At 35.8% G+C, this 63,308-nt stretch overlaps 7 protein-coding genes across 8 annotated transcripts; 2 read left to right on the top strand and 5 right to left on the bottom strand.

The window, feature by feature from the left end:
• Positions 1 to 4,679: 4,679 nt before the first annotated feature.
• LOC120636842 lies at positions 4,680 to 5,162 on the bottom strand. Its single transcript, XM_039908405.1, has one exon. It carries the CDS (start codon positions 5,160 to 5,162, stop codon positions 4,680 to 4,682), a length of 483 nt encoding a protein of 160 aa, XP_039764339.1.
• A 16,035-nt stretch (positions 5,163 to 21,197) lies between these two features.
• On the top strand, positions 21,198 to 25,680 carry LOC120636847. 2 transcript variants are annotated; one of them, XM_039908410.1, is made up of 3 exons: positions 21,198 to 21,352; positions 21,758 to 22,787; positions 24,599 to 25,680. In XM_039908410.1, exons 1-2 carry the CDS (start codon positions 21,214 to 21,216, stop codon positions 22,771 to 22,773), a joined length of 1,155 nt encoding a protein of 384 aa, XP_039764344.1. In that variant the 5' UTR covers positions 21,198 to 21,213; the 3' UTR covers positions 22,774 to 22,787; positions 24,599 to 25,680. The 2 variants fall into 2 exon arrangements, with proteins under 2 accessions (XP_039764344.1, XP_039764343.1); XM_039908409.1 differs by having other exon boundaries at positions 21,758 to 25,680.
• A 2,295-nt stretch (positions 25,681 to 27,975) lies between these two features.
• On the top strand, positions 27,976 to 29,620 carry LOC120636846. Its single transcript, XM_039908408.1, has 2 exons — positions 27,976 to 28,497; positions 28,622 to 29,620. Exons 1-2 carry the CDS (start codon positions 28,492 to 28,494, stop codon positions 29,078 to 29,080), a joined length of 465 nt encoding a protein of 154 aa, XP_039764342.1. The 5' UTR covers positions 27,976 to 28,491; the 3' UTR covers positions 29,081 to 29,620.
• An 8,568-nt stretch (positions 29,621 to 38,188) lies between these two features.
• LOC120636841 lies at positions 38,189 to 40,323 on the bottom strand. The gene is made up of 3 exons (XM_039908403.1): positions 40,109 to 40,323; positions 39,237 to 39,633; positions 38,189 to 38,245 (listed from the first exon to the last, which is right to left on the bottom strand). Exons 1-3 carry the CDS (start codon positions 40,228 to 40,230, stop codon positions 38,189 to 38,191), a joined length of 576 nt encoding a protein of 191 aa, XP_039764337.1. The 5' UTR covers positions 40,231 to 40,323.
• A 491-nt stretch (positions 40,324 to 40,814) lies between these two features.
• LOC120636840 (nascent polypeptide-associated complex subunit alpha, muscle-specific form-like) lies at positions 40,815 to 42,559 on the bottom strand. The gene is made up of 2 exons (XM_039908402.1): positions 41,116 to 42,559; positions 40,815 to 41,050 (listed from the first exon to the last, which is right to left on the bottom strand). The coding sequence occupies exons 1-2, from the start codon at positions 42,557 to 42,559 to the stop codon at positions 40,815 to 40,817; spliced, it is 1,680 nt and encodes a 559-aa protein (XP_039764336.1).
• A 427-nt stretch (positions 42,560 to 42,986) lies between these two features.
• LOC120636850 lies at positions 42,987 to 43,809 on the bottom strand. Its single transcript, XM_039908412.1, has 2 exons — positions 43,739 to 43,809; positions 42,987 to 43,614 (listed from the first exon to the last, which is right to left on the bottom strand). The coding sequence occupies exons 1-2, from the start codon at positions 43,742 to 43,744 to the stop codon at positions 43,156 to 43,158; spliced, it is 465 nt and encodes a 154-aa protein (XP_039764346.1). The 5' UTR covers positions 43,745 to 43,809; the 3' UTR covers positions 42,987 to 43,155.
• A 7,094-nt stretch (positions 43,810 to 50,903) lies between these two features.
• Positions 50,904 to 53,227, bottom strand: LOC120636839. The gene is made up of 2 exons (XM_039908401.1): positions 53,095 to 53,227; positions 50,904 to 51,868 (listed from the first exon to the last, which is right to left on the bottom strand). The coding sequence occupies exons 1-2, from the start codon at positions 53,225 to 53,227 to the stop codon at positions 50,904 to 50,906; spliced, it is 1,098 nt and encodes a 365-aa protein (XP_039764335.1).
• Positions 53,228 to 63,308: the final 10,081 nt, after the last annotated feature.

The following is a 63,308-nucleotide window of genomic DNA, read 5'->3' as shown; positions in this document are numbered from 1 at the left end:
GATAAAGAAAATAAAAGCAATACTCCCCAGTAAAATCCTTTGAACGTAAATCATACGTCGTTACAGACGTTGGATTTTGAATTCTGGCCGAACGAACCTCCTGTCACATGGATAGTTCGCTTTTTGTGCTCGCTGAGTTGATTACACTTTTTATGACTATTTATCTAATGAACAAACACTTATTTACAAATAATTTACACAGTTTTACGAATATTAAGACTAAAATTAAAACTTAAATTATAAATAAAATACGAGCAGCTGATTATACGACATGTCAGCTTGACAGCGACCACAATGCTATATGTAGTGATGGGTGATACGAGTCTTCAGGTATCAAAGGATCTAGACAGCCAGAGACAAATATATTGCTGTCGTTAGACAGCACTAGATCAAATATGCGACCATAGCGATTTTTTATTAAATTAAACTGACGTAAGTTACAAACACTGAGCATGTCAACAAAATTAATTAAATAATTGTTCGCCAAATTGTGTGCTCGTAGGTAATAATCCAAACCTAAAACCCATTCGATGGTACTCATATTAAAGACACCTAGCACCAAAAATTTATCGTCTAGGAAATTGGCCATAATCATTTCAAGATTGTCCGAAAAATTAATAATTTGAGAAATAAATGAATTACCTGATGCATCTTCACATAGATATATCGTGCATAGGTGAAGGTTGACGCTCGGTGTTCGTTTCAGACGCACAGTCACCCATACATCCTCAGCAGAAGAGTGTTGGCTGGTCACAGGCTCCGCGAGGAGGTCCCTGTGGGCAGCGACAGCTACGCCTCCGCCACGCGATTGACCCGTTTGAGCATAATTACGATCACGGCGCCAAACGCAGTAACGTTCATCAAACAGCTCATAACTACCGATTTGATCGTTCAACCAAGTTTCGGATAAGCAAATTAAATCATAATTAGACAAGGCCAGGGACTTTTTAAATTCATTGGTTTTAGTACGGAGTCCTTTGACATTTTGGTAGTAGATCAATAACGAAAATAACGAATATAAAGTCACTATTAATATAAAATAATGTCAATATTGTATTTTGGTATAAAAATATAAATGGTTAATTTGAAGTAATACGTTTTGAAGTAATGGTTAAATTGACAGTAATACGTAATACGTGATACCCACAGGTTCGCCACATCAAACTCCGGAGATGGATATACCCGAATGTAAAAGTTATAAGGATCAGACGCGTATATAATACCAATAAACAGATCAGTTATCGTACCAAAGCCATCCCTCTTGCGTTCGAACTTATAGAAAAAAAATCTTGAATCTAAGGATTTACTATGCTTACAAGTCATTCTGATTGAATGCGGATAATAAACTATAACTATAACTAAGGCAATATAAAAGAGACATACAAAGACAGTGTAATCTTAATACACTGCAATAAGAAGTTGTAGTGAAAAAACAGTTTATTGCCTGCCTAAAGTTTGTACAGGTTAAATATTTGAAATAAAGTATAAATGTACATAATATTGAAAATCTAAAGTAATTAAAGTTAACAAGCACCAATAGCCAAAGTATACAATATTTGTAAGGTTGTTTAATGTAAGATCGCTTCACTTTAGTAATATATGGACACATTATTTGCGGGCTTAAAAATAATAGTCAACGAACAGATAACTGCGAGGCAATATAAGTAATACCGCTTGAGGACATGATATAGAAATATGTGCTGTAATGGTTGAGCAGTAAGGTTCATAATACTACGAAGTTTTAACATACTTACGGTTGAGTTACGCGCACTAATGACTAGTCAATGCAAGCTAATAATTAGACTACAGGGGACATAAACCGATGGCCCGCTATGTTTGAAAATATAATGCAACACCATACAGAGACAGAAGATAATGTAATTTAGGACTAATGTAGCACTAAAGGGAATACACCAACTTAACAGATTTTTGCAGGTCTGAGACCGAGTTTATAGTGAAAACTTTTGATGTCAGTGATTTCCTCGCCCATATTTTGGAGTGCTTTACCCATATGTACTAAAAATTTCCAGCACTCTTCTGCATAGACTTCGCCTTCGTTAACAACTGATTATATACGGCGTTAGGTGGTCGTTGACATATATATTTCCCGCACCAGTCAAACCCAATGTGCTAGGTGTGAGCTGTTTACGTTTTCTCATAGCAGCTACGAAGTCCCTATTTTGCGTAGCGGTTGATGAATGACATAATTGGGAGCGTCTTTTTGGTAAGTAGGTACACTTGTTATCATGTTGATGTCTTCTTTTCGGAGAGGACAATGTAAGACACTCCCAATCCGGATAGCAATGTCAAAAAGGTTTTCATCCTTTTTACTTGGAACACCCTTTATTTCGACATTGTTCATTCTCATCTACTGCTCTCTTTCGTGACTTTCCGAACTCAGCTTCGATAAACTGGCTTCTAACCTTGGCACATCATCCGCCAGCTTCTGAAGCCGAGTAACGCTGGACTCCAGGGTATCTATCCGACCTCCCGGAGAATCCCATAATAGTGTCCTGTGCGAATTGAAGTGATTCCTTCATATCCTTTATTTCACTTCTAATTATTCCCAGGTCATCTTTTAGACTCTGAAGAGGTGCCCGTTTGTAAGGTTATGTTATGCAACTGCTCATGAAGTCTGTCCAGTGTTACGGCGGTCGGTGAGATGCTTTCCACTTCCTGACACGTTGAAACGGATATTCCAACTTTGCAACGTAGACACTTCCAAGATGATTTGTTTTTGCCCAGCTTACGATATCCAGCTTTTGTTATACCAGCGCAGACAAAGTCGAAGCGATGTTGGCACACGCTGCACAGCGCGCCACCATTAAATTCAGAATTACAACGCCCACACGAAAACATATATATTTTTTGTGGTTTTGTTTAGAGCCTTAACCCTCTCACTTAAATTGGTGTTATTTTTAGACTCTCCGCCCCAGTCCTTCTTTTTTTTCTGCTCCTCAACCAAAGATGATGGCCCATTTTTCTTATCACTCCAGTGAGAACTCTTGCGCGTACGACTTATTAGCGTAAAGGCCAGTAGGGCTGATAACAATTAGTCTGTAAATCAATACTTTCAATCGCCGGACGGTATACGGACGCGGATAAAAAGGCAAAAACGATGGATTTATACTTGCCGCATGTTTGAAGCACCGTAATTTCCTCAATTAAATACTTCCTTCCTAATCCATGACTGCCTACGATATTGCACATCCGATTACATAGTATTTGCATTGCTTCTAAACTGAAGCTTTCAGTATTTTTTACTATGCGAGGGAACGTGTAGGAGACACGTTCCCTCGCATAGTAAAAAATATAGTTTTGAAAGAAATTAATACCTTGCGTTCAGTTTTGGTAGTAAAATAGCGTTTAGAATATATAGCATAGAATTTTAAATACATCAGAAAAAAAATTGTCATATTAGGTACGACTGACGGGAGAAGGAGAGCGGTTCATGTTGTTCGCAGAAGAGAAAGTACCTACACGCTCAACGTCGATTACTATTATATAGAATAAGAGACTTATATGCGAGTATAACTTTAGAACATTAAGCAAAAATACCTGTTCGCCGTGTTGTATCAGGGGAAACTTGTTCTACAAACTACTCACCACCATTTTAGTATTATAACAAGTAGCCAGCCACAAAATCAATCTTGAAGGACTAATAATTCTGTTTTTCCCTTACCATACGAAGAAACACATTCTTCATAAATAAATATTTCCACGCCACTATATAGAACAGGGATCACCAATTAGTTTCGCTAGGGGTCCGTTTTAAGAAATGAAATGACCATCGCGGTCCGCACAACATTTTATAGAAAAAATAATTATTAAACAAATGTAATTACAGAAATAACAAAGGTAGTTTATTACACATCTATGAGAAAAATGTAGTTTTTTGTTGCGGACTCCTGAAAACTCCTGAAAACAATTGCAGCTTCGTTGCTCGATTCACCATCAGGATGCAGAGAAAAATGCTGCTGAGGATTTCTACAACATTCTCAATTTTCTTAAAATCTGCGAATCTGTTTTTAAATTCCGATTTAAGATCCGTTATGAACGTTTTGTATTGGTCGGCGTCAATCTCGTTGTCACTGCTGATTATTTTATTTAAATTGGGAAAGTGGAAGCATTCATTACCAAGACCAAGATCATTAATAAAGAGATCGAGTTTTCGCGAAAAACTTTTTACTTCTGACATGAGCTCCCATACAAGTTTTCCCTTGCCTTGAAGTTTAAGGTTCAGGTCATTGATATGTTTAAAAATATCCGTCAAGAAAGCAATGGCAGCTACATTTTCTTTTTCGTTTAAGAAACTTAAGTAGGCGTTTGCTGAAATCTAATTCTGATCACTGTTAAAAAGAAATGTCTTCAAGTGTTCTAAAACGCAGCCTTTGCTTAACCATCTTATATTGTTATGCAACAGTAGATCGTCATATTGTGCATCAACTTCTTCAAGAAATGATTTCAATTCACGATGTTTCAGTGATGATTTCGCACGAAGAAAATTTACTATTTTTATCACTTCTTCCATAATACGCTCAAAATGATGATTAAGTTTGCAGCAAAGCACAGTTTGGTGAATAATACAGTGATATGAAATCAGATTTTCATTACATCTGGCATTGCTACTCAACAGCTGAACTAGTCCTTTTTTACTCCCAACCATTGCTGGCGCACCGTCAGTAGTTACCGATAAAAGCTTTTTCAAGTCTTAACTCATCTTTATCAAAATAATCCATCACTGCTTTGATCATGTCTTCTCCTCGGGTTCTTCCTAATAGCGGCAAAAGAGCCAATATCTCCTCAACAAAAGTTTCTCTCGTTTGGTCCAGGTAGCGTACAAAAATATTTAACTGTGCCGTAACAAAGACATCGCATAATTCATCCATAGCCAAGTCGTAATAGTTTGCATTATTTAACTGCTGCTTCACATCACAGTAATTTTCTTCTGCCAAAACGTGTGTATTTCTGGTGCTAGTAGAAGCAGATAACGGAATACGTCGTATCGTCTCAACAACATCCTTTTTGTTCTCAAATAAAGCATTACCCGCTTCGAGAAAGCATTCTTTAACTACTTCAGCATCAGTAAATGGTTTCATATGCTTAGCAAGAGTCCAAGAAATACGTAAAGAAGCCTCACCACATTTTTCCTGCTCAGTCATTGAGCGACTTATGATCTGCGTCGAAGATGAGTAACTTGATAGTAAACTTGCAATTTTAGACTTACGCAGATCACTAGCAAGTGGAAAGTTTTCGGCAAATGATTTGTGTTTGGTATCATAATGTCGTTTTATATTCGAGATTTTTATTAACGCCACTGTTTGGTTACAAATCAAGCACATTGGTACTGCTCCAGCACGATTTGGCAGCGTAAAATAATATAAATCGGTCCATTCTGGCAAAAACTGTATATTTTCATCTTCAACTTTTCTTTTTTTCGGTTCCATAGTAATAAAACTCGCTAATGTAAACAAGTAGGTACTTAAACTCGTAAAGTAAGCAAGCAAACGTAATATTTCAAGCACGTGGGTCGTCGCAGCGTCCGTCGCTCAAACTTAAAACAAAACCCTGACTCCCCGGGGCGCCGGCAGCCAGAGCGATCGCGTGATTACCCCCCGCGTCCTCGCGACGCCCGCTCGCTTCCCCACCGCGACGATCAACGCTTTTGCAATCCGCGAACTCTTTCTCCCTTGCTCGTGACTTCGCCCGGCAGTTTTTGATTTGACGTCAACAAAGATAATGCGGGGGATACATTTTTATAAACTACGTACCTACTCTGTAGTGCAAAAGTTGCAGTGTTCTCGCGGTCCGCACAAAATGGGTCGGCGGTCCGGACGCGGACCGCGGTCCGCCATTTGGCAACCCCTGATATAGAACATTAAAAAGGAGCACGCGGCTCTGAAAACCTTCGGGCCAAACGTAGAGATATGCAATTGTTACTCTCACTGTATGAATAGTTGCGCTCGATGTTAGAGCACGCGGCTTTCAGTGGTGGTGTAGGGTTGTATTCGTCTACGCGTAACCCCGATGCACGGCCGACCGCACAACAGCGCCGCTTGGCAAAGCGCAAGAGTAAGTGCCATGCCACCGACCGTGCGACAGGAGGGCCGAAGCCCATAAGAACCCATCTTCCACGAAAATACACTCATAGCGCCTTTCCGGATAGCACACAACACTGACGCGGGCCCTCAAGCCAATAAATGTGATTATATATCGATAAATATTACGAATATTAAATGGATTATATCTATACGTGCTTTTATCCTTCTCTCATATTCCAATCCCTACACGAATGTCGCAAATAATAGAACATCATTTCCGATATTCTATTATTACTTATTGGAGGAACTAAAGGCAATAAACACAAAATATGTACTTCAAATGAACCTAAATCAACAATATTAAAATTTGATAAAATAACAAGGTTCTTAGTAATAAACACAAAGTTACATAAAGTTAATCAAAATTAAAGGAAATATTAAATGGATGGAACCGCCTACTCAAGAAGTAGGAAAATAGGTTGTTGGATCAGCTTATAAAATGATAATCAAATCGCAATTTTTGTTTATTTCGCTCTAAAATTATTATAATCGATTTTATGATCTCCCAGCTATTTGGTTTATTGTAATTTAATTTTCTTATTCCAGTTTATCATTCACTTCTCAAAAGATGGTGACCATAATTAGTTAGAAAACTTTGTTGATCCACCGATATTTTGTAATTACTCAATCATAATACAGTGCAACCTCGATATAACAAATCTGAGGGGAACAAGAAAATATTCGTAATATCAAGTAATTCGTTGAACTGAGGTTTGTTATGTTGAGGTTAGATTGGTCTAAAATTCGTTATAAAGTGGTAAAAGAATAGTTTTATTCACACATATAAATTTTTTTTCTTACATTAATAATCAAAAACAATTAACAATGTGGTTATATAGTAGCTTAATCTCAATTTTGTTCATTGATTAGAAAAAAAGTCATTGATAGTTGTCTGTTTACCACCGGTATGAGTTATGACATCCAAAGCGCAATCTAATTTCGTGATGGATTTCACTACATCGTCACTCAAACCTCCCTTTTTGAGAAACACAGATTTTATTGTATTCAAAGCATTATAAGCATCTTTTATTGTGAAGTTATGCTCATCAATTTCACCCTCTTCTTCCTCGTCTTCATCCGCTTCTGCATTAGTAACTGGCCACACAGATGTGACGATATCAGCATCAGATAATTCATATTTGCCAGTGCAAAAAAATATATATTCCCTAATTTTGTTCTCACTGCTTAATCGGTAGAAAATATTGGTGGTAAAAATAGCCCCTCTGCCCTATAAAGGGTTAACACAACGCGGTGGCATATTACAGTTTTTCGAAGAATGTCCAAAGCCCTAACAACTTAAGCACTGTCTACCTGAAGAGAGGTTAGGTTTAAATTTTTCAATCGTTATAACACAGTTAAATAAGTATTTTATTTGTCGAAATTTGACAACATCAGAGCCTTCGGCGAGTTGAACTAAATATGGAGGACAAGGTGCCTCATTGTTTAATTTTAATTTAGTCACAGTAGCTCCCACAAAGCCAAGCTTTTTGAGCTCATCAGGAAGATCCTTTTCAGTATAGGCAGGTAGACCTTTGATAACTACCTTGGGTGTTTTTTCATCCTTGCGGGTGTATGTGTAATACACCATCAGCAGATCACCTTTTAACAGCTTGATGAGCTTCAGGTGAATAACAGATGACAGCTACTATATTCCCGTTTCTGTATTGGAGATGAAACTGCTTTTTATATTTACTTACAGTGTCTTTGATGTTTTCATAGGTCATATTTTTGATATACCACGAGTGGTCTCCAGCGATGGCAAAAGGTCGTTTCTTATTGCAAACCCGACACCATGCTCACGTTTGGCAGATTCCTCTTTCCCTCTCCAAAAAAAAGTGTAGTGAGATTCTCTAATGGAGCCTTCGTCGGGAATTCGTGTTTCTTGTAAAGCTGTTACTGCTATGTTGAGCCTCTTTAACTCAAGATCAATTACAGCGGTTTTACGTAGGTCTTGTACGTTACCTAAGCCTCCACAGGTGTTTGGGAGACCTGTCCTCAATGTACGGACGTTCCGCGTCGCAAGACGCATAGATAGTCGGGTAATAGTAGGTTTTATTTTCGTGAATGCAGGTGTAACAGATAACGGCGCTAGTTATCTGGCTATAAGCCAGTGTTCTCCACACCTCAAAAGAACAGACTCGCACCGAGACGGATCAGTACCCAATTGGCCGGGGGCTGCCTAGCTTGAGCTGGTAACTGATCGATGAGTCTACAATGGACTCTCTCACTGTCGAGAATGACCCCTAGCGTCCACACTTACGCCTATTCATGCGGACTTATAACTGGTAACTGCCACTCTCCGTGTTGTTTCCGCGAAAGCTAGCTCTCACGTGTGAAGTGTCCTCTTCACAGACAGTGCATCGCCTGGGACGATATTGAGGAGATGTAGGGTTGCCCAAGACCTACACCACCCTCTCGGCCTAGCTGGTCTGACCCACAGGAACGATAAGTCGATATATGTGGAACCAGGTCGGCTGCAGGTGACTGCCGCTTAGACAGGTTGGACCCATGCGCGCCTAACAGAGTAACTATTCCGGGTTTGATTTTTGAGTTTTCCTTCTCCTAGACGCGTTGCAGACCAATGCTGACGAAGCCCATCCCTCCGAAACTTCTATATATGCAAGTGGAATAAACCCCTTAATTTCTGTTGATGTGTATAAGTAGAACGAAATATCATAACAATTCATATTTTTCTAGCTTTTAAATCAAGATTCTATTTGAATTATGTTTTCCATATACCAACCAATCGGTCTGAAGTAGCCGCAGCTATAAATGCACCACTCTTAGAATAAGTAACAGCATTCTTTGCAGCATTAGATCTAAAGAATATAAAGCTTTTCCCATGGTTAAATCCACGACCTTCAAAGTGCCATCTTTACTTGCAGTCACTAAACATTTATTTTTAGGATGAAAAGCTAATTGTTTTATAAGCTGTATGTAAACTGAAATATTGCGCTGTTTTATGAGTTCTTGTATCAAATAGTTTTAATTTTCCCAATGATGTACCCACACCTAGAAATTTAGTTCCTGGTAACCAAGCTAAATTATTTCCATGACCGCTCAGATACTCGTATCTACGAGGGGGCGTTTTTAAGTTCGCGGCATCGGGGGTAAGACGTGGAAATAAAAATACAAGTTTATTTTTCCTTTTCAATATATTCTCCTGCAACCCTAATACATTTTTCAGATCTTTCAATTAGCTTATGTATACCCTCGAAAAAAAAATGTTTTTTCTTTGTCTGAAAAATAAGCTGAAACTGCTTCCTTCACTTCTTCATCGCTTGAGAACTTCTTCCCCCGAAGTTCTTTTTTCATTTTTGGAAAGAGATAATAATCACTGGGAGCCAGGTCAGGACTGTAGGGTGGATGAACCAAATGAAGATATCTTTTTGTTGATCTGGAACCTCCAAAGCCTCCAATCGTGTCTATAGAGATTATTTGAAAGGGTTTCGTGGCTGGGCCAAGCTGAGACATAAATCCAAATTTATCTTGTCCTCTTGATTTATTTTTAATACAAATTTCACAACTACTACAAACTTTTTTGATGTTCTTCATCAAATTTTTAGCTGCATAGTGTGGACTAATTGTCTTCTGCATTTGTCCAATTCCAATATGGCAAAATTTATCATGCACGTTTTTCAACAATTAGCTAAATTGTTCAGAAAGAATTATTTTTTTTCGTTTTTTACCCATTTTGAAGAAGACGTTGCATCGTTCAATTAATTTGCTTTTTTTGTTTTGTATTTCTTCGTAATTTTTTTGATCTTTTATGATATCTTCAAGTTTAATTAAGTTCACAACTTTTAATTGTTCATCTGTATTTTCATTGGACTCCAATACCGGATTTCTGCTCAGGCAATCCGCTTCCAAATTCTGTTTTCCTGGTGCATATTTTATTTTAAAATCATATTGTGAAAGATAATATGTTAAATCACCAAGCTCTTCATCAGCCCTACATTTCAGATTCATGTTTCCAAGTGGTTTGTGGTCTGAATAAACTGTAAAAGTTTTACCTATCAACCAGTGTTGCCAGTATCTCACCGCTTCCTTGATAGCTAAGCATTCTAAGTATATTGCTTTCTTTTTCTTTTGTGCTTCATTTAATTTTTTTGAAAAATATGCAACCGGATTTTCTTTACCATCCGGTTGTGTTTGTTTTAAAATAGCCCCAATACCTTCTAAAGAAGCATCAGTATAGATGTTTATTGGTAAGTCCTGATCATATATTTCTAGAACTGGTTGTGAGCATAGCAAGTTTTTTATCATTTCAAATGCTGTTTGGCATTTATCTGACCAAACACATTTTTGATTCTTCCTTAGTAAATTATGCAATGGTTCTAGTATTATTGCTCTTTTTTCTATATACTCGTAATTTTTTTGTGTTTTTGGAACTGGGAAATCTTTTATTGAAATCAGGTTATCTTTAAGTGGTTTTACAGAATTATTCTGAATTATGTGACCCAGGTATTTGACAGAGTCTGATGCAAAGGTGCATTTGGTAAAATTTTAGCCTGAAGCCTTCTGTTTTGATTGCATCTAATAACTGTGTTAGATGACCAATGTGTTCATCGAAAGTTTCGGAATAAATGAGTATATCATCAATGAAATTAACTGTGAAATCTATTAGTTTATACTTTCTCAATATATTACTTAATATTCTCTGAAAAATTGCTGGTGAGGTCTTTAACCCAAATGGAAGGCATGTCCATTGAAAATGTCCATCCTGTGTAACGAATCCCGTCTTTTTTCGATCTTCGATTCGTAAAGGGATAGACCAAAATGCTGAATTTATGTCTAATGTTGAAAAAAATTTGCATTCTCGTTTTCATCATTAAATCTTCAATTAAGGGAAATGGTTGAGCTTGAGGCACTACTATTTTATTTAAATCCCTGAAGTCTATGCATAGCCTGGACTTTCTGTTCTCCTCTTTTTAAATGCCAATGTTACAGGCGCAGCAAATGGACTATAGGACTCTTCTATAAGTTTAGTATCCAGTAATTTTGCTATTTGTTTTTCTATTTCTTTTTATCTTCTATAGTGCATCTATAAGGCCTCTTACTACAATATTTATCGACTAATAAGTCTATCCTCGCTTCATATCCATCAACCGAACCAACATCATATTTGTCCTTTGCAAAAACGGATTTATATTTGCTTATTAGTCTATCTATTTTATTTTTTTGATACTGATTTAAGTGCTCTATCATTAATTTGAAATCTTGTTTGTTAACATGCTCATTCAAATTTATTTTGTAATTCGACCAAATGCTATTATTTTTTTGTATTTCTTGTAATACTGTATTTGTTCTAATATTGGTAAAAAAAAATTCAGTTTTTTCATTTTCCGTATTAACACAGTGTTTTTGTGTTATTGATAAGTCTTCATTTTGAATAAGCTTAAAACTTTTAATTATGTCTAATCCAATCAAAAATTCATATTTAAAGTTTTTTTCATCAATTATGTATACATCAACATCTTTTTCCAATTCAAAGATTTTTATTTTTAAAGTTGTCAAACCACTTGTCTTTTTAATACCATTAATTGTTACTAAATTAGCTTCATTTGAACTGTTTCTTTTTCCTTTTAGTTTAAGTAACTTTGAGTTAATCAGAGAAACATTTGAGCCGGAATCATAAATTCCATTTATTTGTACTTTATCATTTAATAATAATTTTACATTAATTAGTGGTGTTGCTATTCGTTTTTTTTGGTCGGTTTCATTTAACTCAGCTTCAATCACCGAATTGTTAACATGTTTGATAGCATTTTTTTCCATTTGTCGTCCTCTTTTGTTCGAAACCAACATGAACTCCCAGAGTGGTACCGATTTCCTTTATTTAATTTTTCACAAATTTTGCAAGGAATTTTATCTTCATTTTTAGTCTGTGCTCTAGGGTTTCCATATTTTCCCTTAGCCACAAAATTTCTCTTATTTACCATGTGTTCAAATTTACTCACTTCATTGAATAAATCCACTGTATCAAGTAATGCTTCTCTATCAATTCTATTAAGAATAAACTCTGGTAAACCAGCTGCGATAAGATCCAACAATGTGCTTATGTCAATTGTTCTTCTCATTTCCAACAAAAGTTTTTCCTTTCTCATGGCATAATCTAACAATGAACCTTCTTTGTATTTAAATAATAGTGCATATGTGACTGGGTTCATCCCTTGTTCGCAAATGATTCACAGAATTTGTTTCTCTACATTGACCATTCAGAGTTGACGGTTAATTTTATGATCATTGAGCTATACCAATCAGCACAACTTTTATCCATAAACAATCTGAGTATTTCAATTTTTTGTTCATCTGTTTTCACATCAAAGCGTATGCATTCTTTTTCAAAAATGTCAATCCACTGGTTTGCATTGGAATTTTTACTTGTAAATTTTTCTATCACAAACTTCTCAGCAACATGTTTCAAGCTCTGAGTTTTACTCACCTGCGTATTTTCTACTAATTTTTCAAATAACTTCTCCAATGTACCAGTGTCTGATGTAAGAGCGGCAACTTTTTCCTGGCAAATTTCTTCTAGAAATTGGTCCCCAAATTGTAAATTACCGTCCTCATCCACATAAACTTTTTCAAGCTCTTTTGTCAAAGTTATCCAGACTCTTCTTACCTGGTGCCTTTTTTTATGCTATTTTTTACTTTCACATACGCAGATGTTTTCAATATTTCTTTATGAAGATTAACTGGTTGTAACTCCCCGGGTATTGTGTACACTTTGTTATCACTTGTGGCTATTGAGGTTATAGCAAAAACGTTCGATTTTCCATCATTCCCAGGCGTCAGTGTAAATTCAAAACGAAGTTTCTCCATTTCCAATTGACGTTAATAAACAAAAATGTCGTTTTATAATAGGTTTTTAGTTTACTTCGTATGATTTCGTCAACTGAAACAACTTAAATGTGTTGCTCTGTAAAAACAAAGATTTATTTCGTTATTTTTATGACATTACGCTACAATTCAATTTTGAGACAAATATGTAAATCACTCCTACCTGTAAAAACAAAGAAACGATATTTAAAGTTTATTTCTTAAGTAAGTTCACAAATGGTTTTTGATTTATTCCGTTATCCGTTATAAGTCACGCACAATGACACATCAAAATTGTCTTTTTCTGACTGCCATATTTGTTACTGTTTTATCATAACTTTTGAACTGCTTTGCCGACGGCTTGGAGCGCGGGAGAATTTAAATTATACAATATTGAAACTCTAAAGAAATATACTTTCTTTACATATATATACTACAGCAATACACACATCTCTTAAATGGAGTATTGTAAGCTATTTTGAGTGCTTTGTTTTGGATAATTTGTAATAATTTATAATTAGTTGAACAAGTATTACTCCAAATGGGGCAAGCATAAGTTATTGTTGGCCTGACAAGTACAATATAAATTTTTAGCTTGGTAGACGCGCTAAGTTTCCTTTTTTCGATTTAAGATTAGGCTGAGGGCACCAAGTGTTTGTGCACCTCTTACTCGTAAATCTGCAATGTGCTTCGACCAATTTAGTTTTACGTCCATGTTTAACCCAAGATAGCGGACGGACCGTCTCCATTTGACGCTATATAACCAGCAAGTTCTAATGTTCTTAAGGGAGGTTCACGATGCCGAGTAAATAGAATGGCTTCAGTCTTGCTTTCGTTAAGCCTAAGCTTCCATTTAGTAAAAAAGGTGTGAAGCCGATCGATGGATAATTGTAAGCGACAAATTATCAATATCATCAGAAGATGTATAAGATGCCGTGTCATCCGCAAAACAGGCTAAATTTGTTCTAGGTTGTCTTGGGATGTCATTTAAATATAACAGAAACAAATATGGACCTAAAATAGATCCCTGAGGGACGCCAGCTGGCATTGTCCGACACAATGATTCGCTCTCACCAATATAAACCCTAAACTTACGATCCCGTAGATAGGACTTGACAAGTTTTATCAATGGTGAGGGTACGAGTATGTTAAGAACCACCAGTTTGTGAAGAAAGCCCTCGTGCCAGACGCTGTCAAAAGCTTTTTCAATGTCAAGTAAGACCATACCAGTAGATTGGTGAAGATTGAGGTTATGAGTTATATGTTCACAAACCCGAGCCAGCTGATGAGCAGTTGAATGCGATTGGCGAAAACCAAATTGCTCATTAATTAGTAAGTGCTCAGAAACTGCGCGTAGGCGATTGTACACAATTTTTTCAAATAATTTGCCTAAAGACGGAAGTAAGCTAATGGGTCTGTAGTTAGTTGGTACTGAGTCATCTTTGCCCGGTTTTTTTTAGTGCGATTATTTTAGCAGTTTTCCAGGCGCTCTGAAAGTAACCTATATACAGGCAACCATTGAAAATTTTTGTAACGAGAACAACATCCTTCTGTGAAAAATTCTTTAAAAGAGTGTTCACGATATCATCGTGCCCAGGTGATTTACGGGTTTTAAGCGTTTTTAAAATAGTACGCACTTCCGCTGGTCGAACAGGATGTGACAGATTAGAAATACTGTAACTTTAAATATAATGAAGGGAATTGCATTGGATGTCAAGGTTCCATCCGGATACTTAAGGGGGGGGTATTGTAATTCGCTTGGGTTTCAGAGATCTAGATACGCGCCACTCCTCGACTCTTGGGTTTTCAATCTTCAATGTTTTATTCCATTTGTTATCAGAAATGTTCTTAGTTACCACTTCATTCAAGCTACAAAAACGATTTATTAGACGGCGAACAAATTTTTTTAGAGCTCCTTTAGTAAGACAATTATCAACGCGACGCGAATTTTTGTAACTTATCAGTTGTCTAACATGTCGGGGCAACTTAGTAACGTTATTGGTCTTATATGTACCCATAGGGACTGTGCAGTCTCTCGCACGAATAATGGTTCTTTGCAAATGGTCTATGGCAAGATCAATTTCATTTACAGAGGAAAAGGTTCTTGAATGACATGTTAGGTATGTAGTTTTAAAAAAAACCTGCACAAAAATAACCTTAATCTATAGTTATATAATTTTAAATAAAATATGACTCATTCAGACCAGTTGAATACTAACATATTTTAAAAATATAACATTTATATAAAATATGAAAATTATCTTTAAAAAAATGACTCTTTCAAACCAGTTGAATACTAGCATATTTTTAAAATATTATAAAATATGAAAATTATCTTAAAATTAAAAGACGTCGAACTAACATCTGGATTACCGAGAATATGTGTATTATTTATTTTGTAACATTTGATCGACGACTGCGACTAGGAGTTCATTTCGTGGTTTTCTCTTTCATCAGTAAGTTGATCCAAATTATGCGATTCATCCGACGCGGCTTGGGGGGATGCATATTCCATATTGGCGTACATCGTATGACGGGTCGTTGAGTATGTCCAGGGTTCGAAATTTCTATGCGTGGCGATATTCCGAAACGGAGGGCAGTCCCTTGCAGCAAGCATTGGCGATTCCGGAGCGGATCGAACATCGCCTCGATCTCTCTGGATCTTCAATTCTTTCACCTCTTTTATTAAGCGTTTCAACTGTATTTTTAGCATTCGATTTTCTCTCAACAACCTTCCTTCACGGCAAATAAATGTAACTGGCTGCAACCGTTCGAATTTGATCCTTTTTCTCGGTCGCATTCTTTCATCATCAATAGAGCCGGATCTTCGCCGTTTGCCGGGCAGCGCGTAGTTTGACATAGCGTGGTTGATGAAAGCCGCGAATAACCACGAGAAACCAAAGAAAGAACGTTTAGAATTATTGAATGAAATTAAAATGTATAGTTCACAGTTAGAAAGTAATAGATTAAGTTATGAATCTGACACACAAATCCTAGAAGCACAAATAGCCAGATTACAGACTTCTTTACGTACACTGGCAGTAAAGTTTGACATGTATCAAAGGCAAATGATATCTGAGTACACACAGACTTCAGATGAATGGCATAAGACAGAACAACCCAGTGGTAAATTAACTTCACTATCTACCCATAGTTTTGATAGTATAGGCAGTCATCCCCAGTTTGTGTCATCAGTGTCATCACCCTCTAATGTGAGAAAGGTGTGTGTCAGGTTAAGTAACTCAAAATCACAAAACATAAATATTAATAATAATTCCTTTATTGAAGCAAATGCTCATAGTAGCGGTTCAATAAAATCAATTATGTACAGCGATGAAATTGGATGTAACATGGGCTTATATCTTAACTCTCAGTTGAATGGACACACAGTTTTGAACTACTGTTTACCCAACTCAAATTTAAAAGCTATTGTAGCTGCAATTTGTAGAAATAGGAATATGTTTGACTGTAAAACTAATTTAATTATCATAATGGGAAATAGAGGGAATGTTAACAAACCTGAGCTGATTAAACTTATTGATTCTTTAAATACATTAAATGTAAATAGTATTGTATTATACACATTTCCTTATTTTCATAACTTGCCACACCAAGAAAATACTATTAGGTATAATTTAAATATGACTTTGTACAATTTATGTACATATAATAAGAAATTTCATGTTATAGACTTTAGCAAATGTGCTAATCCTACTTATAATTTGTACCGAGATAGATATTACCTATCACACTATTTTAAACAACAGATAGCTGTTTCGCTATCATATTTTTTTACCATAACAGCCAAGAACTTGGCTAAACCAGCTGCTTTTATTGAGCAGTGTAATAGTTTTGACATGAAAACCTTGGAAATTATTCCAAGTCATTTTAGTTTAAACTAGTTAAGGAGACAACAGAGGTTTTCTCTTGCTTAGAAAAGCAGACAACTGAGTCTCCCTCAGGCATATATGAAATAAATTATAGTAAGGGGTCGCACAATGTACTATTAAACCAAAAATATAATAAAAAATCTAATTCTAATTATATCAACTTGGTTCACCAAAATATTCAATGTATTAGAGGAAAAGACTTAGAGATTGAATTATTTTTAAATGATTTTAACATTAGCATTTTATGTATAACTGAGCACTGGTTGAAAACCCATGAATATTTGTTTAATTTTGGTAACCACCAGGTTGGTAGTTCGTTCACCAGGGTTACAGCGATTCATGGAGGCTCTTTAATTTTATTAAATAAAAATTTAAAATTTAAAAACAGAAACGATATTGTTAGCCTTTCTGTTGAACGGACAATAGAGCTAGCCTCGGTTGAACTAGAGCAATTTATAATTGTTACTGTTTATAGGCCACCCTTGTCAAACTTTGAACTTTTTGAAAAGGTAATGGATGAAGTGTTATTTAAAATATCAAAGTGTAATAAAAAGTTAATAATATGCGGAGATTTTAATGTAAACATTTTAGAAAAAAACTCTTTAAGTATCAAGTTATTGAATTTATTTAAAACTTACAATCTATCAAATATGTTCATGGAGCCCACAAGAATAACTGCTACTAGCGCCACCTGTTTGGATAACATCTTTACAAATATAATTCCTATAAGCAAAAATATTATTAGTAAATTAGACTCTGATCATTGTGGTCAAATTATTCAATTTGAAAATGTGAAGAAAAATGTTTCTAAACGTAAAATAACATTTGTTCCTGTAACATTCAACCGCATAGAGAAAATGAGAATTAGCCTAGTAAATGCTCCCATTCCTACCCTCAGGGGCGACTCCAAATGCAATGTACAGCTCCTTTTTCAATACCTTTAATAGACTATTTCATTCTATATTTACTAGTAAGTCGGTTGTGATTACTGATACATTAAATTTTAGTGAGTGGGCGACAGTTGAACTTCATAAAAATAGGCAAAAGCTGTACGAATTGTATGCTGAACGTCAATTTAACACTGGTGATAAGTTTGGGGATTATGTTAAATTGTTTTCCAAGAATTTTAAACGCGCTTGCCACTTAGAAAAGACGCGATACATCAAAAATAAAATTAAAAATAGCAGCAATGCAATCAAAACTACTTGGAACATAATTAATGAGGAGACGGGAAGAGTAACACCACGAAATATTAACTTTAAACTTAATGTAGATAATAAAGCCTTAACAACAGATTTCGAGGTGGCTACTGCTTTTGAAACCTTCTTTACCAACATTCCCGTCTCCACAACAGAATCATTAAACTCTTCACCAGATATGGCTCTCTCTCTATTAAAGGAAAATGTGCCTGAGTGTAACCATTCTTTTAAATTCACGCATGTTAGTGGCTCTGACGTTATTAAAGCCTTTAAATTATTAATTAATAAAAAAACAAATGATCTGTGGGGCATTTCCGTAAACGTTGTCAAATCATTAATTGATATTGTTGCACCCGATTTAGCCTTAATATTTAATAATTGTATAGATTGTGGTGTGTTTCCTGACTTAATGAAACTTAGTAAAATAGTTCCATTGTTTAAATCGGGTAGTACTTCTGACCCCACTAACTTTAGACCAGTATCCGTACTACCCACTTTCAGTAAAATCTTTGAAAAACTCATTTTAAATCAATTACTTTACCATTTTCATAAGTATAATTTACTTCATATTAAGCAATTTGGTTTCACAAGGGGTCGCTCAACAATCGACGCAGGTGTTGAGCTAATACAAAACATATTTGAAGCCTGGGAGGAGTCACGTGATGCACTTGGTGTGTTCTGTGACTTATCTAAGGCGTTTGATTGTGTTCAACACGAAACGTTAGTTAGGAAACTACACCACTATGGAATTCAGGGTGTAGCTCTAGACTTAATGAGTAACTATCTACGCGATAGAATTCAGAAAGTCGACGTGAATGGAAAACGGTCTTATGGATCAGTTATGAAAATAGGTGTCCCACAGGGGTCTATATTAGGACCATTTCTGTTCCTTATTTACATTAATGACCTTCCTTACCTTGCCAAGGATAAACACGGGATAGTTCTGTTTGCCGATGATACATCACTGACTTTTAAAATAAATCGACTTGAACTAGCTTTTGACGACGTAAACAACTCTCTCGCTAAAGTGGTACAGTGGTTTGAAGCTAATAATTTGGTTCTTAATGGAAAAAAAACCAAGTGTATAAAATTCACTTTACCTAATGTTAAACACGTGAAAACCACTGTACTACTTAATAATGAGGAACTGAAACTGGAGGATACGACAGTTTTTCTAGGAATAACGTTAGATTCTAAACTTCAATGGGGCCCTCATGTAAATAATTTATCGAACAGGCTTAGTTCTGCTGCCTATGCGGTAAAGAAGATACGACATATGACCGACGTAGAAACTGCGAGACTGGTATATTTTAGTTACTTTCACAGCATTATGTCATATGGAATTTTACTTTGGGGTAATGCTGCTGATATTAGCACTATTTTCGTGCTGCAGAAGAGGGCTGTTCGTTCTATCTACAAAATGGGTCCGAGAGAGTCATTGAGAGATAAATTTAAAGATTTTAAAATAATGACAGTGTATAGTCAGCACATATTTGAAAATTTAATGTACGTTCATAAAAACATTTCTAAATTTAAGAAAAAATGTGACTGCAATAATTTAAACATTAGAAGTAAGAATAAACTTACAGTGCAATATACTAGGTTACATAAAATTCATAATTCGTTTAAAGGAAATTGCATACAATTCTACAATAAACTACCAATTGTCATCTTGGAGATGTCTCTTAAAAAGTTCAAAGTTTGTATTAAACGTAAGCTTATAGAAAAGTCCTATTATAGTATAAAGGACTACGTAAACGATAAAAAAGCTTGGGTGTAAATTATTGCTCTAACCAGGTTGCTCTTCTAATAATTTAAAATGACATTGTGAGATGGTGATAACAAAAAAAAAAAAAAACACCTGGCTAAGTTTGTTGTGGGCTTCTTCTTAGACCAGGACGCGTTTGGAACCCTCGTAGCTTTAGTTTTAAGTTTACGAATGTGGTTATCGCCATCATCTCACTACCGTGTGGTTCTTATGTACGCATCAAAAGTGCCACCTGTGGGCCTACTTGAATAAAGATATTTTTGACTTTGACTTTGACTTTAACTTTGTAAGTTTATGTAGTAAAATACTGAGTTGGGTACGACGTTGTAAAAATCAAAATTCAAAATTAGTGTGTAGAGTGTTGAGTAGCTTTTTCTAATGTATAGAAATATACCAAGCATGCCACAGATAGAGTCGATCGGTTTCGCGGCTTGCTATATGGTTACCCATACCTGTCGCGTGACGCGATTTGTCCCGTAGCCAGCGCGTTAGAAAGAAACAACGAAAAAAATTCGAAACAATTCTTGTAAACACTTCGAAGAAATGAAATGCAACAAATTTATTGCATACCGTTTCTTGATATTATCTTGCATTTTCCTCTTTCATTTACCAATTTCTTTTTGTATTTTATTTGTCAAAAAGCGTCACATTTTCAATTCTCGCTTCTTCTTTCATAAAATACTTAAATTATGTTTCATACATGAAAATTTCTTCTTTGTGAACATTTTTGCCGTTAGCTCATAATAATTTATAAAAAATAAAATATTTCATAGTCACTTTGGCTATTTTATAGCGAATGAGACGGGCTTCATTGTAAATTCTACAAAATTGTATGTAGGTACTTGTATAATAATGTATGTATAAAATTAAACGAAAGAATCTTCCTCGCGCTTGACCGCTTCGCACAAAAGATATTTTATTATCACAGTGCTGTAAATATTTTGCTCAAGACTACAATGGAAAATGTACATTCTAAGCTCACGTAAAGTTATTCTCGAGACAAAATTCCTGTATTATTACGTGACAATGCTGCTCAATAGATCGCGAAAAACAACATTGACAAATTTAATTTTATGCAAATAAATGCCCTCACACCGTGAAAATTTACCTTGAGTTGAGTTTTATATGACACGCGCATAAACAGCTAAAATTTTATAATAAGAGTAATAAAGATTATGCTTCACAAGCTTCATTCTAGCGATTTGGGGTTTTACTTATTGTAGCAACACTCTCTAGCTATCAGCCTTCACGTTATTCATAGTAGGGAAAAAACAATTTTTCGTATGGTATCACTATATTTTTCCCACCCTCACTTAGACATCCCTACCATCAATCATTAACATTTTCGTGCTCAGGGCCTCCGCACGTTTTTTTTTTTTATTTTATTTGTTACATTTTAGTATTAAAATAAAAGTGAAACTATATAATACACGATGGGCAAAAGGAAAACAAAGGCGAGGGAAGCGAAGATTCTTAGAAAGATAAGGAAACTGGAAGAAAAATTGTCGAACACACCGGCGAGGAAACGTATAATGCGTCTACCTTCTAGTAGTTCGAGTGACGAGAATAATAGTAAGTTTATATTTTATATGATGTGAGTCTCCGTTTTTGGGATTCTTCCTTCATATTTACGCTATGAAAGTGAAAATAATCCAAACATATGATGTGAGTCTCCGCTTTTTGGGATTCTTCCTTCATATTTACGCAACCAGAGTACCTATATAAGAACTGTATACATGATGTGAGTCTCCGCTTTTGGGATTCTTCCTTCATAATTATCTTATTGAGGAATATTAGGTAGATGTTATCATGATGTGAGACTCCGCTAATTGGTTTACTCCTTCATAATAATTATGCTATGCTATACTATGCACAGTATGGGTTTTATTTTTTTTTATTTTTTTCCTACCTACCTACTTTTACAGTAGAAGTGATCTTGTAACCTATGTTAAAGTCTAAACGTGGGGACGTTTACAGATGTCAGCCAGACGAAGAATGACATATTATACCAGGCTTTACCAGATTTGTTCGACACTCTTGATGATGTCACCGAGCGACGTCCAGACATCGTGTTATCATTGGAGGACATAACACGGCCTGAGGCGGCTGTTGAGATACCAGCAGTTTCGCAGATCGGCGGTGCCGATTCAGCAGTCTCTGAAATCGAGGGGAATAATGACCTCGAGTTGGATGGGTCAGTACTTTCATTGTTAGGTGATGTTCCCGAACTTGTTACTGAACTCGGACCTCCTATCCATAAGGATATTACCACAAGATGGCAAGACATTTTGAAAAGAGGGCTTAAAAAGGATATCAAAAGAGACTTGGTAAAGTTATATCCTATACCTAATAATTTAGAAACACTGGTACCACCAATTCTCAATCCTGAAGTAAAAGTAGCACTAGCAGAAAGTTTAGTAAAACAAGACTTTTCTATTTTTCATAAACAAAAACAGATCGGGTTTGCATTGTCAGCACTTAGTAAATCTGTCGACTCTATAATAAGTGACCCAGCCAAAAAGTTACATATCGACACAAAATCGATATTATTAAGACATTTAAGTGATGCTTGTCGCATTTTATGTGATGTATACCAGCTCGAAACGAAAAGACGAAGAATGCTTATTTTAAGTTCGATAAACCAGAAGATGAAAGACATCGTTATGGATACATTACCTGAAAAATATCTCTTTGGTGACAACATGTCGGAGAAGTTAAAGACAGCTCAAGGTATTAATTTTAAACAAATTTTAAAAGTCGTACCGAAGACAAGTTTTTTGAGTAAAAATGCTACGTCAACTACATCAGTCCCAAAGTCTTTAAACCAACGGACCCCATATCGGAAAATAGCAGCACGTTCTTATATGGGGAAACAACGACTGCAGGACCGTGCAGCGCCAGCACCAACTCCAGCGCCAGCTCAGGGCCGCCAGCGGCACTACCGCCGCAGCCCTCCACCTCCTCCGCGGCGTCAGAGACAGCAGCGGTTTTGAGCATTGACCACGAGGTACGTTATGCGGGGCGACTGTCATATTTCTTTCAACAATGGGGGAATATAACTAGTGACCCGCTTATATTAGACTGGTTAAAGGGCTATAAGATTCCTTTTGTTTCACAACCCATTCGCAATGATTGGGCTTGTACTATTGTAAGATCTAAAAAGGAATTATTTGCATTTAATAAATGTATACAGAAATTATTAGATATCGACGCCATTTCAGAATCGAATCACGAGGACAAGGAATTTATTTCTACGGTTTTTCTGGTGCCTAAACCAAACGGAGAGAATAGATTTATTTTAAATTTAAAATGTTTAAATAAGTTTATAAAGATTGAACATTTTAAATTAGAGGATTACCGTACTGCCACCAAATTAATGTTTCCCAATTGTTTTATGGCTTCTATGGATCTGAAGGATGCATACTATTTACTACCAATTCATAGATTGCACAGAAAATATTTAAAGTTTAAATTTAATGAGACTCTTTATGCATATAATTGCCTACCGTTTGGCTTAACGACAGCACCGTACGTTTTTACAAAACTATTAAAACCAGTAATGGAGTACTGCAGGTCAAATAATATATTAACAGTTATATATTTAGATGATATAATAATATTTGGCAGTTCATATGTGGAGTGCAATAAAAACATTATATTTATCAAGAACCTTCTCGAAGGTCTGGGATTTCTAATAAATTATGATAAGAGTTGTTTAACACCTTCAAAGGAGTGCAAATATTTAGGTTATATATTTAATTCAGAAGACATGATATTGGAGCTACCCTTTGAAAAGAGAACTAAAATTCAACAATTAATTTTAAAGTTCTTAAATACAAAGACTTGTAGTTTACGGGATTATTCTAGTTTTCTTGGTAATTTAATATCAGCTTGCCCTGCTATAGATTACTCTTGGTTATATACTAAGCGTTTTGAAAGATTTAAATTTTTATGTTTATTATCTAATTCGTCGTACGATCAAATTATACAAATTCCAGCAAGATTGAATGAAGATATACCACCATAACGGTGGTTGAGATATATTAAAGCCGATTATGCTAAGCTACGCAGTCATAATTTTACCTTTGAGATTTTCTCAGACACTTCTCTTACGGGTTGGGGAGCATATTGTAACGGAAACGGATCGCATGGTTTTTGGACCAACGCAGAAAGGACGAAACACATAAATTCATTAGAGCTTAAAGCAGCTTTTTTTGCTTTAAAAGTTTATGCTAAACATATTACTTATACAGAGATTCTTTTGAGAATCGATAACACTACTGCTATAGCATGTATTAATAAAATGGGTAGTATACAATATCCACACCTTGAAGAAATTACACGACAAATTTGGCAATGGTGTGAAAATAGGGAAATTTTTATATTTGCATCTTATATCAGATCCAAGGATAATGTGGAAGCTGATACCATGTCTAGAATTAAATTTCAGGAGACAGAATGGGAACTTGCAGACTATGCCTTTCAAGCAATCATTCTGTTGCTAGGACAACCTACAGTAGACTTGTTCGCATCTAGAAATAATAAGAAATGTTCTACTTATGTATCTTGGAAACAAGATCCTGATGCTTGGACAATTGATGCTTTCACATTATCTTGGACTCATCTTAATTTTTATGCTTTTCCTCCATTTGCATTAATACTAAAGATGATTCGTAAAATTATAGATGATAGGGCGGAGGGCATTGTTGTAATACCAAATTGGCCTACCCAACCGTGGTATCCATTATACCAAAAGATTAAAATTTCTAAGGAGGTATTTTTTCATCCAGATAAACGATTGCTCGTATCTCCTTTCAGACTTCATCACAATCTGCACAGCTCGCTAGAATTGATTGCCGTGCGATTGTCAGGAAAACGCTAATAGAACGACATCTTTCCTCAAGATCTGTGGATATCATCTTATCGTCTTTAGCTGACAGTACCTATAAGCAATATGATGGATGTATTAGGTCTTGGATAACATATTGCGAGAATAAAGAACTAAACTATTGCTCTGCATCGATTCCAGAAATTATACATTATTTAAGTCAGCTTTTTGACCAGGGAGCAAAGTATGGGACTATTAACTCTCATAAATCAGCAATAAGTTTATTAATGGGAAATTCTATTGATGATACCAGAGTTAAGAGATTTATGAAGGGAGTGTATAGGTTACGGCCTCCCGCGCCTAAATATGATATAACTTGGGAACCTAATTTAGTTTTGAATTATTTAAGCAAGTTATGGCCCAACCATACGTTGAGCTTAGAGGACCTTTCAAAGAAAGCTGTTACACTTATTGCCTTGGTGACGGCTCATCGTGTCCAGACGATATCTCTCATAAAGACTAGAAACGTGTTTGTAAATCAGGGTAGTGAAGTGATTATCAAAATACCCGATTATAGAGACTTCTAGGTTAGATGCACATCAACCTTTGTTAAAACTCCCCTTCTTCACTCCCCGGCCTGAAATCTGCCCAGCATTATGCGTCTTAGCTTATTTAAATAGAACTGAGAATTTGCCGGTAAATAATCAAGACAGATTATTTTTAAGTTACAAGAAACCTTATAAAGAGATATCGACGCAGACATTAAGACGCTGGATAAAGACTATTTTGGCTAACAGTGGCTTGGATACTACAATATTTAGTGCCCATAGCACTCGCCATGCATCAACTTCGTCGGCTTATAGGCTGGAAGTCAATCTTGACATTATAAGGAGAACGGCTGGTTGGAGTGAAGCATCTGGAGTTTTTGCTAAATTTTATAATAAGGAAGTTATTGTTAACGATAAAAGCTCATTTGCTCAATCCATTCTCAGCAACCATTGTAACTAAGATAATTAGATTAATAAGAGTTTATTACATTCTATTAAAGAAAATATACTTCTTAAATGTTAAACGAAAGAATTTTAAATTTAATATGATTGTTATTTTTTTTTTTTTTTGTTTTATCTACCTGTGAATTAAAAGTAGGTAACTTAATGTTTTTTGTTAACTTTATTAGAATAAAGAATTCAATTTAAAAAGTTTTTGATGTGTTATTTTAAGAAGAATACCTGTTTTATGTATTATTTTTACAAATACAGCTATAAACATATACAGCTATATACAATAAGTAAAACCCCAAATCGCTAGAATGAAGCTTGTGAAGCATAATTTATGATCAAACGAACTTACCTTTAAGTGAAGTTCGATCCAAATTATGCGAGCAAGCTTCATTCGACGCGATTTGGGGGGACCCACCCTAAGGTAATAACTATTTTTAAGTGTAAAAAAAAACCCTCCCAGTTTTTATCTATCAGATGTATTATTTTTATCACTTTGATAAAAATAATACATCTGATAGATAAAAAAAAAAGTTTAATTTAGAATAGATTGCTTTAAACTAATGATTGATGGTAGGGATGTCTACGTGAGGGTGGGAAAAATATAGTGATACCATACGAAAAATTGTTTTTTCCCTACTATGAATAACGTGAAGGCTGATAGCTAGAGAGTGTTACTACAATAAGTAAAACCCCAAATCGCGTCGAATGAAGCTTGCTCGCATAATTTGGATCGAACTTCACTTACAGGTAAGTTCGTTTGATCATAAATAATATTTTCTAAGTTTTTAAGTTAACAAAGTTTATTATATTACCTATAGTTAATAGCGTTTTCATTTATTTAGAAAACTTTACTGCACATACAAGTCGATTATTTGGACCATGTCCTGAGACATGAGCGATACTAAGTACTCCAGCTCATAATGATGGGCAAAGTAAAGGGTCATCCCTACATCGCTACATCCGTGAATGGACAAATATCGTTAGCATGAACTTATTGTTCAAGAAGCCACGAGAAGTTCGCTGAGCTGACGGCCAACCTCCAGTAGTGAGGTAGAAAAAGAAGAAGTTCGCTCATATATTGAAACAATACAAGAAACACAAGAAAGTATTTATATACAGTTGTATGCAAAGGTGGTCTTATTGCAAAAGCAATCTCTGACAGAAAACCCTTGGTAAAGGTTATCGCTTTAGTAACGTATGACTTGTTAGACGGGGGCTACTGTTTATTAGTTATTACAGTACCTATTCATATTAAAGGCTACTGGGTTCTACGCAAGTAGTATAGAATGCCGTATTTGCCTCACTTCTGAAAATTTTTTGAGGATTCTAATAAGATTCTTATTGGATTTTGATGAAAATCTAACTAATTCCAATTGCGTTATATAGGTCAAAATACTATCTCATAGCACTCATATATGCGCCGACTCTACCTCACTACCTCAGGTTTTTACCTAAGTCTGTGGATTCTAATTCATATTGGAATATAGTTCCTGGATGAGTGTAATGCGTATTGGGATAATAACTTTACTATTCGATATAGGTATATTCGAATTCTAACAAGTTTCTAAAACCAAAGCTATTATTCTAATTATTATTAGATTTTCTCGTACTTTAAATTAGTAATTCAAATTATCGTAATTTCAATTAGTAAATTCATACTTTGATAAGATGAAACCAAAATATATAAACTTAACATATTTCAGCGTTATCAAAATAATTACGTTTTGATTAAGTTTATTAAGGTCTCAATATGTGATATTGATTAAGTATATGCACATAATATTTGGAAAATAAGAATATTTACAACTTATTAAAATAGGTTTATGAAAACATTACGTACGATAGGTTTAACATATTACAGAATTATTAAAATGATTTTGGTTTCATTAAGTTTATTAAGGACTTTATATTACGATAGGTTTAACAACAGCATTATCAAATGGATTTTCGTTTGATTAAGTTTATTAAGAACTCTATATTTGATATTACGATAGGTTTAACATATTACAGAATTATTAAAATGATTTTGGTTTATTAAGGACTTTATATTACGATAGGTTTAACATATTACAGCATTATCAAATGGATTTTCGTTTGATTAAGTTTATTAAGAACTCTATATTTGATATTACGATAGGTTTAACATATTACAGCATTATCAAAATGATTTTGGTTTGATTAAGTGTATTAAAGACTCGATAATTGTTATTGACAAAGGATATGCACATCATGTTTGAAACATTAGAATATTTATAACAAAAAAAGAGAAATTCTTAGTAGAGCATCGTTTAAAATAAGACAATGTATTGTTAATAAATTATTTTCGTCTCGAAAAGATTCCAAAGTTTTTTTAATTCTATTTTATGGAGCACTGAAATAAATAACACGCAAGTAACCTTTCCCAAAGTATTTTTTGTTGCACATTCCTCGTTACAAACAATAAACCTACCTGATTGCAGACAAGAACTTACTTGTTCAACTCAAAAAAAATATATTGTTCGTTGGAACATTATCTAAAGAATTTTTTTTATTTAACTATACGAAACACCGTAATAAATAACCCAACCTTTCCTTTGTCAAAGTATTTTTTATTGTCCATTCCTAGTTACAAGCAATAAACAGCCACGGTAGTTTCAATGATTAATTAAAGACAAGAACAAACTTGTATTATAAAAATGTGCGTATAAAACGTTTCACTCAACCATACAAGCCATAAGTTTATTCAGTGTCCGACTGTTAGTATCTAACCCAGTATTTTAAAAGTCTTTAAGGCATAAGTTTATTCAGTGTCAGACTGTTAGTATCCAAACCAGTGTTTTAAAAGTCTACTTATTAAACACTTACTAAGATCGACCAGTGGTGTGAAACAACATTTATTCATCATGGAGGTAAGAATCACATACGTTTGTCTTTTTTTATCTATTCGTAACTTATAATTGAATCTTTACGATGTGGAACTGTTATGAATCTAATTAATATTTTGTTTTAATCGTGATCTCATATTTATTCTAGAATTCACCGAATGATGAATATACTTTAAAGCACTTATATTATCCACTCAATATATCAGATGATCAAGATATGAGTGACAATAAAAAGACCGCAATGAGAAGGAGCAACAGTATAGATGCTTTTTTTGAAAAGCAAAAGAAAAAGAAGAGACAGTCAAAGTCTTCATGTGTAGCGCAAGCAAGTGACGGGGGCCTATCATATATCTCATCCAACGACGATGACAGTATCAGTGCAACACATCTAATCAAAATAGACATCTATGACATGAAGAGTCTTAAAGATGTTTCGCCTCTTGAATACTGGAAATATGCAGATTTGCGATTAAAGTACTACGTTGAATCTGCTGGTGATAAGCACTATCAAAGCATGCGAGATATTATATACAACATTACAAAGCAAATCGCTGGGAAGCATGACTGTAAAAAATACTTTATTGACAGAGATAACCAGAAACAATAAGTATTCTCTGAACCAGCGGTCGGTAAACATCACAAAGTAAAAAGACCCTCTATATAAACGTAGTTGTATTTTATTTTGTATTTTGCTTTAAAATTTATTTGAAAACAATAATGGGACTATTAAAAAGTACTTTACAAACAGTAAAAAAAATAACAATATGAAATCCCACTCCAACCATTCGGATAGACAAATAATGAGGTGGTTCATTTCGTCAGATCCGTCATTCCATATTCAAACGTTCTACGAAACTACACGATGACAACTGAGTTCAGCAACATTTCTTTCGAGGAAGAAATGGTTACGTTGTGTGAAAAAGTGGAGACGAAAATAAACTCCTTTGTTGAAAAAATAGTTGAAGATATGGATATCGATCAGCAGTTGCACGATTTATGTGAGAACATGGAACGCGAGCATAAGGGGTATTCCAGTCCAATATTACCCTTAAACATAGGACTGATGATGACAGCTCTTCGTGAGGACTATGTTATTTATTATGAAGAAGAAACTGATCAAGATCCGTCTCATTCTTTCTGGTCACAGTGTACACAAAAGTTATAGTTAATACTTTAAGATATATTTTTCATTGTATAATATAATGTTAGATTTGTACCTTGTTAAAATAAAAAACTATAATTTTTCGATTTTTTTTTTATATCATCTCTTTATAAATAAAGTCTTAAACATAGATTGAACAAGTTGATCATTATATAAAGTATTATCAGAAAATAAATTTATAAATTTTGACATTGAGATATTATTAAATTTAAAATAAATATAAACTAAACAATATATTCCGCAAAATGAGCTAAAATAGTTCTGAAGTACTTTATCGTTGTGAATCCACTTTTTACAGTTAGTTTTTAGGAACATTTCATGGTAATCCATTGGTTTGCGACCAAACGAGTCAAAATATTCACCGACACCATTAGTATCAACATATATTGCTACCCAATGAGATCCAGGTTTTGTATCAGGATCTAAATTGGATATTAAATATGCTGGTGATGTTAAATATATCGGTATCTTATTAGCAGCAAAAACATTTAAGTGAATACTTGGATCGATAATTTTTAAATAGTTCTCAATCTCTGTGGTGTCAATTGGAAGTTTATAAAAAAAATTAAAAGCAAATAAAGAATCTTCTCTATATAATGGTTGTTTATGAAATGACTTGAAAATTAAATATTATCTTTATTTATATTATCTTAACTGTTATAGTCTAAACTTACATCTCGATTTTTATTTATTTCAATTACATTATCAAACTCTGCGTAAACTATGCAATTCACAGTTGTCGTTAAAGCTCTTTCAAATCGAACCTCAAATCTTACACTGCCCCGTTTAATGAGGTTCCAGTGAGAGTTTGAATTAGCAGACAAATCGGGGGTTAAATCAAAAGCAAAAAGACAATACCCATTATTATAATCCTCTTTAGAGACATCATTTCCATCATTCAAAAAATGAATTCCTGTTCCAGAGAATAAAGTATGATATGCACTTGTGAACACATTATCATCAAATGATGGTGTTAATGTTTTAGATGGTATGGATTGACCATCAACATATAAACCGAACAAGTTAAGTCCATGATTTCCAAAATTAAAAGGATTAGTATTTAGAGTTCCATTAAAAGCAGAGTTTCCTACGAATCCAATAATACATCTTTTGGGTATTTGTCCTAAAAACACATTATCTAGCATTTTACCCTGGATTCCAGATGGAATGGTTAACACTTTAACTTCAGCACGAGTGACAGGATATTTTGCAGTTGTAGTAGCTAACACTTTTTCATGTGCAATTAATACACTAGGATTGATCCGAACTTTACGCATTATAAGGCTAGCACTAGATAAATGCACTTTGAATTTACTATCTATAGATGAACACATAAGATTAAAACTATCTTTAGAACGTACGAGTTTTAGACGCATTTCAACACCATTGATTAAAAACTTGTCTTGATTAAAAATATCAGCATGTATATGACCAATCATTTCAATAGTTTGACTTTCCTTTGCTAATTCTTCTCTTTTTGCGTATCCCTGGTTTGAAGCATCACATGAATCCATTTTTGAAGCCGTATCTTTATACCAAAGACCACAAGTAAGGTGAGATTTTTTAGCAGCTGTACCATAATTAAGCAAAGTCTCGATGTAAGCTCGATATCTATAAGTGTTGTTTGGAGGTGTTACGAGCTTTTGATTTAAATATATGTCAACCTGACTAAAAAGTGAGTGAAGCCAATTGTTAACAGGAGCAACATTAGAAGCACTTGAAATGTTACTTGAATCGGTATTCTGAACTTTGGCTTTTATGTGCAGTAGGGTATGAGATAAATCAACGTAATCATCACCATTTCCTGGTACTAAAAATTCAATTGGTCCATCATCGGTCAATGATGAAATGGGGTTGTAATGAATCCATTGACCTCCCTCAATACTAGTCTGAGTCGATGGTAGAGCAAATAAATCCAACTCTGATTTTACGCATTCACAAGAATTATGATGTAAAAATGACATTTTTAAATTTTAACTTTTAAAAAAAATATCCTGAATATTACTATGTTTAATTTTCTTAGAACCTTTCTGTTTGAGAGTGTTTTTGGAAGTGACACGTTTTCTTTTTTGCCGTCTAATTTTATATCCTGATCCGTTCATGATGGAATCAATTTTTTTATCAGCTTTTTGTTTTAGATTCGAAGTTGCTGTTTTAAAACGTGATCTGATAGATTCATCTATTGGTTGTACATTCAACATGTCGGATAATAAACCCACACCAGCATTCAGAGCTTCTTTACCGACAACTTTTGCACCATTTTTCAAAAGTGGAAGAACAGATCTAAATAATCCACCCAAAAAACTACCTATACCATGACCTCGCTGATACGGTGCACCCTTGTAAATTGCACCTATACCTGTACCAGCTTGATGAGAATAATAATGTAAGTATGGGCAAGGCATTTTGAATGGAAGTTTTTTCACTTGATTCTCTTAAAATGTACTTTAATACACGTCGTCCCAAACTGGAATGGTACTTTTTGACCTGTACTCGTTCTTATATCTATTTCTATTACATCAAACTCTCTTCGCATGAGAGGTAGGTAATGAGGTGGTGAAAAAATATGCATTTTGTTTGCCCCGTATACATAGACTGCAGGATCAAGTGGAACGATTCTAAGAAGAGGGGCCATGACATCTCCAACAATTTGTGGTTCGATAATATCACAATAAATAAACAATTGAGAGGGTAATCCTAATTTTAAATTATAAGGATATGTTCCCGTTTTATTTTGAATTAGATTTGTATTTGGTTCAAACCCTAGCTGTAAACATAACTTGGTTGACAACTTAAGTACATCAATTGCATTATCCATACATAATACTGATACTTGACTTTTTATTTCATCATAATTAAACATAAGTTGAGTATCAGTATGTTTGTTTAATTCAGCTACAAGATGTTGAATGCTATCATAATTCATAGCAGGAATATGGCTTCTATAGTGTACTAATGAAGTTATATCTTCATCAGGTATCATAATCCATTTTGATGTATAAATAACGTTTTCTGATTCCCGAACTGTATACATAGTACAAGGATATTGAATTTCAACAACTCCAATATACCATTCTCCTTCCAAAATAAGTGATTTTGGTAATTTGGTTGAGAACTTGGTCGTCGTGTTTTCTGGGAAGTACTCCATTGAACTATTACTAAGTAAAGTTAAATAAAAATTTTATTCCATCATAACTTTTTAAGGCTGGATTCTAAAATCCAACTGTTAAACTTATCAGGATAACCTTTCCACTTGACAAGCAATTGTTTTCTGTTACCTGAATAGCGAGAGCATAGTATTTTATCAATATTATATTGAGTGGTGGGGTCATATGTTACTTTTTGCAATTCATCCTCATAGAAAGTACCTACAATAGGCTCATCTTGAAGATCTGTGATGGTATAGACCACCTTACGCATACTATTTTTTATACCCGTTATTATAAATATTTCATCACTCCAAGTAGTTTCATATCCTTTTTGGAAAATGTGTTTATATTTCGTTATCCTCACGTGATCACCGATTGAAAACTTAGTCTGCTTTGTAACACTAACTTTATTGTTGAGGCTTCCATATAAATTGTTCCATACTTTCATGATATTATCTACATTAACTTCAAATGGACACATTTTTATACTGGAATGAAAGCTATGGTTATAAGCATAGAGTAAATCTTGTAAAACATTAATATAAGTATAGGTATTTTTGTGAGTGAAATAACGCCACATTCTGGTTTTTAGTGTCCTTTGAAATCTCTCAACTATACTAGCTTTAATATCTGGGTTATTGGTTGTATAGTAATTAATATTTTTAGTTTTAAAGTATTGTCTAACATCTTTTGACACAAATTCAGTACCTTTATCAGATTGTAAGTGGGTGGGAGTTGCTTTAGCTTCGGTAAATATGCTTTCAAATGCTTGTTTTATATTTTTAGAATTTTTCTTTTTAAGTGCTCTTGCAAAAGCATATTTACTAAAAACATCAATAACACACAGAATATAGTTAAAACCTTCATTATATTGAGAATAAGTACGCATATCGCTTAAATCAGCCTGCCAAAGTTCATTAAAATTAGATAATATGTATTTGTTTCTGGGGAATTTCCGATGCACAGGCTTATGTAACGTATAAGTTTCTTGAGCTTGCAACCACTCTTTTACTTGTTTCCTATTCATTTTACCCTTTAATGCTCTTACCAAGTGATCTATGCTACTGTAACCAGCTGGGTTCGAAATGTCGTAATAGATATCATTTATGTCTAGTATGGATTCCATCTTTCCCAAATGTCGTGTTTTTTTCTTAACGATTTTTGAGTTTCAAGACTCTCACCATCATTTGAGGTACTACGTCTTCTGAATTTTGGTGATTTATTACTAATATTTTCAAAAGCTTGCGGATTACCAATACAAGTCGAAGGAACTTCTATATTTTTTAGAGCAACAATAAATTTTTCCCATCCGATAGGTTTAGGTCGTTTTAATGATCTTAACGTATAATTCACTAGATCAACAATATTACTATCATCTATAACTTCATTATCTAACACTAATACCCCATCATTTTTCCATCTAATTTTGTCTTTATGGTTTAGGAGAGTATTTAACAATATATCACCCTTTTTTTTGTACGTTTTTGGTATAAGTTTGTTTATATAAGTGGTTGTGTAAGAAATATCAATTGAAGAACCACATGCGTGCTTTTCATCTTCAGAGTCCTCACAAACTGCAGAATAATTGTCTTTGCTCTCCTTTTTAAGCAATTCAGTATCGTGCTTTTGCTCATTCTCTATAGTCACGGGTAGTTTTAATGGTCTCCTCTCTTCTCTGGTAAGGTGAAGATATCTTTGTAAAATTTGCATATACAATGACCATTTTTCACGGTCGTCCATTTTACTTTTTAGTATATTTTTCATTTCTTTGTCTAATCTTGATAATGAGTCTTCATGTATCGTATTTTCTGATTTTAAGCGTTCAATTACCTCTGGTTCAATAAGAATCATTTTCTTAGTGTACTCCATTTTTATACTAAATTAAACAATCCATTCAAAACAGCCCCCAATATAATCGGAAGAAATGCTCCTCCTTGCTGAATAATAATACGCTTTCTTACTTTACCTTTTCCTTTTTTAATTAATTTTCTTAGAATTGTTTTGTGTTTTTTCAGTTTACCCTTCTCACTATCCTTCAAAGGTACTTTACCATTCAATATATTAAAAATACATTCACTAATGCAATCAATTTCTTCGTCTTTGCAAACTTTTAATAACGCTGTACGATATTTAGGTTTAAGCGTAAGTAAAGCCCTTAATAAATCTTTATGAGTTTTTACACGTCCAAACATTATTATGTTCGTATTTTAATATTTAAATCACATTTGTAGAAAAAAAGCAATTCAGTTTTACTATGCTTAAGATGGGTTCTCTTGCTTCTTTATATTTCGGGGTATCGTCTTTAAAAATTTCTTTGATATATTCACATACACAATTTATTTCCTCTTTTTTAAGAGAACGAAGTAAAATTTTACGATATTTTGGTTTAAATGTTTGCAATGCAAATCTTAACTTTTTTATGTGTAACGTCGTGTTGCCTTCAACCATTATTTGTTACTGACATTAATCGAGTGCTGCACACCATATTTAAACCCCTTCTTGGGGACATATACTACACAGTCATTAGTAGAGGGGTCAATTTTAGTTTTAAAACGACATGCGTCATTTGTATTTTGTTTCAAATCAACCATTAAGTAACCATGAGGTTCCATAGTTGCATCTTTATAGGCCTCTTCGACAAATTTTGAATTATCTGGAAACACCTGGCGTGCTAAATGACGTATTTGCGTCCGGTCTCTGGGATTTTTGAAGTAAATAATATAGCTTGTATTCAGAGAAATATCTCGTTGTCCTCTACCTTGATGAAATAAATTTTGTGTAATGTAAAACACGCTTAAATTTCTGTGATGACTACCTTTAGTAAAAATATCAACGATGCGGCCATCAGACTCTCGCATGAGATCATCAATTATTACTAAACCCGGTTGCTGACCATCAAACATACTCATTTCAGGAATTCCTTGTACATACGTTACATTTTCTAAATTATAAAGAGGTTGCATTTCATCATAACACCATAAAACTTGAGAAAAATGTGTGCTGCATACATTAGTACAGTTTTTTAAAAAAGTTGTTACAAAGTTTGATTTACCACAACCACTTGGACCTGCTACTATAGCAGTAAATGGATGTAAAAAATGATACATTTGTGAAGTGGTACGTGCTGTCTCGGTTATGGTAGAACAGGGAATGGGTTAAAAAAATAATATAACAGTATTTTAAAGTCACAAATATAATATGCTTAATAAAATGTTAATATTACAATGGAATCGATTTTATACACCTTTAATACATAATACAATTATTTGTAGTCTACATTATTTACAGTTTTAATACATCTTTGTATGTCAGCTAAATTATTCATCAATATTAATGATTTAAAAAAAAAATTATAACAAATAAGTTTATTAAGTATAGAGAAAACTTATTCTACAAACAAATACCATCGATAAAACTCATGATTCAGTATTGAGCAAATTAATTTTGTAGTGACCCCAAGCTAATGTTTCACTAGAGTTATTGATAAAAAATCGTTTTGTATCAGAATGTGAAAGTGATATTTTATTATTTTTTTGGGTAAATATAACATGTTTTATTGATCGAAATCTATACATTTCACATATCTCATTTTTCTTTTTGAATAGAACTGTTTTATAATTTTCCATTTGGAATGTTTTAGTAACTGATTTGTTAACTCCTTTTGCTTTTGCAACGAATTTATCTAATGAATTTATGGCATACATTTTTGATCTTAAACCAACAAATTCTGTGACAATTGTCCCGTTATTTTCATCTTTGAAATAGCCAATTTTTTTTTTATTTAATAAAGGAAAACCATATGTGTTATTAGAACAGTAGTCTGAAGTATCAAAATATTTGTTTAAATCAGGTTTAATATCAGCATAAAAATTGTCAGTAAAAATTTGATATATGAAGCTGTCAGTGTCAGTATACAACATTTTACAATTGGATCCATATTTTTTTTTCATGTAGTTATAGTGGAAATCATACATGAGGGTTTTAGAAATATCTAAAATACAAAGTCCTAAATATATGGGTTTATTGTAAAATAGTTTCGTTTTTTTAAGTTGAATAGCGACAAAATTTTCTGAGAATATTGAAAGGCTATGAAACTCAGGTCTCACAATAAGTTTTTGAGCACCTCTGACTTTACCCCTATCTTCCCAATGCATACATAATTTAACATCCACTCGTTTTTCAATGTTTTCCATAGTTTTCCCAAATATCGAATTATTCATTAGTTTATAAAAGTCTTTTTCAAAATCGGAATGAGCAGATGTACGTAGTTTTGTATTTAAATCAATATATTTTTGTAACCAAGGACTCTGTTGAAATTTTAAAATTCTATGGACTTTTTTTAGTTTTAACCCCATTTCAAGAGATTGTTTAAGGTTTCTGTAATGAATTACATATTTATTTTTATCATATAAATTTGGAACTAATTTTAAATGCTTGCTCCCTCCAGCTAAAATATTCTCTGGGCATAGTGGAAAATCGGAATGCAGATCATGCAAATCTTGTGGATATTCTAAATCGACTTCAAGAATATATCCTACATCAGAATCAATTGGAATATTAAAATCAGTATTACAATCCACCCATTCAAAACCACCCGTAGGAAGATACTGAGACATAGCCCAACCATATAAATTGTTAGCATCTAAGTACGTAATATAAGATGATTGAACTTGCTCATCAAAGTTTGGCATAAATTTATTATTAGCTTGTGCATAACGGTTGCTGCATTGGGAGACACCACCACGTATACCGGATTTTACAAAAGCTATTTTATCAAAATCTGTTAGTAGCTCTAATGTCACTTGTGTATACTTCAACATTGCATCCCAACTAAGTCCCGGTGCTGTATAATATTGAACGGGATCTAAATCATATGTTTTAATACATACGTTTCTAAAATTTTTAAATATATCAGTTAAAAGAAGTACATCTGTTTTTAGGTATAAGTCAGAATAGTCACCCATATCACGACATTTAAAATGAACCCAAACTTCCGTAGCATGTCTATAATCCTCATTTGATACTGCACTGTTAGTTAGTGTATTAAAAAACTGTTCTTGTGTGGGAAGTGACGTTAACTTTAAAGATTCAAATGAAGTCATAAAATCATAGGGATATATACCTTTACGTTTTAAATAACGAAGATCATCAATATTTTGAAAATTCCTACTCAGTTCAGTAAAGTTTTCATCATTTAAATTTTTCGATAACGAATCTATGCTACATGACAAAAATTTCAAAGAATCAATGAACCTTAATTCAATCTTATTAACACCTATTTGTATAATTTTTGAAAAAGAAATATATCGCTCTTTATTTTGGGGTATGACATTTACTTCACCCTCCGAAAAATTTAATGCATGCACAATGAAATGAGCATCATAGTTACTTAGGTTGTGTAAAATTATGGGAATAAATTTGGGGGTTTCAAACTTTTCTGCACAACTTGTATGACAGACACCTACAAAGGTACCAGTATATTTATTAAAATCTATTTTATGTTCCGAATCGAGATCTTTATCACATATATAACATGTAGTAGTGACAGATATTTTATTCTTCATATCCACCGTGAGGGGAATAGGGTTAATCACAGTTAAGTTTTGATTAACAATCCGTTTAACGTCTTCGCTTAACCTCTCCATAAATACTTTGGAACAATTATTACCCGTATATGTTTCATACTTAGACAAACTATCATTAAATGCACATTTTATATAGTACCCAAAACTGTATTCATCGTGTCTCTGAATATTTTCAGTATACGAGGTAGATGGATTATTACCACAGCCTTGTATAGGATTTAAAAATGATTCAAAATCTGCATAAATAACAAAAGGTACTTTTAACTTCCTCTCATATTTATCAAACGTCAATTTAGCTCTCGCAGCGTTCGGTAAATCGGTTCGGATGTGATTACAATCATGTTGTTGATGAATTTTCAATTTAGAATTAGTTTCAAAGTAAAGCAGACAACCATCACAAATATGTGTAGCATGTTCATGTGAATTTATTTGTCGGCTGACTAATCGAGAAAGATTTTTAATATAACAATAATGACCATTGGATCCATTGTTAATGAATAATAAATTAACATGATTTTGTTTACGACATTTTGTGAAATATAGTGGACCAATTATTTTCGTAGATTTATTTGTTATATCACGATCAAGACCAAAAATATTTATACTTATATTATTAAAGCACTCAAATTTATTAATATCTTTTAATTTAACCGGGAATGGGATATTTGTGAAATAGTATAATAAGTGAAAATTGCTACTAGAATAAATAACACTAATGTCATCACCTAAACAAAACATATAATTAAATGTTTGAAAATCAAAAGTATTTTCTATATTTTTTGTTGGTTGTACAAAATCTCCTTGTAAAATAAAATTTACTTTTAATGTAGTATGCTCTTTTAAAGCATTATCAAGCAAATTATATACAGTATTTTTAATTATGTTAAGAAAGTGCTCAGGAGTTTCGAATATAGAATTAGTGTTAGTGGAATTGGGGATTCTGTACGTTACTATCCGCCGTCCGAAAGCAGTTTCTATTAATTGAACATTATTTAAGTTGGGATTTAAACTTAGAACATTTTTGCTATGAGTCTTGCTTTTAAGATGATTGGTATAATATTTTCTGTTAACATATACTTTGCAGTTAAGGCATTCGATAGTATTATTGTTTGTAGAACTTACAGATGTAGTTGTTTCTTCCTGTATTGGGTTCGTTGTTACCACCGCAGCAGATGTTGAAGGCTCTTGAGAAAATGGACGCTTACTCGAAGAATATTTTGTGACAGCAATTTTTCTTTTTACACCTCCTCCACTTTGTCTTGATCTGAAAATAATTAAAATGATAAAATCAAATAACATATCTTAAAACGTAATAGCATTACTAATACACTAGTAATAATTTACCATTTTTTATACACATTACGCAGTACGCCATCATAGGAAACACGCCATCAATTTCATCGCTTGAAATGGAACACGCGGAAGTAAAGTGATCCGTACAAGGGGTATAAAAAGGTTTTATGTCTGGATCTTCTAACAACCAACTCGGAAGTTTATTACTTATGTACCACAATCGTATATACCTATGCATCTTATTAACCACAAATGGTTTAGTGAATACACTAATGTCATCGTTGGTTAAAGATTCCATAGTGATTATTTTGCTTTCACAGTTTACCACTCAATGAGTAAAACTAAGAATCATCCGAACATTTATATATGGCACGCCCCACTCTCAGAACAGACAAGATGCAACAAGTATTCTTATGTAACTTAAACAATAGTGAAAATATACTCACAAAGCAGCTTGATCGGTTTCTACTTGTATACACAGGTTCACTAAGTCAAATTCAACTTCCGCTGCTTGACATAGCTCAACCATTTCTTCTTCGTAAACAAAGTCGTTGAGTTCGACAGTCATTGTGCAGTTTTGTGTGGTAACTTAGAATATGAAGTACATTTCCTAATCTTCTTCCTCGGAGTCCCAAATGGGGCTCGGGGTAACCGCTCAGGGCGATGGCCCTTTTCGGTGGTAGCAACGCCGTCTGCAACTACAGACGGGTCACTTGGTGGGACCGTTGGGTCCGTGGTGTCGAGTCCGGGGAAGAAGTCGCGGCAGCGCGATCAAGCCTGCGTTATGACGCGGCGATCAGCGGTGCTGCGGCGACTTGGTATGTCCTGGATGGGGCTTACGCCCGCCGCTCAGCGAGGTCGAGCTTGCCAATGTGCATTGGCAAGCGCCCGTCAGCCAGCGGCGAGGAAGCGTTTGGAAGTCCGGTGGTTACGTGGTCCTCGTGGGGCGCTCCGTAGACAGCGCGTCTTCATCCGCCACTTGAAGACGCCTGTCTTGCAAAGAGGTGCCCACAGTCTTGACTATTCGACGGGGAATAGCCGACGTGGGCATCTCATGCATGGGGCCGGTATACCAAATGGATAGTAGGTCCTTGTGAGGATGGGGTTTGTTCTTCAAAAGGCCCATCGGCATTCCGGGGGGCAATATGGAGCTCATCCAGTGCAGAGCTCCATTATGCATGCCAGGATGAGCGGGACTGGGTCGCGCTGCTCCTGGATCGCCATCAGGACCTGATTCAGGGCACCGATGACGCGGGTCGTCCTTGTGTCCAATGGGCCGCGGGCCGGCTGAACTGCCGACTGCGGTACTCCCACTCGCTTCGCCTTCGTCCCCCTTTCGGGGGCAGCGACCACGGTGGGCTTGGACGGTCCGGCGGGCTGCGCTAGAGCTGCATCGTGATGAGGGGCGTCGCTGTGGATGGTGCGCTCGGCTTGCGCGCTTTGGCGCGCTTACCGCCACGCTTGCGGCGTCGCTTGCGGCCTTGCTGCTGCCCTGGCTGGTTGGCAGCGGCTGTCAGTGAACCGGGTGCATCTGCTTCTCTTTGCAGAGTAGCAGCAGTTGTGGCGCGCGCAGCTGTGGTAGTGCGCGCAGTGGTACCCGCTCGGCGGTTGCGGGCCTCCTTGCGGAAGACCGCGCAGGCTGCGTTGTTCGCCGTGTGTGCCTCCCCACAGTTGGCGCACGTCGGCGGCTCCTCCCGGGGACGAGGGCAGTCCCGGGCTGGGTGACTTCCCCCACATCTCACACAGGCAATGGGCCTGTGGCAGTTGTGGGAGGAGTGCCGGAACTGCTGGCATCGATGGCATTGCGCGGGCCCCTTCCTGCCGCGCCATGCCTCAATAATGACGCCGGGCATACAGAGGAGCTCGCGCACCTCATATATGCCCGGGGTGAGGTCCGACGTACGCTGCAGTTGCGCGTACATCAAACAGCCCGGTCTGCCCGGGCGGGCGGGGATCGCTCGCACGTGCTCCGGCGTGTAGCCAAGCTCGCGCAGCTCCTGCTCCACTAGTGCCGGATCCGTGTCGGCCGGCAGGCCGCGGATCGCCACCTTGAGGCTCCTCTCTGCTGGCAGCGAGTAGCAGAACCAGGAGATTCCGCTAGCACCCTCCAGCTGGGTCAGGTACCGCTGGATGAGGCGGAACTTGGGTATAAAACGGACGCCCTTGCCATAGGGGCGTCCGTTTGGTGTGTGTCCCAGGAGCTTCTTCAGCTCCCGGAAGTGGTGCGGCCAATCCGGCAACGCCTCCACTATCAGTGGAGGGTATTTGGCTGCTGTCTTCGGCGCTCCTCCGATGTCGATGGTAGCGGCTGGGGCAGCAGCGGCGGCTGTGGCGTCGTTTGGGGCGACGTTGGTGGCGCGGGTGGGGGCCGCGCCGGCGGCCTGTCGTGTCCGGGCGGCGTATGTCGGGCTCGGGGACGCTGAAGCATCCATCGGCGAGCTCGGCGATAGTGCGGGCATGCTTGATGGCATAAAAGCTGCCGGAGTCTTGGGTCCCCGTTTAGGCGGGGACGGGAATCTTCCCACGGCGATGTCCGCCTGTGCGGCGGTAAATCGCGGCGATCGCGGGGAAGGTATTGGTGCTGCAGTCCTGGTCCCTGGGTTGGGAGGTGCAGCAACGGTGGGCGTGGTCCGGGTCGGGGTCGGTGTCGCCTGTCGAGACAGCGCTGGCGACAGAGAGAGCGGGCTTGCAGCAAAAGCCACTTCTCCTGCTCCGGTGGAGGGCCCAGCACCGTGGGCCAAGGTGGTGCGGGTGGCGAGGCCGGTCGCGACGATCGCGTCCAGGCCGACTTCAAGCGCGGCGGTAGTGTTCCGCACGAACACTCTTCGCCTTATTGCGCGCGGACGGGTGGCACGCCGCTGCGGTAGCGGCGGCGGGTTAGGCGCCGGTGGCGGCATGGCCGAAGGCGCTAGGGTCGCGGGTAGCGGAGCCGAGGCTCAACGCTAAACACGGCGGTGCGGAGCGCAAGGCGCTCGACGCGGGAACGCGGGGGGGTGCGGAGCACGGGGGGCTCGACGCGGGACGCGGGGCGCTTCGGCGCGGGGCGGAGCTGCCTGACGTGGCCCGAGCAGCGGTGTCGGCACGCCAACCCCAACGACCCGGCCCCCGGGGCTTGCCGCTGGTGGCAGACCGGGGAACCAGAATCGGGGAGGAATGACGCGTAAATCCGAGCGCCGCCGCTGGACGCAGTTGGTTCGGTAGGCAGTCGCAGTGACCGAACACTAGGACGGGCCCGAACGCCGGTGCACAGGTGTGCACGCGATGGCAGCTCGAGCAACTCCTCATTTAACTCAACAACAACTCCTCCTCAGAAGTACATTTAAGAAAAAGGATAGCTTTTATATTAGTTTCGCTTGCATGAAGCAGTGGGGATAGCAAATAGATAAAGAAAAATATTTTTAAAATACAGGTAATAAGCACTTAAGTTTTCATGGGTTCGTATAGAGGGTCTTTTTACTTTGTGATGTTTACCGACCGCTGGTTCAGAGAATACTTATTGTTTCTGGTTATCTCTGTCAATAAAGTATTTTTTACAGTCATGCTTCCCAGCGATTTGCTTTGTAATGTTGTATATAATATCTCGCATGCTTTGATAGTGCTTATCACCAGCAGATTCAACGTAGTACTTTAATCGCAAATCTGCATATTTCCAGTATTCAAGAGGCGAAACATCTTTAAGACTCTTCATGTCATAGATGTCTATTTTGATTAGATGTGTTGCACTGATACTGTCATCGTCGTTGGATGAGATATATGATAGGCCCCCGTCACTTGCTTGCGCTACACATGAAGACTTTGACTGTCTCTTCTTTTTCTTTTGCTTTTCAAAAAAAGCATCTATACTGTTGCTCCTTCTCATTGCGGTCTTTTTATTGTCACTCATATCTTGATCATCTGATATATTGAGTGGATAATATAAGTGCTTTAAAGTATATTCATCATTCGGTGAATTCTAGAATAAATATGAGATCACGATTAAAACAAAATATTAATTAGATTCATAACAGTTCCACATCGTAAAGATTCAATTATAAGTTACGAATAGATAAAAAAAGACAAACGTATGTGATTCTTACCTCCATGATGAATAAATGTTGTTTCACACCACTGGTCGATCTTAGTAAGTGTTTAATAAGTAGACTTTTAAAACACTGGGTTGGATACTAACAGTCTGACACTGAATAAACTTATGCCTTAAAGACTTTTAAAATACTGGGTTAGATACTAACAGTCGGACACTGAATAAACTTATGGCTTGTATGGTTGAGTGAAACGTTTTATACGCACATTTTTATAATACAAGTTTGTTCTTGTCTTTAATTAATCATTGAAACTACCGTGGCTGTTTATTGCTTGTAACTAGGAATGGACAATAAAAAATACTTTGACAAAGGAAAGGTTGGGTTATTTATTACGGTGTTTCGTATAGTTAAATAAAAAAAATTCTTTAGATAATGTTCCAACGAACAATATATTTTTTTTGAGTTGAACAAGTAAGTTCTTGTCTGCAATCAGGTAGGTTTATTGTTTGTAACGAGGAATGTGCAACAAAAAATACTTTGGGAAAGGTTACTTGCGTGTTATTTATTTCAGTGCTCCATAAAATAGAATTAAAAAAACTTTGGAATCTTTTCGAGACGAAAATAATTTATTAACAATACATTGTCTTATTTTAAACGATGCTCTACTAAGAATTTCTCTTTTTTTGTTATAAATATTCTAATGTTTCAAACATGATGTGCATATCCTTTGTCAATAACAATTATCGAGTCTTTAATACACTTAATCAAACCAAAATCATTTTGATAATGCTGTAATATGTTAAACCTATCGTAATATCAAATATAGAGTTCTTAATAAACTTAATCAAACGAAAATCCATTTGATAATGCTGTAATATGTTAAACCTATCGTAATATAAAGTCCTTAATAAACTTAATGAAACCAAAATCATTTTAATAATTCTGTAATATGTTAAACCTATCGTAATATCAAATATAGAGTTCTTAATAAACTTAATCAAACGAAAATCCATTTGATAATGCTGTTGTTAAACCTATCGTAATATAAAGTCCTTAATAAACTTAATGAAACCAAAATCATTTTAATAATTCTGTAATATGTTAAACCTATCGTACGTAATGTTTTCATAAACCTATTTTAATAAGTTGTAAATATTCTTATTTTCCAAATATTATGTGCATATACTTAATCAATATCACATATTGAGACCTTAATAAACTTAATCAAAACGTAATTATTTTGATAACGCTGAAATATGTTAAGTTTATATATTTTGGTTTCATCTTATCAAAGTATGAATTTACTAATTGAAATTACGATAATTTGAATTACTAATTTAAAGTACGAGAAAATCTAATAATAATTAGAATAATAGCTTTGGTTTTAGAAACTTGTTAGAATTCGAATATACCTATATCGAATAGTAAAGTTAATAAAAAAAGTTATATCTGCTATAGTGTAATGCGTATTGGAACTTATCCCAATACGCATTACACTCATCCAGGAACTATATTCCAATATGAATTAGAATCCACAGACTTAGGTAAAAACCTGAGGTAGTGAGGTAGAGTCGGCGCATATATGAGTGCTATGAGATAGTATTTTGACCTATATAACATAATTGGAATTAGTTAGATTTTCATCAAAATCCAATAAGAATCTTATTAAAATCCTCAAAAAATTTTCGGATGGGGATTTCGGTTTCAGGATGGGGAAAAACGGGGTTTGCCCGGTTTCAGAAGTGTGGCAAATACGGCATTCTATACTACTTACGCATAATGATAAAAAAGTCATTCTATCAGGTTTTCCTGAGGTTTATACTTCAAGAGAATAAATTTTAATAATTTGTCATACAATACTACAGTGACAGCCATAATATCATCTGTTTTCACATTTATGGTCAAATGGGGTCACAGATAACTATGGCAAGGGCAAAGAGGTTTAGCCTTTTTATATATAATCTTTTTGCTTTTTGTTCCATAGTAAACTGTCACCCCATATGAGCATAAATGTGAACACGGCTATAGTATAAGTTGTGTTCAAATTGCGTAATGTGTAATTTGTATAACATCTTATTAAAAAAATATATCAAAATCATTTTACAGTTAACAATCTTCAGAATTTTCTATCTTGTGAGAGATGAGAGTGAAGCCTGCTTCTAAGCAGACTTGTCGTTAAGAAATTCATCAATCGTATAGTTTTATCCAATTTGTTATAACATATTGCTTATACTTATGCATTGGTACATACATATAAAACATTTAAAAATCTTAATGTATTATTCCAGATATTACTTGCAGGATTCATACACGCATAAATAGTAATGGTAAGATACTTAGTTATCTATGCAAAATTTCACCAAAATCCGTTTTGGGTCAAAATGAGGGTTTAAAAACCTATATTTTAAATCCCCCACAAACGTTAAGGAGGTGTTCCACGAAAAAAACTATGACAGTCTCCGGGATACAAGGTATATATATATATCTATCTATATCAGAGCAATGATTAACTCGAACATCTATATATATATCTATATAAAAGAAAGTTGTGTTAGTTACACCATTTATAACTGAAGAACGGCTGGACCAATTTTTATCATATTTGCTTTTTTGGATTCCTCTTAGACCGAAACAGGATAATAAGTATCAAAATATAACATTCATAGAATAAAATATATCCGCGGTACGAAGTTCGCCGGGACAGCTAGTAGATAATAAAGTAATAATGTGAAGAAACATATTAGGTTGGGGAAAAAGTTTCTTCGCATTTTTTAAGAAAATTCAAAACATTTTTTAATATAGTTTATGTACATTTATTTAGTGGAAATCTGAAGGTGCAAGGTCTGGACTATACGGTGGATGCATTAACACCTCCCAGCCAAACTCTCTTAACTTTTGCTGAGTGGCTAAAGATGTGTGAGGTCTAGCGTTATCAGGATGAAAAACCACACCCGTTCTGTTGATTCATTCCGGCCGCTTTCTCTCAACTTCTTGCTTTAATCTAATCTCGTCATATGTAATTAGGTGTATACATAAATATTTTCAACAAGCATATTTGAATATGAAATTTAATTGAATACGTTGAAGTTGTGCATCAATGCAGGCCATTTAGTAGATTAACTGAACTCCAATGTCACATTTATTAACTTGCAACTCACTAGAGGCACTGAACTTTAGTGTAACTTTTGCCAAGCTAATATACTTACTACCTCCAAGTTTGTGAGGGCTTTCCGAGTAATTATCACTTCATCTGATGAAAATACTTCGTCGTAGTCTACATCTCATTCGATATGATGGCATTCCGGAGAAATCTGGAGAAAACTTAATAGGTATTTTGGAAGTCACAACAAAACATGCAAAATTTCCTTTGAAGCCATGCGACATAGACTTTATTACCCGGGTGGCCCCTATGAACAAGGTGAATAAGAAGCCTAAGCTAATTATTATACGGTTTTTATCACGCTATAATAAGGATGAGTTTTTGAGCAGAGTGAGACAACTTGGAAGTTGAAAGGCGTATGACTTAGGCTTTACGGGTGTGCAATCTTCAATTTTCTTTAACGATCATTTGACAAGTGCAAATAAGGGGTTATTACACCAGGCTAAAAATAAGTGTAAGGAATGCAATTATCGCTTTGTTTGGGTTAAAAACTGTAGTTTTATGGTGCGTAAATCCGAATCTAGTCCCGTTCTTCACATTAACACTGAGGCAGATTTATTCAAAATAAAATGAGTGCCATCTTTGTTTATAATGTTATAATATATGATCAAACGAACTTGCAAAGTGAAGTTCGATCGATATTATATGAGTACGCTTCATTCGAAGATATAATAAACAACATGTAGTCCTTTTACCCTGCAGGCAACATTTCGCACATTTAGTAATAAGTAGGTAGTATTACTTTTTTTTTTTTTTTTTTTTTTTTTTTTTTTTTTTCTTGTGGGTAGGCTCTGCGACTAGTCGTCATTCTTTAGAGTAAGATATAACACAAGGAACAAAATTTTCTTTATAAGGGTACGGGTGGGAGGGAGTCTATATCTTCGAATGAAGCGTACTCATATAATATCGATCGAACTTCACTTTGCAAGTTCGTTTGATCATATATTATATTTCGTCGCTTCATTCTTCAGATATAATAAACAACATGTAGATGTTTAGAGAGGAAAATTTTGTAAAACTGAAAAAATAAACTAGTTCTATGTTTAGCCAAACCAATCACATTTTAATAGTTATATAAAAAATAAACCTTACACTTATTCCATAAGGACAAAAGAAAATATGTTATTAATCAGTTAGTGTTTAACAATTTTAATAAATCAACCTATTAATTCATTACCTAATAGGTATACATTGTAATTAATACCTGCCACTAGAATAATTACGTTTCTCTAGGTAACAAGACAGACCTGGCAAAGATATTATGGTCATCTAATATTTTGCGGTGGTAAAACTTTGCGAAGGACTGTGACCCACTCGTCCAATCAGCAGTTTTCCTAATGGTATCTAATGAAATACCGGCAGCGCGCGCCGCGGATGTGGCAGCGTGGCGTGTGCTGTGCGCGCCGAACATTGACACATCCACACCGCTTTCGCTCATAACTTGTTTAATCCACCTGCTGATGGTTTGGGAGGTCGCAGGCCTTAATGGTTGTTTGAATGTCAATATTAGACTATTCGAAGTTACTGGTCTAACATTCTTTGTGAGGAATATATAGTCCTCAATGACGGTAGCGGGACAAATTGATCTACTCTCATTAAAATATGGTAAAAATAATACCGGCTGTTCACGTCCAGCTGCAGATGTTTTTATCGCATCTGATATCCCTATATTAACGCCCGTGGGACCTATCATTATATTATCTAATTTTATCAGCGAAAAAGTTTGCACTCGATGTGCTGTGCACAGAGCAAGAAGCATCACCGATTTTTTTGGTGATTTTTTCTATCGAAAGATTTCTATTGGGTGTCCAATTCGCGATAAAATTTAATACTACCTGTGGGTCCCAAGTGAACGAATACTTCGGTGTAGCTGGTCTTAATTTATAGGCACCTTTGAGTAACCGTTTTACTTGATCGTTGGTAGTTAAATCACTACCTAACAGTAAAGACAGCGCGGAACGGTGGCTGTTCAGGGAGCCGTATGCGGCTCCTTTATTAAATTGTTCGGTTAAAAATACCATTATTGATGAAAGTGCACACTTGTAGGGGCTAAGTTTATTAGTGAGACAGAACTGCCACCATAATTTATAGGTCCCGCTGTATTGGTCTAATGTATTTTTAGACAAGGATGCCATGATTAAATCTAGCGCCTGGCTTGGTGTTCCTCTTGCCATGAACGCTGACCTGAGCACACTGCTGCCCCCAGGGTAATCTGTTTCAAGTGGCGATGTTGAGTCCTGTAAGAGGACGAGGGAAGATTAAAATTTGGTGTAAAGTATATAATATCAGATTGGACCATGCTTAATAATATTGGGAACCATGGCTGTGACGGCCAGTAGGGAAAGATTAAAATACCCTCTGCGTCGTCATTTATGATTTTTTGTAAGCATTTCAAAATCATTGTGAATGGTGGGAATGCATAGAAAAATAATGATTTCCAACTTATAGTAAATGCATCTACAGCTAAGGAATCCGGGTCTTGTTTCCAGGAGACGTAAGTATTACATTTGGCGTTGGTTCGAGAAGCGAAAAGATCAATTACTGGTTCGCCGAATGCTGTTGTCACTCTCTGATATTCCGAATCCGATAATTGCCATTCAATATCAGGATTTTCCCTTCGAGATTCTCGGTCTGCATCTACATTATCTTTCGTGTTGATATATGATGCAAAAATCCAAATATTTCGCTCCTCACACCATCGCCAAATGGACCTGGTCAAATCACTAAGATGAGGAAACTGGATCCCTCCCATCCGATTTATATTGCTGATAGCGGTCGTGTTATCAACGCGTAACAGTATATTAATATTAGTTTTCTCGCGAGCAAAACATTTTAGACCGAGAAAAACGGCCAGTAATTCTAAATAATTTATGTGGAAATTACGTTCGCTATCTGTCCACCCACCGTTTGCGCTATTGTTCTCGCAGTAAGCTCCCCAGCCTGTCCCGGATGCGTCTGTAAAAATTTCCAAGTTAAAGTTAGGAATTATAAGCGTGTTTGATGTGGTATGAATGTTATTCGACCACCACATTAAATCTGGTAAGATATCAACCTTAGGTTTGAATCTTACACCGTAACTTTTATACTTCTTGAGAGCCAGGTATTTCTGTCTCTCTAGCTTCTTTGTATAAAGCCAACCATATCTTGCAGCCGGGCAGGCTGAGGTAAGAACACCTATTAGGTGAGCGAAATCTCTAATAGTACAAATCGGTAGACTAGAAAATTTTTGTACTAAATTAAAAATATTATTTCTTTTATCTGAGGGGAGCGATATTGTCATATTTACCGAATTATACATAAACCCTAAAAACTTGCAACACTGTTGTGGGTTTAACTTACTTTTATCGTAATTAATTACGAAACCTAAGCAATTAAGTAACCTTACGGTCTCGTTTACATTCCTAAGGCATTCATCGAAGTTATCCCCAATGCACATTATGTCATCCAAATATAAGACTGATTTAAACCCACGATACCTTAAATACCTAACTACTTCCTTCATTAACTTAGTGAAAGTTCGCGGAGCGGAACACAGACCATAAGGCATCGCATTGAATTCGTAGGTTAATATTTGTGCATTTTCATTTTTGAACTGAAATCGTAAATATTTACGTTGGAAAGACGATATCGGGACAAGTAAATAGGATTCTTTAAGATCTATGGACGCCATAAAACCCTTTCGTGGTATCATTTTTGATGCCGTTGTATGATCCTCCATCTTAAAATGAGAATTAGAAACGAATTTATTTAATTGTTTTAGATTGAGAATAAATCTATGACCACCATTAGATTTTTGTGCTAAAAAGATGTTAGAAATAAACTGATCTCTTCGAGGTTTACACTCATTAATAGCACCTAATTCTAATAAATTCCTTATGGCTAGTGCCATTTCTTGTTTTTCTCCGATTGAGAAGGAATTATGAGGGGTGTTATTTTGCACTACTTCACGAGTGAATGGTATACAATAACCATTGTGCACCCAATCTAAAACAATGGGATTTTTAGTAACCCTAAGCCAACAAGGATAGTAATGCCGCAGCCTGCCAGCGTGTACCTGTGTTAGTGCCGTGTTGGGGCACGCTTGTTGACAGGGTTCATTGTGCTCGAAGTTGAATTCCGCGTTGACGGCGGTGGCATGGACGCCGGCGCGCGGCGATATTGAGTTCGGTACGATCCTGCCCGCCCCCCCCTGCTGAACGACTGGTAGCGAGAGGGGCCGGACCAGTTTCCCTGAGGACGAGGGCGAGCGGCTGCAAAGGAAGAACTCGGTGTCGACGCTTTCGGATTGGGGACTTTTTTAATTTGAAGGCCTTGCCTTTCAATTGCCTTTGAAGCTTTGATTTTGTCCGGTAATGTATTTCCGAAAAGGGTTTCATCCCGCTCATGGTTTTGAATTACGGCCAAAAAGGATTTATCCAGTCCCGGAGTAATGAGCTTCGATCTTACTTGCGTCTCAGTAAAGTGAAGATCAGTAAGTATTCGACAGCTATCCGATAAAATTTTTACTGCTTGTACCTTGTCATCGCCGGTCAATAACAAAGTCATCGCTTTGTTTATAGCTGTTATACCTAGGCCCAGCTGATCCTGCCTTGTCTGGAGCTTTCTGTCCCGGGCCCTTACAATATCCGCGACAGCGGCAGATATTTTTGGATTTAAGGTTGGGGCTTTTAACAGTTTACAATTATCTGGAGCCACATACTCCTTTAAAAGCTTTTCTTTTATCTCCGCTTGAAGGCCCTTTTTTAAGATTGGGAGCCATCGCTGCGCCAATTTGCCATGGATGTCAGGGCCATAAATCGGAATATCGTCCACTGCGTCCCCCAGTGCATGCAATAACTCTGGTTCGAGTTCCGGCATCGCCTCTGTGCATACGTCTTGCGACGATGGGACAATCTCATCTACATGTTCGCAAGTCGATGGAGGCAGAGCTCCCGAACGCTGTGCCGACTGAGACGATGGTGTCGGCGAATGAGGTAACAAGGGTGGTGCGTCATTATGCTCATTTGACTCTTGTGTTCCATTTTCTAAGAAAAGAAAACGATAAAGTTAAAACTTTTTTTTTTTTTTTTTATAGGTACTGCTATATATTAGCAATGTTACAGATTTAAATATTTTGAACAAACAAGAGTTTAGGTTTTTGGCATCCGCTTAACCATCGTGTTAACCCGCAGTTAACCGCCAGGAAAGCTTACAGATACCTTTATATTTTAGGTCAAGTCGACCCGGCTCAACCATTGGGATCACTTTTGGCGTCATACTTGTCCTTCGTGTTAACCCGCAGTTAACCGCCAGGAAAGCCTACTAGACGCTTTACGCACATCAAAGAATCACACACTGTAAAGTATTGTTAAAGCACTTACCCATATTGTCTTCGGAATCCGACGATGAGTACATGATTACACGTCGATGTTTTTTCTCATTTTTTTTCTCAAGCTTTTTAATTTTTTCACTGTAATATTTTATTTTTTCCTCAGCACTTCGTTTACGCATTTTAGAAGCGTGTGCTTGTTGCCTCGCACGGAAATAGAATGACGACTAGTCGCAGAGCCTACCCACAAGAAAACAAAAAAAAAAAAAAAAGTAATACTACCTACTTATTACTAAATGTGCGAAATGTTGCCTGCAGGGTAAAAGGACTACATGTTGTTTATTATATCTGAAGAATGAAGAAATATAATATTTAGTTTAGTCACTTTTATTAAAACCAGAGATAATTGTCACATTTTTGCCCATTTAGGTATTATCAAGTTAACATACTCAATCATATTTATGTGTTTGAGTCATTGTATTAGTAGAATAGTTACTTTCTTCTACCAATTCTCCCTAATTAGTGTTATGGATCATATACATTTCATGATTTTGTTGTTTTTAAAAGAAATTATTAGAGAGTATATTTATATAAGTTGTTTGCTGTTTCTAAAGAGTTACAAAGCTACTCTAAATATTTTTTCCAGACTTAGTACAAGAAATTACAAAGATTTGAGTCTTTTCTTAGGCTTAAAGAATATTTTTAGGTTTTTGTTCTCATTAGTGCTTGAAGGGTGTTTTATTTATTTCCATGGAGTTTATTTAATGTTTTTAGTTTTTATAAGATATTTCTATATGTTTTGGAATGTCAAGTCCATTTTGTTACTTTTGGTATTTGAAATTATAAAAATTGTATGTCATGAAGAACGTGTACTTTATTACTATATAAGTTTGAGACTTACTATGAAAAATGTCCGAAGATCTTTAATTATTCGGTTGTTACGGTGTTTTTCCGAATGTTTTTGTTGTTCGCTGATTACCTTGAAAGTTCTATACATCCACTGTCTATTAACGTTAAAGAGTTGGGCGCAGGCCTGGTTCAAGGGTGCTAGGGTGATGGGTTGTGAGCCCGCCATTCTGCGTCAAGTCAGTTTTGTGGTAAATTATAGTTTAAGTATAAAGTTTTATCTCATTATGTGTAGGTTAGTTCATTTATTCACAATTTACTTATCATGTGAATTCTTTATTAAAATTAATCATAATTTGTGTATTCTGCGACACAATTATATTCATACGTCAGTTTCATCTAACGACAACTTGGCGCATGTCATAATAGTTATTTGCGAGTTATTTTGTATGTATTATACTTATACCATTAAAATACGCGTAAATATTTGAAAATTTACTATCAAAACGTTCGCGGGCTACGTACGAAGACAAATATAATCTTTTTAGAAGTGTATTAAATTGTGATTATGATATTATATGTCTGACGGAAACCTGGCTGCTCCCGAGTATTTTTGATCTCGAATTATTTGACAACAGATACAGTGTCTATCGTTGTGACCGTAACTATGTACTGAGGGGGGACAAAATGGGTGGTGGTGTTTTAATAGCAGTTAATCGTGAACTCAAAGTTAAGTACTCAACTACCATCCCATCGCCCGACTCAGTGGCTGACATTATTTGTGTTTCAGTTACCATTAAAAGCCGACATATACAAACTTGGAACTTTTATTGTTGCTATTTTCCTCCATGTCGTGCTCACAGGGACTTGTTGTTAAATTTTTATGAACGAATGACGGATTTGACTTTGGCTAGTCCTGAGGCAGTCTATTGAGGCCTACAGCACACTGGTCAGAAAAATTTTAAAATCCGTTAGTTTTATTGAGTTACTGTGTAATTGTTTTTTTTCTGTTGTTTTCCATTATTTATTTTACAGCTGGCGGATTGGGAAAATTAGTTCGTGTATAGTTTTAAAAGACACTTTGTCGTTATTATTATAATATACATATATTTTTTTTTTTATTAAATTTTAATTTATTTTATTATGTTTATATTTATTATATTAATATTTATTATTTTATTATGTCGTCAGATAGTCTAAATAGTGATCTTTTTCTGTCTATGTCTTCTAGTTCCAATAGTTTATGTTTCTGAAAACTGGCTTAAAACTTCTTTACCTTCATCAGCCTTCTCTTTACCAGGTTTTCGACTAATTCGGAATGACCGTGTTGGCAGGGGAGGGGGTGGAGTTGCGATCTATTTGCGATCCTATATTCCTTTCTCTGTTGTTAGTTCGTCGTCTCAACCCCCTCTTCCTGATGCGGCTGAGCACTTACTGGTGGAAGTTCTCCTATCTCATACTAAAATCCTTCTTGGTGTATTCTATTGCCCACCATCTATTTCCAATTACTTTCACTCTTTTGAAACCCTGTTAGAAAAAGTAATCCCCTCGTACAGCCATTCAATTATTATGGGAGACTTTAATACATGCTTACTTAAAGATGATCATCGTACCAGGAATCTTCTGGCTACGATAGAATCCTGTAGTCTTTCGCTACTGCCTCTTGCCGCTACACATTATTCTCCCGGCTGTACTCCCTCTCTTCTTGACTTAATTATAGTTTCTTCTCCAGACTTCGTCAATAAGCATGGTCAATGTCTTGCTGATGCATTTTCCTATCACGATTTGATTTATCTCTCCTATAATATACGTCCTCCTAAATCGAAAGCGAGAATTCTTCTGCGGCGTAACTTTGGAGGGATTCATAAGAGTCTTCTATGTTATGATGCCAGACATTTAGATTGGGCGGCTATCATGGATGTAGATTCCGTTGATCGCAAGGTCGAAATATTCAACACGCTGATTACACAGCTCTATGATAAGCATGCTCCGGTAAGACCAATTAAAATTAAGCACTTGCCAGCTCCGTGGTTATCAGAGGAGATTAAAATTCTAATGCATAAGAAGAACACGGCAAAATTTAATTATAAAATTAATGATTCTGATGCTAACCGTATAAAGTATCATAAAGCACGAAATCGCTGTAATACATTGTGTAGAGATGCCCAACGTCGCCACATCCATTAATCAGTCGAGAACGGTGATACCGCTAAGACTTGGAAATTTCTTGAGTCACTTGAAGTTGGTAAATCATCCCCTAAGACTTCTATCAACATTGATATTGAACTCCTTAGTAAACATTTCTCTACTTCTGATACAATTGATAGTGTCAATAAGGAGCGTACTCTTAGTATTCTTTCTTCGCCATCAACTCCAGACTTTTTACCTTTTACCTTCGAGACTTTCACTGAATGTGATGTTAAGAAGAGCATATTGTCCATCGCCTCGAATGCAATCGGTACTGATAGCGTCAGCCGTAATATGATCGTTCCCATTCTTGATGTTGTTTCCCCTTTTCTTACCCATATTCTGAACTATTCTACCATCTTGACTAGCAAATTTCCTGAAGCTTGGAAGAATGCACAAGTCACCCCTCTGCCTAAAAAGGCCAATCCTGCTTCTTTCTCTGATTTCCGTCCCATTTCTATTTTACCGTTCCTTTCTAAAGTTCTTGAGAAGCTAGTTTACGAACAATTCAATCTTTTCCTTAATAAAAACTTACTTCTCAGTCCCTTGCAGTGGCTTTCGTGCTGGTCATAGTACAGTTACAGCGCTAGTTAAAGTAACTGATGATTTTCGGTGGGCGATGGATGATAAGGAACTCACAGTACTGATACTGCTAGACTTCAGTAATGCTTTTAACTCAGTTGATTATGATATCTTGTTGAGTATCCTGCGCTCCATTAACATATCTCCATCGGTGATAGATTGGTTTCGGAGTTACCTGTTTGGTCGTCGGCAACGCATTCGGATTGAGGAGACCTCTTCATCCTGGTGTGATGTTGCGGCCGGGGTACCTCAGGGCGGCGTGTTATCTCCCTTACTCTTTGCTATTTTTATTAATTCAATTTCCCAATGTATCTCTTCTCTCTATCACATGTATGCAGATGATCTCCAAATCTATCGCCATTCAACCCTTGATAACCTTGGTTCTACTGTTGCTGCTATTAATACAGATCTTAAGGAAATTTTTGAGTGGAGCAGGCAGTATGGAGTTAAGGTTAATCCAGCTAAATCTCAGGCTATTATTATTGGAAGCCCTGGTATGCGTTCAAGGGTTGATTGGGAAAATCTACCTAGTGTTGATTTTAATGGTGTCACAATTCCGTTTTGTGCCTCTTGATAAAGAGACCTTGGCTTGCATCTTGATAAAGAGTTATCGTGGTCTGTGCAAGTCAGGGATTTGAGTAGAAGGACTTTTGGCACTTTTAGGTCGCTGTGCCGTCTGCGATCCATTCTTCCAATCCCGACTAAAGTTATGTTAGCACATTCTCTTTTTCTCTCTTTTCTCGACTATGCGGACGCAAGCTATCTTAATTTGACCGAGGACTATCTTAACAAACTTGAGCGTCTTCAAAATCTAGCTATTCGGTTCATATTTGGATTACGCAAATATGACCATGTATCTGAATTTCGTCAGAAGCTTAAGTGGCTCCCTATCCGCCGTCGCCGGGATCTTCATGTACTTTCACTTCTGTACTGTGTGTTATTTAATCCTAAGACTCCTTCTTATCTTAACGAGAAGTTTAAATTTCTTGGAGTGCAGTCTGAACTTAGATCGAGTCGTGCGCTGACTTTGAGCATGCCGTTCCACAAAACGAAGTTTTATAAGCATTTGTTCACTGTCAAAGCTACTGAATTGTGGAATGCACTCACATTGAACATAAGACAGTCGAAGTCATTGGGCATATTTAAAAATGCTGAATTTAAACTAGATAGCCAGACAACGGAGAAGCTCTCCAATATGAACATTGTACATCAAAATATACAGAGCTTAACCGGCAAAGAAATTGAAATAGAACTGTTTGTGGAAAAACTCAATATACACATTCTGTGTATTACTGAGCATTGGCTCACTGGTGCACATCCAGCAGTTATCTTAAGGAATTTCAAAATGTCAAGTGTGTTCTTCAGAAGGACTGCAATTCATGGTGGGTCCTTAATTTTTGTACACAATAATATAACTTGTAAGGAGCGAAAAGACATAGTTAGTCTTTCTGTTGAACGCACTGTAGAACTATCTTGTGTGGAGCTGGAGCGATTTATAATAGTGTGTGTATATCGTCCCCCCTCAGGTGATTTTAGCCTTTTTGAGGATGTAATGGAAGATGTGCTTAAGCGATTGTCTGTATCCACAAAAAAAGCAATAGTATGCGGGGATTTTAATGTTGATATTTTACTTAGTAATGCAACTACGACTAGGTTGCTAAACTTATTTAAATGTTTTAATTTAAATTATGCTTTTAGTGAACCTACTAGAATCACAGCAACCTCAGCATCGTGTTTAGATAATATTTTTCACAACTGTGAGATCTTAGGTAAATCGATAATAACCAACTTAAGATCAGATCATTGTGGCCAACAAATTACTGTTTTGAATAATATAAACAAAGATAAACATATCGTCAAGTGTAGGCCGATAACTAAGAGCAAATTGACGCGATTCAAAGGTGAAATATCATCCAAAATTCCTGCCCTTGTCTTTAAGAACGGTCATCCTGACAGCATTTATGGTACGCTCTTTAATATTATAGAAAATGAATTTAACAAAATATTCAATTTCAAACATATAGATTTCAATAAAAAAATAAAGTTTAGCGATTGGGCAACTATTGGCATATACAAAAGTAGAGATAATATTTTGTATGAGCTCTATGGTGAAAAACAATATAACCATACTCCAGCTTTCCTACAACACGTAAAAATGTACTCTAAAACGTTTAAGAACGTTTGCTTTCATGCTAAGTCGCTATACTTTAAGGATCAAATCATAAAATCGGATAACAAAGTACAAACAACCTGGAAAATTGTTAATAATGAAACTGGGAAAGCTAAATCTCGCAACGTAAACTTTGAATTAATTATTAATGATAATAAAGTTACCGCTGACAGTGAGGTTGCAAGTACCTTTGAAAACTTTTTTCAGAGTGTTCCTATTTTGTTGACTGATTCACTTAATTCTTCACCTACTGCAGCTCAGAGTTTATTGAGGAACAACGTTAATGAGTGCAACGTTTTATTTAATTTTAAACATATATCTGCATATGATATAATAAAGAATTTTAAGTTGTTGAAACAGAAAAAAACCGGTGATTTATGGGGTATGTCTGTAATGGTAATATCTAACATTATAGACGTTATTGCCCCTTACTTAGCCATACTTTTTAATGAATGTGTTGATAGAGGTACTTTTCCAAATTTAATGAAACATAGTAAACTTATACCTCTATTTAAATCTGGCAATAAAAACGACATTAACAATTACAGACCCATTTCAATCTTACCAGCTCTTAGTAAGGTCTTTGAAAAAATTATATTAAATCAACTTTTGAATCACTTCAATGTAAATAACTTACTACATCCGGAGCAGTACGGTTTTACTAAAGGTCGTAGCACCACGGATGCAGGCGCTAAACTTTTAAAACATGTGTACGATGCCTGGGAACGTTCGCAGAATGCCATTGGTGTTTTTTGTGATCTATCCAAAGCATTCGATTGTGTCGATCATAAAACCTTGCTTCTTAAACTAGCCCATTATGGTATCAAAAACGTTGCACTAAATTTGGTTGCCTCTTATCTCAGTGACAGAACCCAAAGGGTTTGCATAAAAGACATTAAGTCGCAGGGGTCGGCTACGTCAATGGGTGTCCCACAGGGTTCAATCTTGGGTCCCTTTCTATTTTTGGTGTATATAAATGATCTACCACACCATGTCAGTGAAACCTGTGACATTGTACTGTTTGCTGATGATACATCTCTAATTTTTAAAACTGATAGAGGTAGAGACAACTCTGACGATGTAAGCCGTGCTATGTCGCATGTGTCGCACTGGTTTACTGTCAATAATTTACTTTTAAATGCAAAAAAAACTAAGTGTGTGGAATTTATTTTACCAAATGTAAAGAAAGTTAATAAAAATATAATAATAAATGGAGAATCACTAAAAATGGAAGATTCCACAGTTTTTCTGGGCATGACCTTGGATTGTAAGCTTCAGTGGGGTACCCATATAGATACACTAGCAGGTAAACTAAGCTCGGCTGCCTACGCCGTCAGGAAAATTAGACAGATTACTGACGTAGAAACAGCAAGACTTGTTTACTTCGCGTACTTTCATAGTGTGATGTCTTACGGGATCTTATTATGGGGCAAAGCTGCTGATATTGAAACTATATTCATATTGCAGAAAAGAGCTGTACGGTCAATATATAAACTTAAATCACGTGAATCCCTCCGTGAAAAATTTAAAGAAATTGGTATACTTACGGTAGCCTCACAATACATTTATAACAATATAGTATTTGTAAGACAACATATTAGTCTTTATAAACAAAAAGTGGATATAAACAGTCGACTTACAAGAAATGGTCATAAATTAGTGACATCTGCATATCGTCTGCGAAAGGTGCAGAAGTCATTTGTGGGATTGAGTATACGCTTTTATAATATGATTCCTAAGGTAATTTTGGACCTACCAATCCATAAGTTTAAAGAATGTGTTAAAACACATTTATTACAGCGAGGTTATTATACAATTGATGAGTTTCTTAATGACAAGGTTGCTTGGAAGCATCCGGCTCCGCTTTCATCTCTCACAAGATAGAAAAATGAATGTTAAAATATAAAATGTAAATTTTTGATGTTGGAAAAGAGCAACTGCTGAGTTTCTTGCCGGCTTCTTCTCGGTAGAATCTGCCTTCCGAACCGGTGGTAGAGTCACTACACACGGACAGACTTGACGTTTCAAAAGTGCTTGTATTAGGCCTACTTGAAATAAATGAATTTTGAATTTTGAATTTGAATTTTTTTTGAATTTTTTTGAATTTTTTTGAATTTTGCTGTTAAGGCTCATTATCTTGCTCAGTAAAGACGACTATTATTATTTATTTATCTACTCAAACTCATATTTAAGTATTTACGGTATATTAAGATATGTATTAGTATATTTATTTTTTTATATTTATCAATAATATTTTTTATTTTTTTTTATTTGTGTAGTCTGGTTTATGTATTAGTATGTAGATATTCGTATGTATGTACTAAATAGTGTACCCCACCTATTTGTTTTCTTTTTAGTTTTCCTAATCCTAAGGTTGCCTGGCAGAGATCGCTACTTAGCGATAAGGCCGCCTTTTGTATCCTGCTTCATTCTTCACGTGTTTGTTCTTTTTTTGTCTCGTTTTTTTGAGTGGTGTACAAATAAAGAGTATAAATAAATGATTATTATATTGTATTTGGGGACTTCAACATACCTAATGCTACTTCGGTGAGCAATGTGCATCCACACGTGTCTCTCCAGGGTGACTTTCCATCGGATTTAGTCAACGAGCTTTCAAATTTTCTTGCTTTTAATAATTTTCAGCAATACAATGGAATAAATAATTCCAACAATCGTATTTTGGATCTAGTAATGTCGAATATTGAGTGTAAAATCATCTCATCTTCGGCGCCACTGGTGCCTGAGGATGCACATCATCCGGCTTTCGAGGTTATCCTGGCTAGTACAAGCGGAAAGTCACTTGGACCCCGGCAAAATAAGATAAGAATATTTAAGACTGCAGATTATGACGAAATAAATAAAGCTTTGTCGGTGTTTGATTGGGAAAGTTATTTACTTTCTGATGATATTGAAGTTTCGGTTGAGAGATTTTACATTAAATGAAATGAAGTTATTGAGAAATTTGTCCCTTGTAAGTCTTTTAATTGTAACGCTAAATATCCAATATGGTATAACCGAGCATTGGTTAAGATAATCCGTGAAAAACAAAAATTTCACCGTAAGTGGAAAATCTACAACCAGTATTGTGATTATCAATCTTTTTCAATACTAAGGGACAGGCAGAAGATTATGGAAACTGAGTGTTATAATAAGTTTATTGAGAGTGCAGAGTATAAGATGGGCATAAATAGTAAATACTTTTGATCATACGTTAAATCTAAACGTAAATCTAATGACCTACCGGACTCGATGTACATTGGTGATGTTAGGGCCTCTGATGGTGAGACAATATGTGAATTGTTTAATAGTCATTTTAATTCGGTTTTTGACAAAAATAAGGACTCCCCTAGGGATACTCAGTCTTTAACTTCGTTCACTTCAATATTTGTTAATTCTGTTTCCTTCAGCGTGCCCCTAGTAGCTTCGTATTTAAAACAATTAGATATTAGTAAGGGAGCAGGACCCGATTGTATTCCTCCTATATTTTTGAAAATTTGTTGCTATCAGCTGGCGTATCCCTTAGTATTATTATTTAGACAGTCCTTAGGGCAGGGCAAAATGGTATGGAAAAAGTCATTTATTACTCCTATCTTCAAATGTGGTGACAAGCACAATATTAGTAATTATCGTCCTATTTCAAAGTTGAGTACTATTCCCAAATTATTCGAGAAAATTATATATGATACCCTTTTTCGTATTATTCGACCAATTATTATACAGGAACAACATGGGTTCGTTACACGGAAGTCTACAGAAAGCAATCTCTGTGAATTCCTCGACTATGTCTACAGAGCCATGGATGCCGGGGTTCAGGTTGATGCTGTGTATACCGACTATTCTAAAGCATTTGATAAAATATCGCATGAAATTCTCATACAGAAGCTCGATAAAATTGGTATACATGGTGACCTGTTACGATGGATGCAAGATCTTACCTTAGGGATCGTACCCAGGCTGTAGCTTTAAAAGGATACTGTTCCTCATTTCTGCCAGTCTCCTCTGGTGTCCCTCAAGGCTCACATCTTGGTCCGTTGCTATTCAACATCTTTATCAATGACGGTATTTCTTGTTTTAAAAATTCAAAGGTTTTGCTTTTTGCAGATGACATGAAAATTTATAGGTCTATCAATACACTTCATGATTGTAAACTCCTACAAGAAGATCTTTTTAGAGTGAATACGTATTGTAAAGTCAACCTTCTTGATATTAATGTCAAGAAGTGTAATGTTATTACTTTTACCAGAAAGAAAAATCATATAATTAGTGATTATTATGCGAACTTCCTTCTTACTATATATACTGACTGAGGTGAGTTAATACTAGCATAACCTTCTCTAATGGAGATTTGCAACAAGTAAATTGTGTTTTAAGTATTCTTAATATTGATAATATATCGAACATTTCCTTGGTTGCCACATCATCTGGGATGGGTTGAGACATTTAGGGTAATATTGGGTTTTTGAAGTGTGTTATTTCTGCTTCCGTTGCTCCTCCATCTGTTTTAGTAGATGCGGCAACATTGGCCCAGGTTCTATAAAGGTCCAGTTTTCTATAAAGGTTTAGACATATGTATTAGTTGAGGTGGCTTCCGTACATAATTATTCTGCTGAATACGTTTCAAGTAAGCTAGTCTGACTTTGCATTTACTGTAGTTTGCCGGATGATCCTCATTGCAGTTGCAACAGTAAGCAAGTTCATTCCGACTTTTCTTCAAACATTTAGAAGATGGGCGCATCTCTGTACATTTAACCCTTTATAAGGCAGAACTATCCAGAAGAATAAAACAACTTTTGTTTATAGTTTTGGCATATTTTTATTTATTTAAAAAAAATGGCATTAAAAAAAATTGGAAAACTAATTAGGAAAATTGTGGAAATTTGGTGGGAAAAATATCTCCACTGCCCGTCAACTACTCATGTGCTTACAGTATGGTATTGTGCAAAACACGGTGTAATGCAAAGCGGGACATTACATTTATCGCATTTTATTTTGCTTCGTTTGTCGCTCGTCTTTGTGCTGCAGAGCTTACAGCGCCGGTAGGTCTCCATGGCTGCTGGCATATGCACACCTAAATTTTGGAATCGCACTTCTTCAGGCACAGCGTTGATACTTTTTTGGTAATTGTCTGTATCACATCGTAATTTCTTGGAAACGTAGGTGCCCACGCTCGACTTTCTTTTTCTGCTACTATAACCACCAATAAGTCCTCTTGCAAGAGCCACCCGAAATTCTAAATTGGTAAGCTTGTATACCCTTGGTGTTTTGGAATATAAAATGAAAGCATTTGTCAAGCTTGCATCAACCAAAAAGTCCGCAGCCACCAGCGTTTGCTTCTTCGTCCGATAGAATATGTGTTCTTGATTTGATCAAA

Source organism: Pararge aegeria (assembly GCF_905163445.1).
Source record: "Pararge aegeria chromosome W unlocalized genomic scaffold, ilParAegt1.1 SUPER_W_unloc_4, whole genome shotgun sequence".
Classification (NCBI taxonomy): Eukaryota; Metazoa; Arthropoda; class Insecta; order Lepidoptera; family Nymphalidae; genus Pararge; species Pararge aegeria.
The sequence above is the reverse complement of the archived record's forward strand: the minus strand, read 5'-3'. Positions and strand labels throughout refer to the sequence as shown.

Coding starts and splice junctions, on each gene's coding strand:
- LOC120636842 (XM_039908405.1), bottom strand. CDS start 5,162: ATGACTGAGCAGGAAAAATGTGGTGAGGCTTCTTTACGTATTTCTTGG.
- LOC120636840 (XM_039908402.1), bottom strand. CDS start 42,559: ATGCCGCCACCGGCGCCTAACCCGCCGCCGCTACCGCAGCGGCGTGCC. Junction 41,051..41,115: donor GCGACGCCGCAAGCGTGGCG/GTAAGCGCGCCA, acceptor ATCACGATGCAG/CTCTAGCGCAGCCCGCCGGA.
- LOC120636841 (XM_039908403.1), bottom strand. CDS start 40,230: ATGACTGTCGAACTCAACGACTTTGTTTACGAAGAAGAAATGGTTGAG. Junction 39,634..40,108: donor GAAACCGATCAAGCTGCTTT/GTGAGTATATTT, acceptor AATTATTTTCAG/ATCAAGACAAAGTGGAGGAG. Junction 38,246..39,236: donor TTAACATAATTAAAAATACT/GTATATAATTTG, acceptor GTACCTTTGTAG/GTGTCTGTCATACAAGTTGT.
- LOC120636839 (XM_039908401.1), bottom strand. CDS start 53,227: ATGGCGGGCTCACAACCCATCACCCTAGCACCCTTGAACCAGGCCTGC. Junction 51,869..53,094: donor AAAACATTCGGAAAAACACC/GTAACAACCGAA, acceptor TTCTTTTCTTAG/AAAATGGAACACAAGAGTCA.
- LOC120636847 (XM_039908410.1), top strand. CDS start 21,214: ATGGGCAAAAGGAAAACAAAGGCGAGGGAAGCGAAGATTCTTAGAAAG. Junction 21,353..21,757: donor TTCGAGTGACGAGAATAATA/GTAAGTTTATAT, acceptor GGACGTTTACAG/ATGTCAGCCAGACGAAGAAT.